The sequence below is a fragment of the Hemibagrus wyckioides genome, linkage group LG03 (genome assembly GCF_019097595.1).
Source record: "Hemibagrus wyckioides isolate EC202008001 linkage group LG03, SWU_Hwy_1.0, whole genome shotgun sequence".
Classification (NCBI taxonomy): Eukaryota; Metazoa; Chordata; class Actinopteri; order Siluriformes; family Bagridae; genus Hemibagrus; species Hemibagrus wyckioides.
Window position 1 is genome coordinate 1,181,746 of NC_080712.1, and position 72,089 is coordinate 1,253,834.

The 72,089-nt window shown below is 41.6% G+C and overlaps 1 protein-coding gene and 5 long non-coding RNA genes across 6 annotated transcripts; all 6 read right to left on the bottom strand.

Annotated features, from left to right (window-relative positions):
* Window positions 1-21,324: 21,324 nt before the first annotated feature.
* Window positions 21,325-21,913, bottom strand: LOC131351161 (uncharacterized). Its single transcript, XR_009204343.1, has 3 exons — window positions 21,890-21,913; window positions 21,551-21,705; window positions 21,325-21,446 (listed from the first exon to the last, which is right to left on the bottom strand). It is a non-coding gene; the product is annotated as an uncharacterized LOC131351161 (long non-coding RNA).
* A 2,110-nt stretch (window positions 21,914-24,023) lies between these two features.
* LOC131351162 (uncharacterized) lies at window positions 24,024-24,612 on the bottom strand. Its single transcript, XR_009204344.1, has 3 exons — window positions 24,589-24,612; window positions 24,250-24,404; window positions 24,024-24,145 (listed from the first exon to the last, which is right to left on the bottom strand). It is a non-coding gene; the product is annotated as an uncharacterized LOC131351162 (long non-coding RNA).
* A 2,111-nt stretch (window positions 24,613-26,723) lies between these two features.
* Window positions 26,724-27,312, bottom strand: LOC131351163 (uncharacterized). Its single transcript, XR_009204345.1, has 3 exons — window positions 27,289-27,312; window positions 26,950-27,104; window positions 26,724-26,845 (listed from the first exon to the last, which is right to left on the bottom strand). It is a non-coding gene; the product is annotated as an uncharacterized LOC131351163 (long non-coding RNA).
* Window positions 27,313-29,422: 2,110 nt separating this feature from the next.
* Window positions 29,423-30,011, bottom strand: LOC131351164 (uncharacterized). Its single transcript, XR_009204346.1, has 3 exons — window positions 29,988-30,011; window positions 29,649-29,803; window positions 29,423-29,544 (listed from the first exon to the last, which is right to left on the bottom strand). It is a non-coding gene; the product is annotated as an uncharacterized LOC131351164 (long non-coding RNA).
* A 435-nt stretch (window positions 30,012-30,446) lies between these two features.
* LOC131351160 (uncharacterized) lies at window positions 30,447-32,709 on the bottom strand. Its single transcript, XR_009204342.1, has 3 exons — window positions 32,686-32,709; window positions 32,347-32,501; window positions 30,447-32,242 (listed from the first exon to the last, which is right to left on the bottom strand). It is a non-coding gene; the product is annotated as an uncharacterized LOC131351160 (long non-coding RNA).
* Window positions 32,710-37,389: 4,680 nt separating this feature from the next.
* On the bottom strand, window positions 37,390-46,911 carry LOC131346833 (mucin-2-like). Its single transcript, XM_058380535.1, has 5 exons — window positions 46,777-46,911; window positions 46,467-46,519; window positions 38,142-46,056; window positions 37,721-37,875; window positions 37,390-37,616 (listed from the first exon to the last, which is right to left on the bottom strand). The coding sequence occupies exons 1-5, from the start codon at window positions 46,797-46,799 to the stop codon at window positions 37,390-37,392; spliced, it is 8,373 nt and encodes a 2,790-aa protein (XP_058236518.1). The 5' UTR covers window positions 46,800-46,911.
* Window positions 46,912-72,089: the final 25,178 nt, after the last annotated feature.

The window sequence follows — 72,089 nt, forward strand, 5'->3', positions numbered from 1 at the left end:
TGACTTAGAAAGGCTGATAAAGAAGTCACAGCTCTGAGGCAATAATTCGTGTAGCATGTAACCGTGTAATTGGTAAAACAAACGTACTCTCATAGGTGAAGTTCAGCTCTTTTACAGAGTCAGTGAGGTTTGGGAGTCGAGCACTCAGAAGAGTCTGGGTTACACTGAGAACCAAACTCTCACTGGGAACAGGGGAGGAGGAATTGAAGACCATCCTGGTCTGAACCACCACTGAACTAGTTCTGATGAAATAAAGCATATAGTTATTATTCTTCACATTCTAATTAAAAATGTAACTCTCCACTAAACACAAATGTTTAAAACGATTTGTTATTAAGTAGACATAAACGGGCAGAGATTAAATACAGAGTGTGAGAAAGCACTGATTAAAAGCAAGCTTTGTAAAATTAATGCCAGGACACCTACACAGGCGTGCTTTGTGCTTTAAGCTCATTCAGGAAAGCTGCTGGTGTTTTGGTGTCTCCATCTTGGAAGTGGTACGTCATGTTACCATTAACCTGGTTTCCTGAACTCCTGTTACCGGTAGAAGAGAAAAGTCACGATACACTTCGCTTTACAGTAAGAATCATCACACTACACTTTGAGAGCGGAAAGAACACTGCTGTTATCTTACGTGAAGAAAGAGCTCTGGGGTTTGAATGGTTCTGCACCAGCTTCATTTAGAAGTGTGTTTAACTGCAGGAGGAAAGATAATTCATCAGGTTTGATGTTTGATAAAAAAATATTGCATTCTACTGTTTCTGCAACTATTTATTGTTTTAGATAAACATTGTTAGGTTGAAATTGAATATACAGACATATTACATTTCTAATTAGACCTTTATAAATGATATTAGTTAAAAATGTTGTTTTTATTATGGACTTTCAATATACAACATACTTTTTTAGATAGCTGATGCTACAATACATTTGAACACAGAAAGGTAACTTCTCCCAATGACCACGTGAGACACTCACCTGGGTTCTGGACTGCTTTGCACACCTGAGGGAATTTGCATCATTTATCTTCCTACTTAAGGAGCATGGTTGTGTGCCATTGCAAAGTCTTCCTACTGTTTCTGTTAGACCTACACCGTTCAGCCATAACATCATGAGCAGAGCCAGGTGACGTGAATAACGCTGATTATCTTCTCATCATGGCACCTGTTAGTGGGTGGGATATATTAGGCAGCAAGTGAACTTTTTGTCCTCGAAGTTGATGTGTTAGAAGAAGGAAGAATGGACAAGCGTAAGGATATGAGCGAGTTAGAAAAGGGCTTAATTGTGATGGCTAGACGACTGGATCAGTGCATCTCCAAAACTGCAGCTCTTGTGGGGTGTTCCCGGTCTGCAGTGGTCAGTATCTATCAAAAGTGGTCCAAGGAAGGAACAGTGGGGAACCGGCAACAGGGTCATGGGCGGCCAAGCCTCATTGATGCACGTGGGAAGTGAAGGATGGCCCGTGTGGTCCGATGCAACAGACGAGCTACTGTTGCTCAAATTGCTGGAGAAGTTAATGCTGGTTCTGATAGAAAGGGGTCAGAATACACAGTGCATGGCAGTTTGTTGCGTATCGGGGGTGCATAGCTGCAGACCGGTCAGGGCGGACACGCTGACCTCTGTGCACCGCCGAAAGCACCAACAATGGGCACGTGAGCATCAGGACTGGACGCTGGACCAATGGAAACGGTGGCCTGGTCTGATGAAACACGTTTTCTTTTACCTCACGTGGATGGCCGAGTGCGTGTGCGTCTCTTACCTGGGAAACACCTGGCGCCAGGATGCACTATGGGAAGGACGCAAGTCGACGGATGTAGTTTCATGCTTTGGGCATTGTTCTGCTGGGAAAGCTCGGGTCCTGCCATCCATGTGGATGTTACTTTGACACGTACCACCTACCTAAGCATTGTTGCAGACCATGTACACCGTTTCACAAAATGGTATTCCTTGATAGCTGTGGCCTCTTTCAGCAGGATAATGCATCGTGCCACAGAGCAAAAATGCTTTAAGAAAGGTTTGATTTGGCCTCCAAATTCCCCAGATCTCCATCCAATCCAGCATCTGTGGGATGTGCTGGACAAACATGCCCGATCCGTGGAGGTCCCACCTCGCAACTTGCAGGACATAAAGGATATGCTGCTAACATCTTGGTGCCAGTTATCACAGCACACCTTCAGGGATCTAGTGGAGGCCTTGCCTCGATGGGTCAGGGCTGTTTTGGCAGCAAAAGGGGGACCAACACAATGTTAGGCAGGTGGTCATAATGTTATGGCTGATCAGTGTCTCTTACCCTTTACAGTTCCCCCATTGCAGGCCTCTATTCGATTACAGTGTATGATCCTGTTGCACATTTCTGCGCTGTTTTTTTTTCTTCTTTATCTACTTTCTTGTATTTCAACCTTTGCCTGATTACCCTACTGTGAGTCTGAACTTTTCGACTATTTGATTTTTGAAATAGTTTTTGTTAAACTCTGCAGTGGGATACAACGCCATCTCTGGACATTTGTCAGAATGTCTTTAAGCACATGGCGATGCACACTCACAGCATTGTTGGTGATGTTCTCCACTTGCTTGTAGGTATCATTCCTTTGGTCAGGGTTCTGTGCCATGCTGACGTTACTGATGTTGAATTGAAAATTTACCGCATAGGAGGTGTCTGAAATTTCTGTGGAACAAATCACATGACTTAGAAAGGCTGATAAAGAAGTCACAGCTCTGAGGCAATAATTCGTGTAGCATGTAATCGTGTAATTGGTAAAACAAACGTACTCTCATAGGTGAAGTTCAGCTCTTTTACAGAATCAGTGAGGTTTGGGAGTCGAGCACTCAGAAGAGTCTGGGTTACACTGAGAACCAAACTCTCACTGGGAACAGGGGAGGAGGAATTGAAGACCATCCTGGTCTGAACCACCACTGAACTAGTTCTGATGAAATAAAGCATATAGTTATTATTCTTCACATTCTAATTAAAAATGTAACTCTCCACTAAACACAAATGTTTAAAACGATTTGTTATTAAGTAGACATAAACGGGCAGAGATTAAATACAGAGTGTGAGAAAGCACTGATTAAAAGCAAGCTTTGTAAAATTAATGCCAGGACACCTACACAGGCGTGCTTTGTGCTTTAAGCTCATTCAGGAAAGCTGCTGGTGTTTTGGTGTCTCCATCTTGGAAGTGGTACGTCATGTTACCATTAACCTGGTTTCCTGAACTCCTGTTACCGGTAGAAGAGAAAAGTCACGATACACTTCGCTTTACAGTAAGAATCATCACACTACACTTTGAGAGCGGAAAGAACACTGCTGTTATCTTACGTGAAGAAAGAGCTCTGGGGTTTGAATGGTTCTGCACCAGCTTCATTTAGAAGTGTGTTTAACTGCAGGAGGAAAGATAATTCATCAGGTTTGATGTTTGATAAAAAAATATTGCATTCTACTGTTTCTGCAACTATTTATTGTTTTAGATAAACATTGTTAGGTTGAAATTGAATATACAGACATATTACATTTCTAATTAGACCTTTATAAATGATATTAGTTAAAAATGTTGTTTTTATTATGGACTTTCAATATACAACATACTTTTTTAGATAGCTGATGCTACAATACATTTGAACACAGAAAGGTAACTTCTCCCAATGACCACGTGAGACACTCACCTGGGTTCTGGACTGCTTTGCACACCTGAGGGAATTTGCATCATTTATCTTCCTACTTAAGGAGCATGGTTGTGTGCCATTGCAAAGTCTTCCTACTGTTTCTGTTAGACCTACACCGTTCAGCCATAACATCATGAGCAGAGCCAGGTGACGTGAATAACGCTGATTATCTTCTCATCATGGCACCTGTTAGTGGGTGGGATATATTAGGCAGCAAGTGAACTTTTTGTCCTCGAAGTTGATGTGTTAGAAGAAGGAAGAATGGACAAGCGTAAGGATATGAGCGAGTTAGAAAAGGGCTTAATTGTGATGGCTAGACGACTGGATCAGTGCATCTCCAAAACTGCAGCTCTTGTGGGGTGTTCCCGGTCTGCAGTGGTCAGTATCTATCAAAAGTGGTCCAAGGAAGGAACAGTGGGGAACCGGCAACAGGGTCATGGGCGGCCAAGCCTCATTGATGCACGTGGGAAGTGAAGGATGGCCCGTGTGGTCCGATGCAACAGACGAGCTACTGTTGCTCAAATTGCTGGAGAAGTTAATGCTGGTTCTGATAGAAAGGGGTCAGAATACACAGTGCATGGCAGTTTGTTGCGTATCGGGGGTGCATAGCTGCAGACCGGTCAGGGCGGACACGCTGACCTCTGTGCACCGCCGAAAGCACCAACAATGGGCACGTGAGCATCAGGACTGGACGCTGGACCAATGGAAACGGTGGCCTGGTCTGATGAAACACGTTTTCTTTTACCTCACGTGGATGGCCGAGTGCGTCTCTTACCTGGGAAACACCTGGCGCCAGGATGCACTATGGGAAGGACGCAAGTCGACGGATGTAGTTTCATGCTTTGGGCATTGTTCTGCTGGGAAAGCTCGGGTCCTGCCATCCATGTGGATGTTACTTTGACACGTACCACCTACCTAAGCATTGTTGCAGACCATGTACACCGTTTCACAAAATGGTATTCCTTGATAGCTGTGGCCTCTTTCAGCAGGATAATGCATCGTGCCACAGAGCAAAAATGCTTTAAGAAAGGTTTGATTTGGCCTCCAAATTCCCCAGATCTCCATCCAATCCAGCATCTGTGGGATGTGCTGGACAAACATGCCCGATCCGTGGAGGTCCCACCTCGCAACTTGCAGGACATAAAGGATATGCTGCTAACATCTTGGTGCCAGTTATCACAGCACACCTTCAGGGATCTAGTGGAGGCCTTGCCTCGATGGGTCAGGGCTGTTTTGGCAGCAAAAGGGGGACCAACACAATGTTAGGCAGGTGGTCATAATGTTATGGCTGATCAGTGTCTCTTACCCTTTACAGTTCCCCCATTGCAGGCCTCTATTCGATTACAGTGTATGATCCTGTTGCACATTTCTGCGCTGTTTTTTTTTCTTCTTTATCTACTTTCTTGTATTTCAACCTTTGCCTGATTACCCTACTGTGAGTCTGAACTTTTCGACTATTTGATTTTTGAAATAGTTTTTGTTAAACTCTGCAGTGGGATACAACGCCATCTCTGGACATTTGTCAGAATGTCTTTAAGCACATGGCGATGCACACTCACAGCATTGTTGGTGATGTTCTCCACTTGCTTGTAGGTATCATTCCTTTGGTCAGGGTTCTGTGCCATGCTGACGTTACTGATGTTGAATTGAAAATTTACCGCATAGGAGGTGTCTGAAATTTCTGTGGAACAAATCACATGACTTAGAAAGGCTGATAAAGAAGTCACAGCTCTGAGGCAATAATTCGTGTAGCATGTAATCGTGTAATTGGTAAAACAAACGTACTCTCATAGGTGAAGTTCAGCACTTTTACAGAGTCAGTGAGGTTTGGGAGTCGAGCACTCAGAAGAGTCTGGGTTACACTGAGAACCAAACTCTCACTGGGAACAGGGGAGGAGGAATTGAAGACCATCCTGGTCTGAACCACCACTGAACTAGTTCTGATGAAATAAAGCATATAGTTATTATTCTTCACATTCTAATTAAAAATGTAACTCTCCACTAAACACAAATGTTTAAAACGATTTGTTATTAAGTAGACATAAACGGGCAGAGATTAAATACAGAGTGTGAGAAAGCACTGATTAAAAGCAAGCTTTGTAAAATTAATGCCAGGACACCTACACAGGCGTGCTTTGTGCTTTAAGCTCATTCAGGAAAGCTGCTGGTGTTTTGGTGTCTCCATCTTGGAAGTGGTACGTCATGTTACCATTAACCTGGTTTCCTGAACTCCTGTTACCGGTAGAAGAGAAAAGTCACGATACACTTCGCTTTACAGTAAGAATCATCACACTACACTTTGAGAGCGGAAAGAACACTGCTGTTATCTTACGTGAAGAAAGAGCTCTGGGGTTTGAATGGTTCTGCACCAGCTTCATTTAGAAGTGTGTTTAACTGCAGGAGGAAAGATAATTCATCAGGTTTGATGTTTGATAAAAAAATATTGCATTCTACTGTTTCTGCAACTATTTATTGTTTTAGATAAACATTGTTAGGTTGAAATTGAATATACAGACATATTACATTTCTAATTAGACCTTTATAAATGATATTAGTTAAAAATGTTGTTTTTATTATGGACTTTCAATATACAACATACTTTTTTAGATAGCTGATGCTACAATACATTTGAACACAGAAAGGTAACTTCTCCCAATGACCACGTGAGACACTCACCTGGGTTCTGGACTGCTTTGCACACCTGAGGGAATTTGCATCATTTATCTTCCTACTTAAGGAGCATGGTTGTGTGCCATTGCAAAGTCTTCCTACTGTTTCTGTTAGACCTACACCGTTCAGCCATAACATCATGAGCAGAGCCAGGTGACGTGAATAACGCTGATTATCTTCTCATCATGGCACCTGTTAGTGGGTGGGATATATTAGGCAGCAAGTGAACTTTTTGTCCTCGAAGTTGATGTGTTAGAAGAAGGAAGAATGGACAAGCGTAAGGATATGAGCGAGTTAGAAAAGGGCTTAATTGTGATGGCTAGACGACTGGATCAGTGCATCTCCAAAACTGCAGCTCTTGTGGGGTGTTCCCGGTCTGCAGTGGTCAGTATCTATCAAAAGTGGTCCAAGGAAGGAACAGTGGGGAACCGGCAACAGGGTCATGGGCGGCCAAGCCCCATTGATGCACGTGGGAAGTGAAGGATGGCCCGTGTGGTCCGATGCAACAGACGAGCTACTGTTGCTCAAATTGCTGGAGAAGTTAATGCTGGTTCTGATAGAAAGGGGTCAGAATACACAGTGCATGGCAGTTTGTTGCGTATCGGGGGTGCATAGCTGCAGACCGGTCAGGGCGGACACGCTGACCTCTGTGCACCGCCGAAAGCACCAACAATGGGCACGTGAGCATCAGGACTGGACGCTGGACCAATGGAAACGGTGGCCTGGTCTGATGAAACACGTTTTCTTTTACCTCACGTGGATGGCCGAGTGCGTCTCTTACCTGGGAAACACCTGGCGCCAGGATGCACTATGGGAAGGACGCAAGTCGACGGATGTAGTTTCATGCTTTGGGCATTGTTCTGCTGGGAAAGCTCGGGTCCTGCCATCCATGTGGATGTTACTTTGACACGTACCACCTACCTAAGCATTGTTGCAGACCATGTACACCGTTTCACAAAATGGTATTCCTTGATAGCTGTGGCCTCTTTCAGCAGGATAATGCATCGTGCCACAGAGCAAAAATGCTTTAAGAAAGGTTTGATTTGGCCTCCAAATTCCCCAGATCTCCATCCAATCCAGCATCTGTGGGATGTGCTGGACAAACATGCCCGATCCGTGGAGGTCCCACCTCGCAACTTGCAGGACATAAAGGATATGCTGCTAACATCTTGGTGCCAGTTATCACAGCACACCTTCAGGGATCTAGTGGAGGCCTTGCCTCGATGGGTCAGGGCTGTTTTGGCAGCAAAAGGGGGACCAACACAATGTTAGGCAGGTGGTCATAATGTTATGGCTGATCAGTGTCTCTTACCCTTTACAGTTCCCCCATTGCAGGCCTCTATTCGATTACAGTGTATGATCCTGTTGCACATTTCTGCGCTGTTTTTTTTTCTTCTTTATCTACTTTCTTGTATTTCAACCTTTGCCTGATTACCCTACTGTGAGTCTGAACTTTTCGACTATTTGATTTTTGAAATAGTTTTTGTTAAACTCTGCAGTGGGATACAACGCCATCTCTGGACATTTGTCAGAATGTCTTTAAGCACATGGCGATGCACACTCACAGCATTGTTGGTGATGTTCTCCACTTGCTTGTAGGTATCATTCCTTTGGTCAGGGTTCTGTGCCATGCTGACGTTACTGATGTTGAATTGAAAATTTACCGCATAGGAGGTGTCTGAAATTTCTGTGGAACAAATCACATGACTTAGAAAGGCTGATAAAGAAGTCACAGCTCTGAGGCAATAATTCGTGTAGCATGTAATCGTGTAATTGGTAAAACAAACGTACTCTCATAGGTGAAGTTCAGCACTTTTACAGAGTCAGTGAGGTTTGGGAGTCGAGCACTCAGAAGAGTCTGGGTTACACTGAGAACCAAACTCTCACTGGGAACAGGGGAGGAGGAATTGAAGACCATCCTGGTCTGAACCACCACTGAACTAGTTCTGATGAAATAAAGCATATAGTTATTATTCTTCACATTCTAATTAAAAATGTAACTCTCCACTAAACACAAATGTTTAAAACGATTTGTTATTAAGTAGACATAAACGGGCAGAGATTAAATACAGAGTGTGAGAAAGCACTGATTAAAAGCAAGCTTTGTAAAATTAATGCCAGGACACCTACACAGGCGTGCTTTGTGCTTTAAGCTCATTCAGGAAAGCTGCTGGTGTTTTGGTGTCTCCATCTTGGAAGTGGTACGTCATGTCACCATTAACCTGGTTTCCTGAACTCCTGTTACCGGTAGAAGAGAAAAGTCACGATACACTTCGCTTTACAGTAAGAATCATCACACTACACTTTGAGAGCGGAAAGAACACTGCTGTTATCTTACGTGAAGAAAGAGCTCTGGGGTTTGAATGGTTCTGCACCAGCTTCATTTAGAAGTGTGTTTAACTGCAGGAGGAAAGATAATTCATCAGGTTTGATGTTTGATAAAAAAATATTGCATTCTACTGTTTCTGCAACTATTTATTGTTTTAGATAAACATTGTTAGGTTGAAATTGAATATACAGACATATTACATTTCTAATTAGACCTTTATAAATGATATTAGTTAAAAATGTTGTTTTTATTATGGACTTTCAATATACAACATACTTTTTTAGATAGCTGATGCTACAATACATTTGAACACAGAAAGGTAACTTCTCCCAATGACCACGTGAGACACTCACCTGGGTTCTGGACTGCTTTGCACACCTGAGGGAATTTGCATCATTTATCTTCCTACTTAAGGAGCATGGTTGTGTGCCATTGCAAAGTCTTCCTACTGTTTCTGTTAGACCTACACCGTTCAGCCATAACATCATGAGCAGAGCCAGGTGACGTGAATAACGCTGATTATCTTCTCATCATGGCACCTGTTAGTGGGTGGGATATATTAGGCAGCAAGTGAACTTTTTGTCCTCGAAGTTGATGTGTTAGAAGAAGGAAGAATGGACAAGCGTAAGGATATGAGCGAGTTAGAAAAGGGCTTAATTGTGATGGCTAGACGACTGGATCAGTGCATCTCCAAAACTGCAGCTCTTGTGGGGTGTTCCCGGTCTGCAGTGGTCAGTATCTATCAAAAGTGGTCCAAGGAAGGAACAGTGGGGAACCGGCAACAGGGTCATGGGCGGCCAAGCCCCATTGATGCACGTGGGAAGTGAAGGATGGCCCGTGTGGTCCGATGCAACAGACGAGCTACTGTTGCTCAAATTGCTGGAGAAGTTAATGCTGGTTCTGATAGAAAGGGGTCAGAATACACAGTGCATGGCAGTTTGTTGCGTATCGGGGGTGCATAGCTGCAGACCGGTCAGGGCGGACACGCTGACCTCTGTGCACCGCCGAAAGCACCAACAATGGGCACGTGAGCATCAGGACTGGACGCTGGACCAATGGAAACGGTGGCCTGGTCTGATGAAACACGTTTTCTTTTACCTCACGTGGATGGCCGAGTGCGTCTCTTACCTGGGAAACACCTGGCGCCAGGATGCACTATGGGAAGGACGCAAGTCGACGGATGTAGTTTCATGCTTTGGGCATTGTTCTGCTGGGAAAGCTCGGGTCCTGCCATCCATGTGGATGTTACTTTGACACGTACCACCTACCTAAGCATTGTTGCAGACCATGTACACCGTTTCACAAAATGGTATTCCTTGATAGCTGTGGCCTCTTTCAGCAGGATAATGCATCGTGCCACAGAGCAAAAATGCTTTAAGAAAGGTTTGATTTGGCCTCCAAATTCCCCAGATCTCCATCCAATCCAGCATCTGTGGGATGTGCTGGACAAACATGCCCGATCCGTGGAGGTCCCACCTCGCAACTTGCAGGACATAAAGGATATGCTGCTAACATCTTGGTGCCAGTTATCACAGCACACCTTCAGGGATCTAGTGGAGGCCTTGCCTCGATGGGTCAGGGCTGTTTTGGCAGCAAAAGGGGGACCAACACAATGTTAGGCAGGTGGTCATAATGTTATGGCTGATCAGTGTCTCTTACCCTTTACAGTTCCCCCATTGCAGGCCTCTATTCGATTACAGTGTATGATCCTGTTGCACATTTCTGCGCTGTTTTTTTTTCTTCTTTATCTACTTTCTTGTATTTCAACCTTTGCCTGATTACCCTACTGTGAGTCTGAACTTTTCGACTATTTGATTTTTGAAATAGTTTTTGTTAAACTCTGCAGTGGGATACAACGCCATCTCTGGACATTTGTCAGAATGTCTTTAAGCACATGGCGATGCACACTCACAGCATTGTTGGTGATGTTCTCCACTTGCTTGTAGGTATCATTCCTTTGGTCAGGGTTCTGTGCCATGCTGACGTTACTGATGTTGAATTGAAAATTTACCGCATAGGAGGTGTCTGAAATTTCTGTGGAACAAATCACATGACTTAGAAAGGCTGATAAAGAAGTCACAGCTCTGAGGCAATAATTCGTGTAGCATGTAATCGTGTAATTGGTAAAACAAACGTACTCTCATAGGTGAAGTTCAGCACTTTTACAGAGTCAGTGAGGTTTGGGAGTCGAGCACTCAGAAGAGTCTGGGTTACACTGAGAACCAAACTCTCACTGGGAACAGGGGAGGAGGAATTGAAGACCATCCTGGTCTGAACCACCACTGAACTAGTTCTGATGAAATAAAGCATATAGTTATTATTCTTCACATTCTAATTAAAAATGTAACTCTCCACTAAACACAAATGTTTAAAACGATTTGTTATTAAGTAGACATAAACGGGCAGAGATTAAATACAGAGTGTGAGAAAGCACTGATTAAAAGCAAGCTTTGTAAAATTAATGCCAGGACACCTACACAGGCGTGCTTTGTGCTTTAAGCTCATTCAGGAAAGCTGCTGGTGTTTTGGTGTCTCCATCTTGGAAGTGGTACGTCATGTCACCATTAACCTGGTTTCCTGAACTCCTGTTACCGGTAGAAGAGAAAAGTCACGATACACTTCGCTTTACAGTAAGAATCATCACACTACACTTTGAGAGCGGAAAGAACACTGCTGTTATCTTACGTGAAGAAAGAGCTCTGGGGTTTGAATGGTTCTGCACCAGCTTCATTTAGAAGTGTGTTTAACTGCAGGAGGAAAGATAATTCATCAGGTTTGATGTTTGATAAAAAAATATTGCATTCTACTGTTTCTGCAACTATTTATTGTTTTAGATAAACATTGTTAGGTTGAAATTGAATATACAGACATATTACATTTCTAATTAGACCTTTATAAATGATATTAGTTAAAAATGTTGTTTTTATTATGGACTTTCAATATACAACATACTTTTTTAGATAGCTGATGCTACAATACATTTGAACACAGAAAGGTAACTTCTCCCAATGACCACGTGAGACACTCACCTGGGTTCTGGACTGCTTTGCACACCTGAGGGAATTTGCATCATTTATCTTCCTACTTAAGGAGCATGGTTGTGTGCCATTGCAAAGTCTTCCTACTGTTTCTGTTAGACCTACACCGTTCAGCCATAACATCATGAGCAGAGCCAGGTGACGTGAATAACGCTGATTATCTTCTCATCATGGCACCTGTTAGTGGGTGGGATATATTAGGCAGCAAGTGAACTTTTTGTCCTCGAAGTTGATGTGTTAGAAGAAGGAAGAATGGACAAGCGTAAGGATATGAGCGAGTTAGAAAAGGGCTTAATTGTGATGGCTAGACGACTGGATCAGTGCATCTCCAAAACTGCAGCTCTTGTGGGGTGTTCCCGGTCTGCAGTGGTCAGTATCTATCAAAAGTGGTCCAAGGAAGGAACAGTGGGGAACCGGCAACAGGGTCATGGGCGGCCAAGCTTCATTGATGCACGTGGGAAGTGAAGGATGGCCCGTGTGGTCCGATGCAACAGACGAGCTACTGTTGCTCAAATTGCTGGAGAAGTTAATGCTGGTTCTGATAGAAAGGGGTCAGAATACACAGTGCATGGCAGTTTGTTGCGTATCGGGGGTGCATAGCTGCAGACCGGTCAGGGCGGACACGCTGACCTCTGTGCACCGCCGAAAGCACCAACAATGGGCACGTGAGCATCAGGACTGGACGCTGGACCAATGGAAACGGTGGCCTGGTCTGATGAAACACGTTTTCTTTTACCTCACGTGGATGGCCGAGTGCGTCTCTTACCTGGGAAACACCTGGCGCCAGGATGCACTATGGGAAGGACGCAAGTCGACGGATGTAGTTTCATGCTTTGGGCATTGTTCTGCTGGGAAAGCTCGGGTCCTGCCATCCATGTGGATGTTACTTTGACACGTACCACCTACCTAAGCATTGTTGCAGACCATGTACACCGTTTCACAAAATGGTATTCCTTGATAGCTGTGGCCTCTTTCAGCAGGATAATGCATCGTGCCACAGAGCAAAAATGCTTTAAGAAAGGTTTGATTTGGCCTCCAAATTCCCCAGATCTCCATCCAATCCAGCATCTGTGGGATGTGCTGGACAAACATGCCCGATCCGTGGAGGTCCCACCTCGCAACTTGCAGGACATAAAGGATATGCTGCTAACATCTTGGTGCCAGTTATCACAGCACACCTTCAGGGATCTAGTGGAGGCCTTGCCTCGATGGGTCAGGGCTGTTTTGGCAGCAAAAGGGGGACCAACACAATGTTAGGCAGGTGGTCATAATGTTATGGCTGATCAGTGTCTCTTACCCTTTACAGTTCCCCCATTGCAGGCCTCTATTCGATTACAGTGTATGATCCTGTTGCACATTTCTGCGCTGTTTTTTTTTCTTCTTTATCTACTTTCTTGTATTTCAACCTTTGCCTGATTACCCTACTGTGAGTCTGAACTTTTCGACTATTTGATTTTTGAAATAGTTTTTGTTAAACTCTGCAGTGGGATACAACGCCATCTCTGGACATTTGTCAGAATGTCTTTAAGCCCATGGCGATGCACACTCACAGCATTGTTGGTGATGTTCTCCACTTGCTTGTAGGTATCATTCCTTTGGTCAGGGTTCTGTGCCATGCTGACGTTACTGATGTTGAATTGAAAATTTACCGCATAGGAGGTGTCTGAAATTTCTGTGGAACAAATCACATGACTTAGAAAGGCTGATAAAGAAGTCACAGCTCTGAGGCAATAATTCGTGTAGCATGTAATCGTGTAATTGGTAAAACAAACGTACTCTCATAGGTGAAGTTCAGCACTTTTACAGAGTCAGTGAGGTTTGGGAGTCGAGCACTCAGAAGAGTCTGGGTTACACTGAGAACCAAACTCTCACTGGGAACAGGGGAGGAGGAATTGAAGACCATCCTGGTCTGAACCACCACTGAACTAGTTCTGATGAAATAAAGCATATAGTTATTATTCTTCACATTCTAATTAAAAATGTAACTCTCCACTAAACACAAATGTTTAAAACGATTTGTTATTAAGTAGACATAAACGGGCAGAGATTAAATACAGAGTGTGAGAAAGCACTGATTAAAAGCAAGCTTTGTAAAATTAATGCCAGGACACCTACACAGGCGTGCTTTGTGCTTTAAGCTCATTCAGGAAAGCTGCTGGTGTTTTGGTGTCTCCATCTTGGAAGTGGTACGTCATGTCACCATTAACCTGGTTTCCTGAACTCCTGTTACCGGTAGAAGAGAAAAGTCACGATACACTTCGCTTTACAGTAAGAATCATCACACTACACTTTGAGAGCGGAAAGAACACTGCTGTTATCTTACGTGAAGAAAGAGCTCTGGGGTTTGAATGGTTCTGCACCAGCTTCATTTAGAAGTGTGTTTAACTGCAGGAGGAAAGATAATTCATCAGGTTTGATGTTTGATAAAAAAATATTGCATTCTACTGTTTCTGCAACTATTTATTGTTTTAGATAAACATTGTTAGGTTGAAATTGAATATACAGACATATTACATTTCTAATTAGACCTTTATAAATGATATTAGTTAAAAATGTTGTTTTTATTATGGACTTTCAATATACAACATACTTTTTTAGATAGCTGATGCTACAATACATTTGAACACAGAAAGGTAACTTCTCCCAATGACCACGTGAGACACTCACCTGGGTTCTGGACTGCTTTGCACACCTGAGGGAATTTGCATCATTTATCTTCCTACTTAAGGAGCATGGTTGTGTGCCATTGCAAAGTCTTCCTACTGTTTCTGTTAGACCTACACCGTTCAGCCATAACATCATGAGCAGAGCCAGGTGACGTGAATAACGCTGATTATCTTCTCATCATGGCACCTGTTAGTGGGTGGGATATATTAGGCAGCAAGTGAACTTTTTGTCCTCGAAGTTGATGTGTTAGAAGAAGGAAGAATGGACAAGCGTAAGGATATGAGCGAGTTAGAAAAGGGCTTAATTGTGATGGCTAGACGACTGGATCAGTGCATCTCCAAAACTGCAGCTCTTGTGGGGTGTTCCCGGTCTGCAGTGGTCAGTATCTATCAAAAGTGGTCCAAGGAAGGAACAGTGGGGAACCGGCAACAGGGTCATGGGCGGCCAAGCTTCATTGATGCACGTGGGAAGTGAAGGATGGCCCGTGTGGTCCGATGCAACAGACGAGCTACTGTTGCTCAAATTGCTGGAGAAGTTAATGCTGGTTCTGATAGAAAGGGGTCAGAATACACAGTGCATGGCAGTTTGTTGCGTATCGGGGGTGCATAGCTGCAGACCGGTCAGGGCGGACACGCTGACCTCTGTGCACCGCCGAAAGCACCAACAATGGGCACGTGAGCATCAGGACTGGACGCTGGACCAATGGAAACGGTGGCCTGGTCTGATGAAACACGTTTTCTTTTACCTCACGTGGATGGCCGAGTGCGTCTCTTACCTGGGAAACACCTGGCGCCAGGATGCACTATGGGAAGGACGCAAGTCGACGGATGTAGTTTCATGCTTTGGGCATTGTTCTGCTGGGAAAGCTCGGGTCCTGCCATCCATGTGGATGTTACTTTGACACGTACCACCTACCTAAGCATTGTTGCAGACCATGTACACCGTTTCACAAAATGGTATTCCTTGATAGCTGTGGCCTCTTTCAGCAGGATAATGCATCGTGCCACAGAGCAAAAATGCTTTAAGAAAGGTTTGATTTGGCCTCCAAATTCCCCAGATCTCCATCCAATCCAGCATCTGTGGGATGTGCTGGACAAACATGCCCGATCCGTGGAGGTCCCACCTCGCAACTTGCAGGACATAAAGGATATGCTGCTAACATCTTGGTGCCAGTTATCACAGCACACCTTCAGGGATCTAGTGGAGGCCTTGCCTCGATGGGTCAGGGCTGTTTTGGCAGCAAAAGGGGGACCAACACAATGTTAGGCAGGTGGTCATAATGTTATGGCTGATCAGTGTCTCTTACCCTTTACAGTTCCCCCATTGCAGGCCTCTATTCGATTACAGTGTATGATCCTGTTGCACATTTCTGCGCTGTTTTTTTTTTTCTTCTTTATCTACTTTCTTGTATTTCAACCTTTGCCTGATTACCCTACTGTGAGTCTGAACTTTTCGACTATTTGATTTTTGAAATAGTTTTTGTTAAACTCTGCAGTGGGATACAACGCCATCTCTGGACATTTGTCAGAATGTCTTTAAGCCCATGGCGATGCACACTCACAGCATTGTTGGTGATGTTCTCCACTTGCTTGTAGGTATCATTCCTTTGGTCAGGGTTCTGTGCCATGCTGACGTTACTGATGTTGAATTGAAAATTTACCGCATAGGAGGTGTCTGAAATTTCTGTGGAACAAATCACATGACTTAGAAAGGCTGATAAAGAAGTCACAGCTCTGAGGCAATAATTCGTGTAGCATGTAATCGTGTAATTGGTAAAACAAACGTACTCTCATAGGTGAAGTTCAGCACTTTTACAGAGTCAGTGAGGTTTGGGAGTCGAGCACTCAGAAGAGTCTGGGTTACACTGAGAACCAAACTCTCACTGGGAACAGGGGAGGAGGAATTGAAGACCATCCTGGTCTGAACCACCACTGAACTAGTTCTGATGAAATAAAGCATATAGTTATTATTCTTCACATTCTAATTAAAAATGTAACTCTCCACTAAACACAAATGTTTAAAACGATTTGTTATTAAGTAGACATAAACGGGCAGAGATTAAATACAGAGTGTGAGAAAGCACTGATTAAAAGCAAGCTTTGTAAAATTAATGCCAGGACACCTACACAGGCGTGCTTTGTGCTTTAAGCTCATTCAGGAAAGCTGCTGGTGTTTTGGTGTCTCCATCTTGGAAGTGGTACGTCATGTCACCATTAACCTGGTTTCCTGAACTCCTGTTACCGGTAGAAGAGAAAAGTCACGATACACTTCGCTTTACAGTAAGAATCATCACACTACACTTTGAGAGCGGAAAGAACACTGCTGTTATCTTACGTGAAGAAAGAGCTCTGGGGTTTGAATGGTTCTGCACCAGCTTCATTTAGAAGTGTGTTTAACTGCAGGAGGAAAGATAATTCATCAGGTTTGATGTTTGATAAAAAAATATTGCATTCTACTGTTTCTGCAACTATTTATTGTTTTAGATAAACATTGTTATGTTGAAATTGAATATACAGACATATTACATTTCTAATTAGACCTTTATAAATGATATTAGTTAAAAATGTTGTTTTTATTATGGACTTTCAATATACAACATACTTTTTTAGATAGCTGATGCTACAATACATTTGAACACAGAAAGGTAAGTGCCACTGCCTGTACTTCTCCCAATGACCACGTGAGACACTCACCTGGGTTCTGGACTGCTTTGCACACCTGAGGGAATTTGCATCATTTATCTTCCTACTTAAGGAGCATGGTTGTGTGCCATTGCAAAGTCTTCCTACTGTTTCTGTTAGACCTACACCGTTCAGCCATAACATCATGAGCAGAGCCAGGTGACGTGAATAACGCTGATTATCTTCTCATCATGGCACCTGTTAGTGGGTGGGATATATTAGGCAGCAAGTGAACTTTTTGTCCTCGAAGTTGATGTGTTAGAAGAAGGAAGAATGGACAAGCGTAAGGATATGAGCGAGTTAGAAAAGGGCTTAATTGTGATGGCTAGACGACTGGATCAGTGCATCTCCAAAACTGCAGCTCTTGTGGGGTGTTCCCGGTCTGCAGTGGTCAGTATCTATCAAAAGTGGTCCAAGGAAGGAACAGTGGGGAACCGGCAACAGGGTCATGGGCGGCCAAGCCTCACTGATGCACGTGGGAAGTGAAGGATGGCCCGTGTGGTCCGATGCAACAGACGAGCTACTGTTGCTCAAATTGCTGGAGAAGTTAATGCTGGTTCTGATAGAAAGGGGTCAGAATACACAGTGCATGGCAGTTTGTTGCGTATCGGGGGTGCATAGCTGCAGACCGGTCAGGGCGGACACGCTGACCTCTGTGCACCGCCGAAAGCACCAACAATGGGCACGTGAGCATCAGGACTGGACGCTGGACCAATGGAAACGGTGGCCTGCTCTGATGAAACACGTTTTCTTTTACCTCACGTGGATGGCCGAGTGCGTGTGCGTCTCTTACCTGGGAAACACCTGGCACCAGGATGCACTATGGGAAGGACGCAAGTCGACGGATGTAGTTTCATGCTTTGGGCATTGTTCTGCTGGGAAAGCTCGGGTCCTGCCATCCATGTGGATGTTACTTTGACACGTACCACCTACCTAAGCATTGTTGCAGACCATGTACACCGTTTCACAAAATGGTATTCCTTGATAGCTGTGGCCTCTTTCAGCAGGATAATGCATCGTGCCACAGAGCAAAAATGCTTTAAGAAAGGTTGGATTTGGCCTCCAAATTCCCCAGATCTCCATCCAATCCAGCATCTGTGGGATGTGCTGGACAAACATGCCCGATCCGTGGAGGTCCCACCTCGCAACTTGCAGGACATAAAGGATATGCTGCTAACATCTTGGTGCCAGTTATCACAGCACACCTTCAGGGATCTAGTGGAGGCCTTGCCTCGATGGGTCAGGGCTGTTTTGGCAGCAAAAGGGGGACCAACACAATGTTAGGCAGGTGGTCATAATGTTATGGCTGATCAGTGTCTCTTACCCTTTACAGTTCCCCCATTGCAGGCCTCTATTCGATTACAGTGTATGATCCTGTTGCACATTTCTGTGCTGTTTTTTTTCTTCTTCTTTATCTACTTTCTTGTATTTCAACCTTTGCCTGATTACCCTACTGTGAGTCTGAACTTTTCGACTATTTGATTTTTGAAATAGTTTTTGTTAAACTCTGCAGTGGGATACAACGCCATCTCTGGACATTTGTCAGAATGTCTTTAAGCCCATGGCGATGCACACTCACAGCATTGTTGGTGATGTTCTCCACTTGCTTGTAGGTATCATTCCTTTGGTCAGGGTTCTGTGCCATGCTGACGTTACTGATGTTGAATTGAAAATTTACCGCATAGGAGGTGTCTGAAATTTCTGTGGAACAAATCACATGACTTAGAAAGGCTGATAAAGAAGTCACAGCTCTGAGGCAATAATTCGTGTAGCATGTAACCGTGTAATTGGTAAAACAAACGTACTCTCATAGGTGAAGTTCAGCTCTTTTACAGAGTCAGTGAGGTTTGGGAGTCGAGCACTCAGAAGAGTCTGGGTTACACTGAGAACCAAACTCTCACTGGGAACAGGGGAGGAGGAATTGAAGACCATCCTGGTCTGAACCACCACTGAACTAGTTCTGATGAAATAAAGCATATAGTTATTATTCTTCACATTCTAATTAAAAATGTAACTCTCCACTAAACACAAATGTTTAAAACGATTTGTTATTAAGTAGACATAAACGGGCAGAGATTAAATACAGAGTGTGAGAAAGCACTGATTAAAAGCAAGCTTTGTAAAATTAATGCCAGGACACCTACACAGGCGTGCTTTGTGCTTTAAGCTCATTCAGGAAAGCTGCTGGTGTTTTGGTGTCTCCATCTTGGAAGTGGTACGTCATGTTACCATTAACCTGGTTTCCTGAACTCCTGTTACCGGTAGAAGAGAAAAGTCACGATACAGTTCGCTTTACAGTAAGAATCATCACACTACACTTTGAGAGCGGAAAGAACACTGCTGTTATCTTACGTGAAGAAAGAGCTCTGGGGTTTGAATGGTTCTGCACCAGCTTCATTTAGAAGTGTGTTTAACTGCAGGAGGAAAGATAATTCATCAGGTTTGATGTTTGATAAAAAAATATTGCATTCTACTGTTTCTGCAACTATTTATTGTTTTAGATAAACATTGTTATGTTGAAATTGAATATACAGACATATTACATTTCTAATTAGACCTTTATAAATGATATTAGTTAAAAATGTTGTTTTTATTATGGACTTTCAATATACAACATACTTTTTTAGATAGCTGATGCTACAATACATTTGAACACAGAAAGGTAAGTGCCACTGCCTGTACTTCTCCCAATGACCACGTGAGACACTCACCTGGGTTCTGGACTGCTTTGCACACCTGAGGGAATTTGCATCATTTATCTTCCTACTTAAGGAGCATGGTTGTGTGCCATTGCAAAGTCTTCCTACTGTTTCTGTTAGACCTACACCGTTCAGCCATAACATCATGAGCAGAGCCAGGTGACGTGAATAACGCTGATTATCTTCTCATCATGGCACCTGTTAGTGGGTGGGATATATTAGGCAGCAAGTGAACTTTTTGTCCTCGAAGTTGATGTGTTAGAAGAAGGAAGAATGGACAAGCGTAAGGATATGAGCGAGTTAGAAAAGGGCTTAATTGTGATGGCTAGACGACTGGATCAGTGCATCTCCAAAACTGCAGCTCTTGTGGGGTGTTCCCGGTCTGCAGTGGTCAGTATCTATCAAAAGTGGTCCAAGGAAGGAACAGTGGGGAACCGGCAACAGGGTCATGGGCGGCCAAGCCTCACTGATGCACGTGGGAAGTGAAGGATGGCCCGTGTGGTCCGATGCAACAGACGAGCTACTGTTGCTCAAATTGCTGGAGAAGTTAATGCTGGTTCTGATAGAAAGGGGTCAGAATGCACAGTGCATGGCAGTTTGTTGCGTATCGGGGGTGCATAGCTGCAGACCGGTCAGGGCGGACACGCTGACCTCTGTGCACCGCCGAAAGCACCAACAATGGGCACGTGAGCATCAGGACTGGACGCTGGACCAATGGAAACGGTGGCCTGCTCTGATGAAACACGTTTTCTTTTACCTCACGTGGATGGCCGAGTGCGTGTGCGTCTCTTACCTGGGAAACACCTGGCACCAGGATGCACTATGGGAAGGACGCAAGTCGACGGATGTAGTTTCATGCTTTGGGCATTGTTCTGCTGGGAAAGCTCGGGTCCTGCCATCCATGTGGATGTTACTTTGACACGTACCACCTACCTAAGCATTGTTGCAGACCATGTACACCGTTTCACAAAATGGTATTCCTTGATAGCTGTGGCCTCTTTCAGCAGGATAATGCATCGTGCCACAGAGCAAAAATGCTTTAAGAAAGGTTGGATTTGGCCTCCAAATTCCCCAGATCTCCATCCAATCCAGCATCTGTGGGATGTGCTGGACAAACATGCCCGATCCGTGGAGGTCCCACCTCGCAACTTGCAGGACATAAAGGATATGCTGCTAACATCTTGGTGCCAGTTATCACAGCACACCTTCAGGGATCTAGTGGAGGCCTTGCCTCGATGGGTCAGGGCTGTTTTGGCAGCAAAAGGGGGACCAACACAATGTTAGGCAGGTGGTCATAATGTTATGGCTGATCAGTGTCTCTTACCCTTTACAGTTCCCCCATTGCAGGCCTCTATTCGATTACAGTGTATGATCCTGTTGCACATTTCTGTGCTGTTTTTTTTCTTCTTCTTTATCTACTTTCTTGTATTTCAACCTTTGCCTGATTACCCTACTGTGAGTCTGAACTTTTTCGACTATTTGATTTTTGAAATAGTTTTTGTTAAACTCTGCAGTGGGATACAACGCCATCTCTGGACATTTGTCAGAATGACTTTAAGCCCATGGCGATGCACACTCACAGCATTGTTGGTGATGTTCTCCACTTGCTTGTAGGTATCATTCCTTTGGTCAGGGTTCTGTGCCATGCTGACGTTACTGATGTTGAATTGAAAATTTACCGCATAGGAGGTGTCTGAAATTTCTGTGGAACAAATCACATGACTTAGAAAGGCTGATAAAGAAGTCACAGCTCTGAGGCAATAATTCGTGTAGCATGTAACCGTGTAATTGGTAAAACAAACGTACTCTCATAGGTGAAGTTCAGCTCTTTTACAGAGTCAGTGAGGTTTGGGAGTCGAGCACTCAGAAGAGTCTGGGTTACACTGAGAACCAAACTCTCACTGGGAACAGGGGAGGAGGAATTGAAGACCATCCTGGTCTGAACCACCACTGAACTAGTTCTGATGAAATAAAGCATATAGTTATTATTCTTCACATTCTAATTAAAAATGTAACTCTCCACTAAACACAAATGTTTAAAACGATTTGTTATTAAGTAGACATAAACGGGCAGAGATTAAATACAGAGTGTGAGAAAGCACTGATTAAAAGCAAGCTTTGTAAAATTAATGCCAGGACACCTACACAGGCGTGCTTTGTGCTTTAAGCTGATTCAGGAAAGCTGCTGGTGTTTTGGTGTCTCCATCTTGGAAGTGGTACGTCATGTTACCATTAACCTGGTTTCCTGAACTCCTGTTACCGGTAGAAGAGAAAAGTCACGATACAGTTCGCTTTACAGTAAGAATCATCACACTACACTTTGAGAGCGGAAAGAACACTGCTGTTATCTTACGTGAAGAAAGAGCTCTGGGGTTTGAATGGTTCTGCACCAGCTTCATTTAGAAGTGTGTTTAACTGCAGGAGGAAAGATAATTCATCAGGTTTGATGTTTGATAAAAAAATATTGCATTCTACTGTTTCTGCAACTATTTATTGTTTTAGATAAACATTGTTATGTTGAAATTGAATATACAGACATATTACATTTCTAATTAGACCTTTATAAATGATATTAGTTAAAAATGTTGTTTTTATTATGGACTTTCAATATACAACATACTTTTTTAGATAGCTGATGCTACAATACATTTGAACACAGAAAGGTAAGTGCCACTGCCTGTACTTCTCCCAATGACCACGTGAGACACTCACCTGGGTTCTGGACTGCTTTGCACACCTGAGGGAATTTGCATCATTTATCTTCCTACTTAAGGAGCATGGTTGTGTGCCATTGCAAAGTCTTCCTACTGTTTCTGTTAGACCTACACCGTTCAGCCATAACATCATGAGCAGAGCCAGGTGACGTGAATAACGCTGATTATCTTCTCATCATGGCACCTGTTAGTGGGTGGGATATATTAGGCAGCAAGTGAACTTTTTGTCCTCGAAGTTGATGTGTTAGAAGAAGGAAGAATGGACAAGCGTAAGGATATGAGCGAGTTAGAAAAGGGCTTAATTGTGATGGCTAGACGACTGGATCAGTGCATCTCCAAAACTGCAGCTCTTGTGGGGTGTTCCCGGTCTGCAGTGGTCAGTATCTATCAAAAGTGGTCCAAGGAAGGAACAGTGGGGAACCGGCAACAGGGTCATGGGCGGCCAAGCCTCACTGATGCACGTGGGAAGTGAAGGATGGCCCGTGTGGTCCGATGCAACAGACGAGCTACTGTTGCTCAAATTGCTGGAGAAGTTAATGCTGGTTCTGATAGAAAGGGGTCAGAATACACAGTGCATGGCAGTTTGTTGCGTATCGGGGGTGCATAGCTGCAGACCGGTCAGGGCGGACACGCTGACCTCTGTGCACCGCCGAAAGCACCAACAATGGGCACGTGAGCATCAGGACTGGACGCTGGACCAATGGAAACGGTGGCCTGCTCTGATGAAACACGTTTTCTTTTACCTCACGTGGATGGCCGAGTGCGTGTGCGTCTCTTACCTGGGAAACACCTGGCACCAGGATGCACTATGGGAAGGACGCAAGTCGACGGATGTAGTTTCATGCTTTGGGCATTGTTCTGCTGGGAAAGCTCGGGTCCTGCCATCCATGTGGATGTTACTTTGACACGTACCACCTACCTAAGCATTGTTGCAGACCATGTACACCGTTTCACAAAATGGTATTCCTTGATAGCTGTGGCCTCTTTCAGCAGGATAATGCATCGTGCCACAGAGCAAAAATGCTTTAAGAAAGGTTGGATTTGGCCTCCAAATTCCCCAGATCTCCATCCAATCCAGCATCTGTGGGATGTGCTGGACAAACATGCCCGATCCGTGGAGGTCCCACCTCGCAACTTGCAGGACATAAAGGATATGCTGCTAACATCTTGGTGCCAGTTATCACAGCACACCTTCAGGGATCTAGTGGAGGCCTTGCCTCGATGGGTCAGGGCTGTTTTGGCAGCAAAAGGGGGACCAACACAATGTTAGGCAGGTGGTCATAATGTTATGGCTGATCAGTGTCTCTTACCCTTTACAGTTCCCCCATTGCAGGCCTCTATTCGATTACAGTGTATGATCCTGTTGCACATTTCTGTGCTGTTTTTTTTCTTCTTCTTTATCTACTTTCTTGTATTTCAACCTTTGCCTGATTACCCTACTGTGAGTCTGAACTTTTCGACTATTTGATTTTTGAAATAGTTTTTGTTAAACTCTGCAGTGGGATACAACGCCATCTCTGGACATTTGTCAGAATGACTTTAAGCCCATGGCGATGCACACTCACAGCATTGTTGGTGATGTTCTCCACTTGCTTGTAGGTATCATTCCTTTGGTCAGGGTTCTGTGCCATGCTGACGTTACTGATGTTGAATTGAAAATTTACCGCATAGGAGGTGTCTGAAATTTCTGTGGAACAAATCACATGACTTAGAAAGGCTGATAAAGAAGTCACAGCTCTGAGGCAATAATTCGTGTAGCATGTAACCGTGTAATTGGTAAAACAAACGTACTCTCATAGGTGAAGTTCAGCTCTTTTACAGAGTCAGTGAGGTTTGGGAGTCGAGCACTCAGAAGAGTCTGGGTTACACTGAGAACCAAACTCTCACTGGGAACAGGGGAGGAGGAATTGAAGACCATCCTGGTCTGAACCACCACTGAACTAGTTCTGATGAAATAAAGCATATAGTTATTATTCTTCACATTCTAATTAAAAATGTAACTCTCCACTAAACACAAATGTTTAAAACGATTTGTTATTAAGTAGACATAAACGGGCAGAGATTAAATACAGAGTGTGAGAAAGCACTGATTAAAAGCAAGCTTTGTAAAATTAATGCCAGGACACCTACACAGGCGTGCTTTGTGCTTTAAGCTGATTCAGGAAAGCTGCTGGTGTTTTGGTGTCTCCATCTTGGAAGTGGTACGTCATGTTACCATTAACCTGGTTTCCTGAACTCCTGTTACCGGTAGAAGAGAAAAGTCACGATACAGTTCGCTTTACAGTAAGAATCATCACACTACACTTTGAGAGCGGAAAGAACACTGCTGTTATCTTACGTGAAGAAAGAGCTCTGGGGTTTGAATGGTTCTGCACCAGCTTCATTTAGAAGTGTGTTTAACTGCAGGAGGAAAGATAATTCATCAGGTTTGATGTTTGATAAAAAAATATTGCATTCTACTGTTTCTGCAACTATTTATTGTTTTAGATAAACATTGTTATGTTGAAATTGAATATACAGACATATTACATTTCTAATTAGACCTTTATAAATGATATTAGTTAAAAATGTTGTTTTTATTATGGACTTTCAATATACAACATACTTTTTTAGATAGCTGATGCTACAATACATTTGAACACAGAAAGGTAAGTGCCACTGCCTGTACTTCTCCCAATGACCACGTGAGACACTCACCTGGGTTCTGGACTGCTTTGCACACCTGAGGGAATTTGCATCATTTATCTTCCTACTTAAGGAGCATGGTTGTGTGCCATTGCAAAGTCTTCCTACTGTTTCTGTTAGACCTACACCGTTCAGCCATAACATCATGAGCAGAGCCAGGTGACGTGAATAACGCTGATTATCTTCTCATCATGGCACCTGTTAGTGGGTGGGATATATTAGGCAGCAAGTGAACTTTTTGTCCTCGAAGTTGATGTGTTAGAAGAAGGAAGAATGGACAAGCGTAAGGATATGAGCGAGTTAGAAAAGGGCTTAATTGTGATGGCTAGACGACTGGATCAGTGCATCTCCAAAACTGCAGCTCTTGTGGGGTGTTCCCGGTCTGCAGTGGTCAGTATCTATCAAAAGTGGTCCAAGGAAGGAACAGTGGGGAACCGGCAACAGGGTCATGGGCGGCCAAGCCTCACTGATGCACGTGGGAAGTGAAGGATGGCCCGTGTGGTCCGATGCAACAGACGAGCTACTGTTGCTCAAATTGCTGGAGAAGTTAATGCTGGTTCTGATAGAAAGGGGTCAGAATACACAGTGCATGGCAGTTTGTTGCGTATCGGGGGTGCATAGCTGCAGACCGGTCAGGGCGGACACGCTGACCTCTGTGCACCGCCGAAAGCACCAACAATGGGCACGTGAGCATCAGGACTGGACGCTGGACCAATGGAAACGGTGGCCTGCTCTGATGAAACACGTTTTCTTTTACCTCACGTGGATGGCCGAGTGCGTGTGCGTCTCTTACCTGGGAAACACCTGGCACCAGGATGCACTATGGGAAGGACGCAAGTCGACGGATGTAGTTTCATGCTTTGGGCATTGTTCTGCTGGGAAAGCTCGGGTCCTGCCATCCATGTGGATGTTACTTTGACACGTACCACCTACCTAAGCATTGTTGCAGACCATGTACACCGTTTCACAAAATGGTATTCCTTGATAGCTGTGGCCTCTTTCAGCAGGATAATGCATCGTGCCACAGAGCAAAAATGCTTTAAGAAAGGTTGGATTTGGCCTCCAAATTCCCCAGATCTCCATCCAATCCAGCATCTGTGGGATGTGCTGGACAAACATGCCCGATCCGTGGAGGTCCCACCTCGCAACTTGCAGGACATAAAGGATATGCTGCTAACATCTTGGTGCCAGTTATCACAGCACACCTTCAGGGATCTAGTGGAGGCCTTGCCTCGATGGGTCAGGGCTGTTTTGGCAGCAAAAGGGGGACCAACACAATGTTAGGCAGGTGGTCATAATGTTATGGCTGATCAGTGTCTCTTACCCTTTACAGTTCCCCCATTGCAGGCCTCTATTCGATTACAGTGTATGATCCTGTTGCACATTTCTGTGCTGTTTTTTTTCTTCTTCTTTATCTACTTTCTTGTATTTCAACCTTTGCCTGATTACCCTACTGTGAGTCTGAACTTTTTCGACTATTTGATTTTTGAAATAGTTTTTGTTAAACTCTGCAGTGGGATACAACGCCATCTCTGGACATTTGTCAGAATGACTTTAAGCCCATGGCGATGCACACTCACAGCATTGTTGGTGATGTTCTCCACTTGCTTGTAGGTATCATTCCTTTGGTCAGGGTTCTGTGCCATGCTGACGTTACTGATGTTGAATTGAAAATTTACCGCATAGGAGGTGTCTGAAATTTCTGTGGAACAAATCACATGACTTAGAAAGGCTGATAAAGAAGTCACAGCTCTGAGGCAATAATTCGTGTAGCATGTAACCGTGTAATTGGTAAAACAAACGTACTCTCATAGGTGAAGTTCAGCTCTTTTACAGAGTCAGTGAGGTTTGGGAGTCGAGCACTCAGAAGAGTCTGGGTTACACTGAGAACCAAACTCTCACTGGGAACAGGGGAGGAGGAATTGAAGACCATCCTGGTCTGAACCACCACTGAACTAGTTCTGATGAAATAAAGCATATAGTTATTATTCTTCACATTCTAATTAAAAATGTAACTCTCCACTAAACACAAATGTTTAAAACGATTTGTTATTAAGTAGACATAAACGGGCAGAGATTAAATACAGAGTGTGAGAAAGCACTGATTAAAAGCAAGCTTTGTAAAATTAATGCCAGGACACCTACACAGGCGTGCTTTGTGCTTTAAGCTGATTCAGGAAAGCTGCTGGTGTTTTGGTGTCTCCATCTTGGAAGTGGTACGTCATGTTACCATTAACCTGGTTTCCTGAACTCCTGTTACCGGTAGAAGAGAAAAGTCACGATACAGTTCGCTTTACAGTAAGAATCATCACACTACACTTTGAGAGCGGAAAGAACACTGCTGTTATCTTACGTGAAGAAAGAGCTCTGGGGTTTGAATGGTTCTGCACCAGCTTCATTTAGAAGTGTGTTTAACTGCAGGAGGAAAGATAATTCATCAGGTTTGATGTTTGATAAAAAAATATTGCATTCTACTGTTTCTGCAACTATTTATTGTTTTAGATAAACATTGTTATGTTGAAATTGAATATACAGACATATTACATTTCTAATTAGACCTTTATAAATGATATTAGTTAAAAATGTTGTTTTTATTATGGACTTTCAATATACAACATACTTTTTTAGATAGCTGATGCTACAATACATTTGAACACAGAAAGGTAAGTGCCACTGCCTGTACTTCTCCCAATGACCACGTGAGACACTCACCTGGGTTCTGGACTGCTTTGCACACCTGAGGGAATTTGCATCATTTATCTTCCTACTTAAGGAGCATGGTTGTGTGCCATTGCAAAGTCTTCCTACTGTTTCTGTTAGACCTACACCGTTCAGCCATAACATCATGAGCAGAGCCAGGTGACGTGAATAACGCTGATTATCTTCTCATCATGGCACCTGTTAGTGGGTGGGATATATTAGGCAGCAAGTGAACTTTTTGTCCTCGAAGTTGATGTGTTAGAAGAAGGAAGAATGGACAAGCGTAAGGATATGAGCGAGTTAGAAAAGGGCTTAATTGTGATGGCTAGACGACTGGATCAGTGCATCTCCAAAACTGCAGCTCTTGTGGGGTGTTCCCGGTCTGCAGTGGTCAGTATCTATCAAAAGTGGTCCAAGGAAGGAACAGTGGGGAACCGGCAACAGGGTCATGGGCGGCCAAGCCTCACTGATGCACGTGGGAAGTGAAGGATGGCCCGTGTGGTCCGATGCAACAGACGAGCTACTGTTGCTCAAATTGCTGGAGAAGTTAATGCTGGTTCTGATAGAAAGGGGTCAGAATGCACAGTGCATGGCAGTTTGTTGCGTATCGGGGGTGCATAGCTGCAGACCGGTCAGGGCGGACACGCTGACCTCTGTGCACCGCCGAAAGCACCAACAATGGGCACGTGAGCATCAGGACTGGACGCTGGACCAATGGAAACGGTGGCCTGCTCTGATGAAACACGTTTTCTTTTACCTCACGTGGATGGCCGAGTGCGTGTGCGTCTCTTACCTGGGAAACACCTGGCACCAGGATGCACTATGGGAAGGACGCAAGTCGACGGATGTAGTTTCATGCTTTGGGCATTGTTCTGCTGGGAAAGCTCGGGTCCTGCCATCCATGTGGATGTTACTTTGACACGTACCACCTACCTAAGCATTGTTGCAGACCATGTACACCGTTTCACAAAATGGTATTCCTTGATAGCTGTGGCCTCTTTCAGCAGGATAATGCATCGTGCCACAGAGCAAAAATGCTTTAAGAAAGGTTGGATTTGGCCTCCAAATTCCCCAGATCTCCATCCAATCCAGCATCTGTGGGATGTGCTGGACAAACATGCCCGATCCGTGGAGGTCCCACCTCGCAACTTGCAGGACATAAAGGATATGCTGCTAACATCTTGGTGCCAGTTATCACAGCACACCTTCAGGGATCTAGTGGAGGCCTTGCCTCGATGGGTCAGGGCTGTTTTGGCAGCAAAAGGGGGACCAACACAATGTTAGGCAGGTGGTCATAATGTTATGGCTGATCAGTGTCTCTTACCCTTTACAGTTCCCCCATTGCAGGCCTCTATTCGATTACAGTGTATGATCCTGTTGCACATTTCTGTGCTGTTTTTTTTCTTCTTCTTTATCTACTTTCTTGTATTTCAACCTTTGCCTGATTACCCTACTGTGAGTCTGAACTTTTCGACTATTTGATTTTTGAAATAGTTTTTGTTAAACTCTGCAGTGGGATACAACGCCATCTCTGGACATTTGTCAGAATGACTTTAAGCCCATGGCGATGCACACTCACAGCATTGTTGGTGATGTTCTCCACTTGCTTGTAGGTATCATTCCTTTGGTCAGGGTTCTGTGCCATGCTGACGTTACTGATGTTGAATTGAAAATTTACCGCATAGGAGGTGTCTGAAATTTCTGTGGAACAAATCACATGACTTAGAAAGGCTGATAAAGAAGTCACAGCTCTGAGGCAATAATTCGTGTAGCATGTAACCGTGTAATTGGTAAAACAAACGTACTCTCATAGGTGAAGTTCAGCTCTTTTACAGAGTCAGTGAGGTTTGGGAGTCGAGCACTCAGAAGAGTCTGGGTTACACTGAGAACCAAACTCTCACTGGGAACAGGGGAGGAGGAATTGAAGACCATCCTGGTCTGAACCACCACTGAACTAGTTCTGATGAAATAAAGCATATAGTTATTATTCTTCACATTCTAATTAAAAATGTAACTCTCCACTAAACACAAATGTTTAAAACGATTTGTTATTAAGTAGACATAAACGGGCAGAGATTAAATACAGAGTGTGAGAAAGCACTGATTAAAAGCAAGCTTTGTAAAATTAATGCCAGGACACCTACACAGGCGTGCTTTGTGCTTTAAGCTGATTCAGGAAAGCTGCTGGTGTTTTGGTGTCTCCATCTTGGAAGTGGTACGTCATGTTACCATTAACCTGGTTTCCTGAACTCCTGTTACCGGTAGAAGAGAAAAGTCACGATACAGTTCGCTTTACAGTAAGAATCATCACACTACACTTTGAGAGCGGAAAGAACACTGCTGTTATCTTACGTGAAGAAAGAGCTCTGGGGTTTGAATGGTTCTGCACCAGCTTCATTTAGAAGTGTGTTTAACTGCAGGAGGAAAGATAATTCATCAGGTTTGATGTTTGATAAAAAAATATTGCATTCTACTGTTTCTGCAACTATTTATTGTTTTAGATAAACATTGTTATGTTGAAATTGAATATACAGACATATTACATTTCTAATTAGACCTTTATAAATGATATTAGTTAAAAATGTTGTTTTTATTATGGACTTTCAATATACAACATACTTTTTTAGATAGCTGATGCTACAATACATTTGAACACAGAAAGGTAAGTGCCACTGCCTGTACTTCTCCCAATGACCACGTGAGACACTCACCTGGGTTCTGGACTGCTTTGCACACCTGAGGGAATTTGCATCATTTATCTTCCTACTTAAGGAGCATGGTTGTGTGCCATTGCAAAGTCTTCCTACTGTTTCTGTTAGACCTACACCGTTCAGCCATAACATCATGAGCAGAGCCAGGTGACGTGAATAACGCTGATTATCTTCTCATCATGGCACCTGTTAGTGGGTGGGATATATTAGGCAGCAAGTGAACTTTTTGTCCTCGAAGTTGATGTGTTAGAAGAAGGAAGAATGGACAAGCGTAAGGATATGAGCGAGTTAGAAAAGGGCTTAATTGTGATGGCTAGACGACTGGATCAGTGCATCTCCAAAACTGCAGCTCTTGTGGGGTGTTCCCGGTCTGCAGTGGTCAGTATCTATCAAAAGTGGTCCAAGGAAGGAACAGTGGGGAACCGGCAACAGGGTCATGGGCGGCCAAGCCTCACTGATGCACGTGGGAAGTGAAGGATGGCCCGTGTGGTCCGATGCAACAGACGAGCTACTGTTGCTCAAATTGCTGGAGAAGTTAATGCTGGTTCTGATAGAAAGGGGTCAGAATACACAGTGCATGGCAGTTTGTTGCGTATCGGGGGTGCATAGCTGCAGACCGGTCAGGGCGGACACGCTGACCTCTGTGCACCGCCGAAAGCACCAACAATGGGCACGTGAGCATCAGGACTGGACGCTGGACCAATGGAAACGGTGGCCTGCTCTGATGAAACACGTTTTCTTTTACCTCACGTGGATGGCCGAGTGCGTGTGCGTCTCTTACCTGGGAAACACCTGGCACCAGGATGCACTATGGGAAGGACGCAAGTCGACGGATGTAGTTTCATGCTTTGGGCATTGTTCTGCTGGGAAAGCTCGGGTCCTGCCATCCATGTGGATGTTACTTTGACACGTACCACCTACCTAAGCATTGTTGCAGACCATGTACACCGTTTCACAAAATGGTATTCCTTGATAGCTGTGGCCTCTTTCAGCAGGATAATGCATCGTGCCACAGAGCAAAAATGCTTTAAGAAAGGTTGGATTTGGCCTCCAAATTCCCCAGATCTCCATCCAATCCAGCATCTGTGGGATGTGCTGGACAAACATGCCCGATCCGTGGAGGTCCCACCTCGCAACTTGCAGGACATAAAGGATATGCTGCTAACATCTTGGTGCCAGTTATCACAGCACACCTTCAGGGATCTAGTGGAGGCCTTGCCTCGATGGGTCAGGGCTGTTTTGGCAGCAAAAGGGGGACCAACACAATGTTAGGCAGGTGGTCATAATGTTATGGCTGATCAGTGTCTCTTACCCTTTACAGTTCCCCCATTGCAGGCCTCTATTCGATTACAGTGTATGATCCTGTTGCACATTTCTGTGCTGTTTTTTTCTTCTTCTTTATCTACTTTCTTGTATTTCAACCTTTGCCTGATTACCCTACTGTGAGTCTGAACTTTTCGACTATTTGATTTTTGAAATAGTTTTTGTTAAACTCTGCAGTGGGATACAACGCCATCTCTGGACATTTGTCAGAATGTCTTTAAGCCCATGGCGATGCACACTCACAGCATTGTTGGTGATGTTCTCCACTTGCTTGTAGGTATCATTCCTTTGGTCAGGGTTCTGTGCCATGCTGACGTTACTGATGTTGAATTGAAAATTTACCGCATAGGAGGTGTCTGAAATTTCTGTGGAACAAATCACATGACTTAGAAAGGCTGATAAAGAAGTCACAGCTCTGAGGCAATAATTCGTGTAGCATGTAACCGTGTAATTGGTAAAACAAACGTACTCTCATAGGTGAAGTTCAGCTCTTTTACAGAGTCAGTGAGGTTTGGGAGTCGAGCACTCAGAAGAGTCTGGGTTACACTGAGAACCAAACTCTCACTGGGAACAGGGGAGGAGGAATTGAAGACCATCCTGGTCTGAACCACCACTGAACTAGTTCTGATGAAATAAAGCATATAGTTATTATTCTTCACATTCTAATTAAAAATGTAACTCTCCACTAAACACAAATGTTTAAAACGATTTGTTATTAAGTAGACATAAACGGGCAGAGATTAAATACAGAGTGTGAGAAAGCACTGATTAAAAGCAAGCTTTGTAAAATTAATGCCAGGACACCTACACAGGCGTGCTTTGTGCTTTAAGCTGATTCAGGAAAGCTGCTGGTGTTTTGGTGTCTCCATCTTGGAAGTGGTACGTCATGTTACCATTAACCTGGTTTCCTGAACTCCTGTTACCGGTAGAAGAGAAAAGTCACGATACAGTTCGCTTTACAGTAAGAATCATCACACTACACTTTGAGAGCGGAAAGAACACTGCTGTTATCTTACGTGAAGAAAGAGCTCTGGGGTTTGAATGGTTCTGCACCAGCTTCATTTAGAAGTGTGTTTAACTGCAGGAGGAAAGATAATTCATCAGGTTTGATGTTTGATAAAAAAATATTGCATTCTACTGTTTCTGCAACTATTTATTGTTTTAGATAAACATTGTTATGTTGAAATTGAATATACAGACATATTACATTTCTAATTAGACCTTTATAAATGATATTAGTTAAAAATGTTGTTTTTATTATGGACTTTCAATATACAACATACTTTTTTAGATAGCTGATGCTACAATACATTTGAACACAGAAAGGTAAGTGCCACTGCCTGTACTTCTCCCAATGACCACGTGAGACACTCACCTGGGTTCTGGACTGCTTTGCACACCTGAGGGAATTTGCATCATTTATCTTCCTACTTAAGGAGCATGGTTGTGTGCCATTGCAAAGTCTTCCTACTGTTTCTGTTAGACCTACACCGTTCAGCCATAACATCATGAGCAGAGCCAGGTGACGTGAATAACGCTGATTATCTTCTCATCATGGCACCTGTTAGTGGGTGGGATATATTAGGCAGCAAGTGAACTTTTTGTCCTCGAAGTTGATGTGTTAGAAGAAGGAAGAATGGACAAGCGTAAGGATATGAGCGAGTTAGAAAAGGGCTTAATTGTGATGGCTAGACGACTGGATCAGTGCATCTCCAAAACTGCAGCTCTTGTGGGGTGTTCCCGGTCTGCAGTGGTCAGTATCTATCAAAAGTGGTCCAAGGAAGGAACAGTGGGGAACCGGCAACAGGGTCATGGGCGGCCAAGCCTCACTGATGCACGTGGGAAGTGAAGGATGGCCCGTGTGGTCCGATGCAACAGACGAGCTACTGTTGCTCAAATTGCTGGAGAAGTTAATGCTGGTTCTGATAGAAAGGGGTCAGAATACACAGTGCATGGCAGTTTGTTGCGTATCGGGGGTGCATAGCTGCAGACCGGTCAGGGCGGACACGCTGACCTCTGTGCACCGCCGAAAGCACCAACAATGGGCACGTGAGCATCAGGACTGGACGCTGGACCAATGGAAACGGTGGCCTGCTCTGATGAAACACGTTTTCTTTTACCTCACGTGGATGGCCGAGTGCGTGTGCGTCTCTTACCTGGGAAACACCTGGCACCAGGATGCACTATGGGAAGGACGCAAGTCGACGGATGTAGTTTCATGCTTTGGGCATTGTTCTGCTGGGAAAGCTCGGGTCCTGCCATCCATGTGGATGTTACTTTGACACGTACCACCTACCTAAGCATTGTTGCAGACCATGTACACCGTTTCACAAAATGGTATTCCTTGATAGCTGTGGCCTCTTTCAGCAGGATAATGCATCGTGCCACAGAGCAAAAATGCTTTAAGAAAGGTTGGATTTGGCCTCCAAATTCCCCAGATCTCCATCCAATCCAGCATCTGTGGGATGTGCTGGACAAACATGCCCGATCCGTGGAGGTCCCACCTCGCAACTTGCAGGACATAAAGGATATGCTGCTAACATCTTGGTGCCAGTTATCACAGCACACCTTCAGGGATCTAGTGGAGGCCTTGCCTCGATGGGTCAGGGCTGTTTTGGCAGCAAAAGGGGGACCAACACAATGTTAGGCAGGTGGTCATAATGTTATGGCTGATCAGTGTCTCTTACCCTTTACAGTTCCCCCATTGCAGGCCTCTATTCGATTACAGTGTATGATCCTGTTGCACATTTCTGTGCTGTTTTTTTCTTCTTCTTTATCTACTTTCTTGTATTTCAACCTTTGCCTGATTACCCTACTGTGAGTCTGAACTTTTCGACTATTTGATTTTTGAAATAGTTTTTGTTAAACTCTGCAGTGGGATACAACGCCATCTCTGGACATTTGTCAGAATGTCTTTAAGCCCATGGCGATGCACACTCACAGCATTGTTGGTGATGTTCTCCACTTGCTTGTAGGTATCATTCCTTTGGTCAGGGTTCTGTGCCATGCTGACGTTACTGATGTTGAATTGAAAATTTACCGCATAGGAGGTGTCTGAAATTTCTGTGGAACAAATCACATGACTTAGAAAGGCTGATAAAGAAGTCACAGCTCTGAGGCAATAATTCGTGTAGCATGTAACCGTGTAATTGGTAAAACAAACGTACTCTCATAGGTGAAGTTCAGCTCTTTTACAGAGTCAGTGAGGTTTGGGAGTCGAGCACTCAGAAGAGTCTGGGTTACACTGAGAACCAAACTCTCACTGGGAACAGGGGAGGAGGAATTGAAGACCATCCTGGTCTGAACCACCACTGAACTAGTTCTGATGAAATAAAGCATATAGTTATTATTCTTCACATTCTAATTAAAAATGTAACTCTCCACTAAACACAAATGTTTAAAACGATTTGTTATTAAGTAGACATAAACGGGCAGAGATTAAATACAGAGTGTGAGAAAGCACTGATTAAAAGCAAGCTTTGTAAAATTAATGCCAGGACACCTACACAGGCGTGCTTTGTGCTTTAAGCTCATTCAGGAAAGCTGCTGGTGTTTTGGTGTCTCCATCTTGGAAGTGGTACGTCATGTCACCATTAACCTGGTTTCCTGAACTCCTGTTACCGGTAGAAGAGAAAAGTCACGATACACTTCGCTTTACAGTAAGAATCATCACACTACACTTTGAGAGCGGAAAGAACACTGCTGTTATCTTACGTGAAGAAAGAGCTCTGGGGTTTGAATGGTTCTGCACCAGCTTCATTTAGAAGTGTGTTTAACTGCAGGAGGAAAGATAATTCATCAGGTTTGATGTTTGATAAAAAAATATTGCATTCTACTGTTTCTGCAACTATTTATTGTTTTAGATAAACATTGTTATGTTGAAATTGAATATACAGACATATTACATTTCTAATTAGACCTTTATAAATGATATTAGTTAAAAATGTTGTTTTTATTATGGACTTTCAATATACAACATACTTTTTTAGATAGCTGATGCTACAATACATTTGAACACAGAAAGGTAACTTCTCCCAATGACCACGTGAGACACTCACCTGGGTTCTGGACTGCTTTGCACACCTGAGGGAATTTGCATCATTTATCTTCCTACTTAAGGAGCATGGTTGTGTGCCATTGCAAAGTCTTCCTACTGTTTCTGTTAGACCTACACCGTTCAGCCATAACATCATGAGCAGAGCCAGGTGACGTGAATAACGCTGATTATCTTCTCATCATGGCACCTGTTAGTGGGTGGGATATATTAGGCAGCAAGTGAACTTTTTGTCCTCGAAGTTGATGTGTTAGAAGAAGGAAGAATGGACAAGCGTAAGGATATGAGCGAGTTAGAAAAGGGCTTAATTGTGATGGCTAGACGACTGGATCAGTGCATCTCCAAAACTGCAGCTCTTGTGGGGTGTTCCCGGTCTGCAGTGGTCAGTATCTATCAAAAGTGGTCCAAGGAAGGAACAGTGGGGAACCGGCAACAGGGTCATGGGCGGCCAAGCTTCATTGATGCACGTGGGAAGTGAAGGATGGCCCGTGTGGTCCGATGCAACAGACGAGCTACTGTTGCTCAAATTGCTGGAGAAGTTAATGCTGGTTCTGATAGAAAGGGGTCAGAATACACAGTGCATGGCAGTTTGTTGCGTATCGGGGGTGCATAGCTGCAGACCGGTCAGGGCGGACACGCTGACCTCTGTGCACCGCCGAAAGCACCAACAATGGGCACGTGAGCATCAGGACTGGACGCTGGACCAATGGAAACGGTGGCCTGGTCTGATGAAACACGTTTTCTTTTACCTCACGTGGATGGCCGAGTGCGTCTCTTACCTGGGAAACACCTGGCGCCAGGATGCACTATGGGAAGGACGCAAGTCGACGGATGTAGTTTCATGCTTTGGGCATTGTTCTGCTGGGAAAGCTCGGGTCCTGCCATCCATGTGGATGTTACTTTGACACGTACCACCTACCTAAGCATTGTTGCAGACCATGTACACCGTTTCACAAAATGGTATTCCTTGATAGCTGTGGCCTCTTTCAGCAGGATAATGCATCGTGCCACAGAGCAAAAATGCTTTAAGAAAGGTTTGATTTGGCCTCCAAATTCCCCAGATCTCCATCCAATCCAGCATCTGTGGGATGTGCTGGACAAACATGCCCGATCCGTGGAGGTCCCACCTCGCAACTTGCAGGACATAAAGGATATGCTGCTAACATCTTGGTGCCAGTTATCACAGCACACCTTCAGGGATCTAGTGGAGGCCTTGCCTCGATGGGTCAGGGCTGTTTTGGCAGCAAAAGGGGGACCAACACAATGTTAGGCAGGTGGTCATAATGTTATGGCTGATCAGTGTCTCTTACCCTTTACAGTTCCCCCATTGCAGGCCTCTATTCGATTACAGTGTATGATCCTGTTGCACATTTCTGCGCTGTTTTTTTTTCTTCTTTATCTACTTTCTTGTATTTCAACCTTTGCCTGATTACCCTACTGTGAGTCTGAACTTTTCGACTATTTGATTTTTGAAATAGTTTTTGTTAAACTCTGCAGTGGGATACAACGCCATCTCTGGACATTTGTCAGAATGTCTTTAAGCACATGGCGATGCACACTCACAGCATTGTTGGTGATGTTCTCCACTTGCTTGTAGGTATCATTCCTTTGGTCAGGGTTCTGTGCCATGCTGATGTTACTGATGTTGAATTGAAAATTTACCGCATAGGAGGTGTCTGAAATTTCTGTGGAACAAATCACATGACTTAGAAAGGCTGATAAAGAAGTCACAGCTCTGAGGCAATAATTCGTGTAGCATGTAATCGTGTAATTGGTAAAACAAACGTACTCTCATAGGTGAAGTTCAGCACTTTTACAGAGTCAGTGAGGTTTGGGAGTCGAGCACTCAGAAGAGTCTGGGTTACACTGAGAACCAAACTCTCACTGGGAACAGGGGAGGAGGAATTGAAGACCATCCTGGTCTGAACCACCACTGAACTAGTTCTGATGAAATAAAGCATATAGTTATTATTATTTTTGTGATCATTTTTACAGTTCAATTTAAAGTTTTTTTTCTACATTAAATACAAACCTTTTAAACTATATCATTAATTTAACATAAATGTTTAGACTTTAAAGACATAGTGTGAGTACCCACTGATTAAATGCAAAACCATCCCGACCAGATCAAGTGAAAAAAATCATTATACATTTATCTCATATTAGAATTAATTAATAGTTTTTATTCTTATATATTTCAGATAACATACATTATTAAAGGTAGTGGAGCCATAGTCACAGTAGATGTTTCTGGGTTTGTAGCTCTTGACTCTGTGGTTGATAGATTTGCAGTTGGGTTAACAGTAGTGTAATCTGTTGCTGTAGTTGATGGTACAGTTGTATCTGTGGTTGTTGTAGCATGTGTTGTGTATATAGTGGTACTGGTTGTTTCTGTTGTTGGTATTGTAGTTGATGGTACAGTTGAAGGTTTGGTTGTTTGCTCTGTAGTTGCTGACAGTGCACTCATAGTGACTGGAGCTGTAGTGGTTGTAAGCACAGTTGTCCATGCTGTTGCTGGGGGCTGTGTTGTGGATTCACTGGGACTGATTGATTCTGTTGTTAGTTTTGTAGTTGTTAATAAAGTTGTAGCTGTTTTTATTTCAGTTGCAGCTGTTGTTTGATCAAATATAGTGGTTGGAGCTAGAGTACTTGCAGAAGCACTTAGCTTTTCTGTGTTTGCTTCTGTTGTTGTTGAAGCTTGTTGTGTTGATACACTGTTAACGCTCACTTTTGTTGCTGTAGTTAGTGGTACTGTTGTACCTTTCGTTGCTTCCTCTGTAGATGTTGGAGTGTCACTAGCTGAACTAGATGTAAATGCAGTCATTTTTACTGTTGTTGGTGCTGTAGTTGTATCCTGTGTTGAGGAGCCAGTGTAATTCATTGGTTCTGTTTTTGTCGATGTAGTTGATAGTAAAGTTGTAGTTCTGGTTGTTTCCTTTATAGTTATTTCCTCATTTGTATTGTTTGGAGCTATAGTAATTGTGGAAGCAGTTGTTTCTGCTGTTGGTAATGCTGTGTTTTTTGAAGCTTGTGGTGTTGATACACTGTTAATAGTAACAGTAGCTTGATCTGTTCCTGTAGTTGATTGTACATTCATATCTGTTGTTGTTGGTTCCTCAGATGTAATGGTTGAAGCTGAAATAGAAGTGGATGTGGATGATTCTGCTGTTATTGTCATTGTGGTTGTTTCAGCCTGTGTTGTGGATACATTGTTGGTGGTGAGTTCTGTTGCAGTTGTAGGTGATGCTACAATTGTTGATGTGGCTAATGTTTTGTCTGTAATTGCTGTTTCATTAGTTGTAGTACTTGGTACAGGAGTAGATTTAGCTGCAGTTGTTCCTCCTGTTGTTGATTCTGTGGTTGTTGTAGCATGAGTTGTGTATATAGTGGTACTGGTTGGTTCTGTTGTTGGTATTGTAGTTGATGGTACAGTTGAAGGTTTGGTTGTTTGCTCTGTAGTTGCTGATGGTGCACTTATAGTGATTGGAACTGTAGTTATTGTAAGTACAGTTGTCCATGCTGTTTCTGGTGCTGTGGTTGTTGGAGGCTGTGTTGTGGATTCACTGGTACTGATTGATTCTGTTGTTAGTTTTGTAGTTGGAAATAAAAATGTAGGTGTTTTTATTTCAGTTGTAGTTGTTGTTTGCTCAAATGTAGTGGTTGGAGCTAGAGTAGTTGCAGAAGCACTTAGCTTTTCTGTGTTTGCTTCTGTTGTTGAAGCTTGTGTTGATACACTGTTAATGCTCACTTTTGTTGCTGTAGTTAGTGGTATTGTTGTACCTTTCATTGCTTCTTCTGTAGTTGTAGTTGTTTCTGCTGTTGGTGATGCTGTGGTTGTTAAAGGCAGTGATGTTGATACACTATTAATAGTAACCTCTGTTGCTGTAGTTGATGGTACAGTTGTATCTGTGGTTGTTGAAGATTGTGATGTTGATACACTGTTAATAATAACAGTAGTGTAATCTGTTGCTGTAGTTGATGGTACAGTTGTATCTGTGGTTGTTGTAGCATGTGTTGTGTATACAGTGGTACTGGTTGTTTCTGTTGTTGGTATTGTAGTTGATGGTACAGTTGAAGGTTTGGTTGTTTGCTCTGTAGTTGCTGACAGTGCACTCATAGTGACTGGAGCTGTAGTGGTTGTAAGCACAGTTGTCCATGCTGTTGCTGGGGGCTGTGTTGTGGATTCACTGGGACTGATTGATTCTGTTGTTAGTTTTGTAGTTGGTAATAAAGTTGTAGCTGTTTTTATTTCAGTTGTAGCTGTTGTTTGATCAAATATAGTGGTTGGAGCTAGAGTAGTTGCAGAAGCACTTAGCTTTTCTGTGTTTGCTTCTGTTGTTGAAGCTTGTGTTGATACACTGTTAATGCTCACTTTTGTTGCTGTAGTTAGTGGTATTGTTGTACCTTTCATTGCTTCTTCTGTAGTTGTAGTTGTTTCTGCTGTTGGTGATGCTGTGGTTGTTGAAGGCAGTGATGTTGATACACTATTAATAGTAACCTCTGTTGCTGTAGTTGATGGTACAGTTGTATCTGTGGTTGTTGTAGCATGTGTTGTGTATATAGTGGTACTGGTTGTTTCTGTTGTTGGTATTGTAGTTGATGGTACAGTTGAAGGTTTGGTTGTTTGCTCTGTAGTTGCTGACAGTGCACTCATAGTGACTGGAGCTGTAGTGGTTGTAAGCACAGTTGTCCATGCTGTTGCTGGGGGCTGTGTTGTAGATTCACTGGGACTGATTGATTCTGTTGTTAGTTTTGTAGTTGGTAATAAAGTTGTAGCTGTTTTTATTTCAGTTGTATCTGTTGTTTGATCAAATATAGTGGTTGGAGCTAGAGTAGTTGCAGAAGCACTTAGTTTTTCTGTGTTTGCTTCTGTTGTTGAAGCTTGTTGTGTCGATACACTGTTAATGCTCACTTTTGTTGCTGTAGTTAGTGGTATTGTTGTACCTTTCATTGCTTCTTCTGTAGTTGTAGTTGTTTCTGCTGTTGATGCTGTGGTTGTTGAAGGCAGTGATGTTGATACACTATTAATAGTAACCTCTGTTGCTGTAGTTGATGGTACAGTTGTATCTGTGGTTGTTGTAGCATGTGTTGTGTATATAGTGGTACTGGTTGTTTCTGTTGTTGGTATTGTAGTTGATGGTACAGTTGAAGGTTTGGTTGTTTGCTCTGTAGTTGCTGACAGTGCACTCATAGTGACTGGAGCTGTAGTGGTTGTAAGTACAGTTGTCCATGCTGTTGCTGGGGGCTGTGTTGTGGATTCACTGGGACTGATTGATTCTGTTGTTAGTTTTGTAGTTGGTAATAAAGTTGTAGCTGTTTTTATTTCAGTTGTATCTGTTGTTTGATCAAATATAGTGGTTGGAGCTAGAGTAGTTGCAGAAGCACGTAGTTTTTCTGTGTTTGCTTCTGTTGTTGAAGCTTGTTGGGTCGATACACTGTTAATGCTCACTTTTGTTGCTGTAGTTAGTGGTATTGTTGTACCTTTCATTGCTTCTTCTGTAGTTGTAGTTGTTTCTGCTGTTGATGCTGTGGTTGTTGAAGGCAGTGATGTTGATACACTATTAATAGTAACCTCTGTTGCTGTAGTTGATGGTACAGTTGTATCTGTGGTTGTTGTAGCATGTGTTGTGTATATAGTGGTACTGGTTGTTTCTGTTGTTGGTATTGTAGTTGATGGTACAGTTGAAGGTTTGGTTGTTTGCTCTGTAGTTGCTGACAGTGCACTCATAGTGACTGGAGCTGTAGTGGTTGTAAGTACAGTTGTCCATGCTGTTGCTGGGGGCTGTGTTGTGGATTCACTGGGACTGATTGATTCTGTTGTTAGTTTTGTAGTTGGTAATAAAGTTGTAGCTGTTTTTATTTCAGTTGTATCTGTTGTTTGATCAAATATAGTGGTTGGAGCTAGAGTAGTTGCAGAAGCACGTAGTTTTTCTGTGTTTGCTTCTGTTGTTGAAGCTTGTTGGGTCGATACACTGTTAATGCTCACTTTTGTTGCTGTAGTTAGTGGTATTGTTGTACCTTTCATTGCTTCTTCTGTAGTTGTAGTTGTTTCTGCTGTTGATGCTGTGGTTGTTGAAGGCAGTGATGTTGATACACTATTAATAGTAACCTCTGTTGCTGTAGTTGATGGTACAGTTGTATCTGTGGTTGTTGTAGCATGTGTTGTGTATATAGTGGTACTGGTTGTTTCTGTTGTTGGTATTGTAGTTGATGGTACAGTTGAAGGTTTGGTTGTTTGCTCTGTAGTTGCTGACAGTGCACTCACAGTGACTGGAGCTGTAGTGGTTGTAAGCACAGTTGTCCATGCTGTTGCTGGGGGCTGTGTTGTGAATTCACTGGGACTGATTGATTCTGTTGTTAGTTTTGTAGTTGGTAATAAAGTTGTAGCTGTTTTTATTTCAGTTGTATCTGTTGTTTGATCAAATATAGTGGTTGGAGCTAGAGTAGTTGCAGAAGCACTTAGCTTTTCTGTGTTTGCTTCTGTTGTTGAAGCTTGTTGTGTCGATACACTGTTAATGCTCACTTTTGTTGCTGTAGTTAGTGGTATTCTTGTACCTGTGTCTGTAGTTTTAGATGTTTTTGCTGTTGCTGATGCTGTGTTTGTTGAAGGTTGTGATGTTGATACACTGTTAATAGTAACAGTAGTGTAATCTGTTGCTGTAGTTGATGGTACAGTTGTATCTGTGGTTGTTGTAGCATGTGTTGTGTATACAGTGGTACTGGTTGTTTCTGTTGTTGGTATTGTAGTTGATGGTACAGTTGAAGGTTTGGTTGTTTGCTCTGTAGTTGCTGATGGTGCACTTATAGTGATTGGAACTGTAGTTATTGTAAGTACAGTTGTCCATGCTGTTTCTGGTGCTGTGGTTGTTGGAGGCTGTGTTGTGGATTCACTGGTACTGATTGATTCTGTTGTTAGTTTTGTAGTTGGAAATAAAAATGTAGGTGTTTTTATTTCAGTTGTAGTTGTTGTTTGCTCAAATGTAGTGGTTGGAGCTAGAGTAGTTGCAGAAGCACTTAGCTTTTCTGTGTTTGCTTCTGTTGTTGAAGCTTGTGTTGATACACTGTTAATGCTCACTTTTGTTGCTGTAGTTAGTGGTATTGTTGTACCTTTCATTGCTTCTTCTGTAGTTGTAGTTGTTTCTGCTGTTGGTGATGCTGTGGTTGTTGAAGGCAGTGATGTTGATACACTATTAATAGTAACCTCTGTTGCTGTAGTTGATGGTACAGTTGTATCTGTGGTTGTTTTAGCATGTGTTGTGTATATAGTGGTACTGGTTGTTTCTGTTGTTGGTATTGTAGTTGATGGTACAGTTGAAGGTTTGGTTGTTTGCTCTGTAGTTGCTGACAGTGCACTCATAGTGACTGGAGCTGTAGTGGTTGTAAGCACAGTTGTCCATGCTGTTGCTGGGGGCTGTGTTGTGGATTCACTGGGACTGATTGATTCTGTTGTTAGTTTTGTAGTTGGTAATAACGTTGTAGCTGTTTTTATTTCAGTTGTATCTGTTGTTTGATCAAATATAGTGGTTGGAGCTAGAGTAGTTGCAGAAGCACTTAGCTTTTCTGTGTTTGCTTCTGTTGTTGAAGCTTGTTGTGTTGATAAACTGTTAATGCTCACTTTTGTTGCTGTAGTTAGTGGTATTGTTGTACCTGTGTCTATAGTTTTAGATGTTTCTGCTATTGGTGATGCTGTGGTTGTTGAAGATTGTGATGTTGATACACTGTTAATAGTAACAGTAGTGTAATCTGTTGCTGTAGTTGATGGTACAGTTGTATCTGTGGTTGTTGTAGCATGTGTTGTGTATACAGTGGTACTGGTTGGTTCTGTTGTTGGTATTGTAGTTGATGGTACAGTTGAAGGTTTGGTTGTTTGCTCTGTAGTTGCTGATGGTGCACTTATAGTGATTGGAACTGTAGTTATTGTAAGTACAGTTGTCCATGCTGTTTCTGGTGCTGTGGTTGTTGGAGGCTGTGTTGTGGATTCACTGGTACTGATTGATTCTGTTGTTAGTTTTGTAGTTGGAAATAAAAATGTAGGTGTTTTTATTTCAGTTGTAGTTGTTGTTTGCTCAAATGTAGTGGTTGGAGCTAGAGTAGTTGCAGAAGCACTTAGCTTTTCTGTGTTTGCTTCTGTTGTTGAAGCTTGTGTTGATACACTGTTAATGCTCACTTTTGTTGCTGTAGTTAGTGGTATTGTTGTACCTTTCATTGCTTCTTCTGTAGTTGTAGTTGTTTCTGCTGTTGGTGATGCTGTGGTTGTTGAAGGCAGTGATGTTGATACACTATTAATAGTAACCTCTGTTGCTGTAGTTGATGGTACAGTTGTATCTGTGGTTGTTGTAGCATGTGTTGTGTATATAGTGGTACTGGTTGTTTCTGTTGTTGGTATTGTAGTTGATGGTACAGTTGAAGGTTTGGTTGTTTGCTCTGTAGTTGCTGACAGTGCACTCATAGTGACTGGAGCTGTAGTGGTTGTAAGCACAGTTGTCCATGCTGTTGCTGGGGGCTGTGTTGTGGATTCACTGGGACTGATTGATTCTGTTGTTAGTTTTGTAGTTGGTAATAAAGTTGTAGCTGTTTTTATTTCAGTTGTAGCTGTTGTTTGATCAAATATAGTGGTTGGAGCTAGAGTAGTTGCAGAAGCACTTAGCTTTTCTGTGTTTGCTTCTGTTGTTGAAGCTTGTGTTGATACACTGTTAATGCTCACTTTTGTTGCTGTAGTTAGTGGTATTGTTGTACCTTTCATTGCTTCTTCTGTAGTTGTAGTTGTTTCTGCTGTTGGTGATGCTGTGGTTGTTGAAGGCAGTGATGTTGATACACTATTAATAGTAACCTCTGTTGCTGTAGTTGATGGTACAGTTGTATCTGTGGTTGTTGTAGCATGTGTTGTGTATACAGTGGTACTGGTTGTTTCTGTTGTTGGTATTGTAGTTGATGGTACAGTTGAAGGTTTGGTTGTTTGCTCTGTAGTTGCTGATGGTGCACTTATAGTGATTGGAACTGTAGTTATTGTAAGTACAGTTGTCCATGCTGTTTCTGGTGCTGTGGTTGTTGGAGGCTGTGTTGTGGATTCACTGGTACTGATTGATTCTGTTGTTAGTTTTGTAGTTGGTAATAACGTTGTAGCTGTTTTTATTTCAGTTGTATCTGTTGTTTGATCAAATGTAGTGGTTGGAGCTAGAGTAGTTGCAGAAGCACTTAGCTTTTCTGTGTTTGCTTCTGTTGTTGAAGCTTGTGTTGATACACTGTTAATGCTCACTTTTGCTGCTGTAGTTAGTGGTATTGTTGTACCTTTCATTGCTTCTTCTGTAGTTGTAGTTGTTTCTGCTGTTGGTGATGCTGTGGTTGTTGAAGGCAGTGATGTTGATACACTATTAATAGTAATCTCTGTTGCTGTAGTTGATGGTACAGTTGTATCTGTGGTTGTTGTAGCATGTGTTGTGTATATAGTGGTACTGGTTGTTTCTGTTGTTGGTATTGTAGTTGATGGTACAGTTGAAGGTTTGGTTGTTTGCTCTGTAGTTGCTGACAGTGCACTCATAGTGACTGGAGCTGTAGTGGTTGTAAGCACAGTTGTCCATGCTGTTGCTGGGGGCTGTGTTGTGGATTCACTGGGACTGATTGATTCTGTTGTTAGTTTTGTAGTTGGTAATAAAGTTGTAGCTGTTTTTATTTCAGTTGTAGCTGTTGTTTGATCAAATATAGTGGTTGGAGCTAGAGTAGTTGCAGAAGCACTTAGCTTTTCTGTGTTTGCTTCTGTTGTTGTTGAAGCTTGTTGTGTTGATAAACTGTTAATGCTCACTTTTGTTGCTGTAGTTAGTGGTATTGTTGTACCTGTGTCTGTAGTTTTAGATGTTTCTGCTGTTGGTGATGCTGTGGTTGTTGAAGGTTGTGATGTTGATACACTGTTAATAGTAACAGTAGTGTAATCTGTTGCTGTAGTTGATGGTACAGTTGTATCTGTGGTTGTTGGTTCATCAGATGTAATGGTTGAGTCTGAAGTAGAAGTAGATGTGGTTGATTCTGCCATTATTGTGGTTGTTGTAGCCTGTATTGTGTTCGGTCCTGTTGTTGGTGTTGCAGTTGATGGGTCTATGGCTGCCATTGTATGCACCAGGAACAGACACACTGTAAGAAATATAGAATATTATTTACATACAAACATTAGAAACATTTTTGTTGATTAATTTTAAAAAATCATTATCTTTGGTCTTTCTAGCAGTCATTAAATCATATGTCAAATGTTGAAAGAAAAAGGTCTTCTGTTACATTCAAGCAAATAAAAACTGTTTACTTTAAAACTCAATAAGGATGCCATTTATTTATTGGCATGAAGCAATAACTTAATTTATATATATATATATATATATATATATACACACATTTATGTATCTTTACAACAAAGCCTAGAAAGACATTTTCTTACAGACATAAAACATATAATATATATAACATATATATACATACAGTATATGTTATATAACAATATACAATTATAACAATTATATAACAGAGTACAACAATGTAATTTTACTTACACATTGTGAGGTGAGTAGTGTTCCTGGTGCCTTTAGTTTCAGAAAAAGCAAACCTGTAGATATTCAGTGATATGAAATCTTTAGTTTAGTTTATTAAGTGGGCTAAATCTTTTTAAAGAAGAACAACAGCAACAAAAACACATGTTGTTGCATTGATATACTGTATTTGATTATTTCAATGTACATACTTAAAATGGTCTTTTTTTATGTAACTATTGTATTAATGCACTAAATGTCATCAAATGACCAAATTAACAAAGATGATCTAAAGCTAAACTCTAAACCAAGAATAATAAAGAGAAGTTATTACCTTATTTTATTTGTCAAAGTCATAACTGTATGATCTCAAATTCTGAACTCTTCCCTGTAACTCTCTTAACAATTTGTTGTCTAAATGACATTGAGGTCCGTCCTGGAAGATTTTTTACTTAAAGGTAAGTTGGCCTTATGAGTGCTTTTATAAGAAGGTGTAACACAGGAGGCATCTTCACATTTTGAATGACACGTCTATTTTTACACACCTCAACAATAATGGGTGTTTCTTCAAGCAGAGGTGATTATCAGAAATAAAGTTACGTAAAAGAGTGTCATCAGTTTACCGGAAACCTTAAGAGAACAAATTTGATGTTGTATTATTCTGTGAAATAATATGTAGTCTAGTCTATTATGCACTACTTGTGCTTACTTTACATATACACTATATTGCCAAAAGTATTCGCTCACCTGCCTTGACTCACATATGAACTTAAGTGACATCCCATTCCTAATCCATAGGGTTCAATATGATGTTGGTCCACCCTTTGCAGCTATAACAGCTTCAACTCTTCTGGGAAGGCTGTCCACAAGGTTTAGGAGTGTGTTTATGGGAATTTTTGACCATTCTTCCAGAAGCGCATTTGTGAGGTCACACACTGATGTTGGACGAGAAGGCCTGGCTCTCAGTCTCCGCTCTATTTCATCCCAAAGGTGTTCTATCGGGTTGAGGTCAGGACTCTGTGCAGGCCAGTCAAGTTCATCCACACCAGACTCTGTCATCCATGTCTTTATGGACCTTGCTTTGGTCACTGGTGCACAGTCATGTTGGAAGAGGAAGGGGCCAGCTCCAAATTGTTCCCACAAAGTTGGGAGCATGGAATTGTCCAAAATGTCTTGGTATGCTGAAGCATTCAGAGTTCCTTTCACTGGAACTAAGGGGTCAAGCCCAGCTCCTGAAAAACAACCCCACACCATAATCCTCCCTCCACCAAACTTTACACTTGGCACAATGCAGTCAGACAAGTACCGTTCTCCTGGCAACCACCAAACCCAGACTCGTCCATCAGATTGCCAGATGGAGAAGCGTGATTCGTCACTCCAGAGAACGCATCTCCACTGCTCTAGAGTCCAGTGGCGGCGTGCTTTACACCACTGCATCCGACGCTTTGCATTGCACTTGGTGATGTATGGCTTGGATGCAGCTGCTCGGCCATGGAAACCCATTCCATGAAGCTCTCTGCGCACTGTTCTGGATCTAATCTGAAGGCCACATGAAGTTTGGAGGTCTGTAGCGATTGACTCTGCAGAAAGTTGGCGACCTCTTCGCACTATGCGCCTCAGCATCCGCTGACCCCGCTCCGTCAGTTTACGTGGCCTACCACTTCGTGGCTGAGTTGCTGTCGTTCCCAAACACTTCCACGTTCTTATAATACAGCTGACAGTTGACTGTGGAATATTTAGGAGCGAGGAAATTTCACGACTGGATTTGTTGCACAGGTGGCATCCTATCACAGTTCCACGCTGGAATTCACTGAGCTCCTGAGAGCGACCCATTCTTTCACAAATGTTTGTAAAAACAGTCTGCATGCCTAGGTGCTTGATTTTATACACCTGTGGCCATGGAAGTGATTGGAACACCTGATTCTGATTATTTGGATGGGTGAGCGAATACTTTTGGCAATATAGTGTATAATAAACCAATATAGTGTATTTTAGTCTCTCTTTAGTCAAGTTTTATATACAATATGTACAACTTTTACAAATGTTCATAGATTATATTAATTTTATTTCAATTCAGTGTATTTGTATAGCACTATTAACAATGAACATTGTCTCGATGCAGCTTTACAGAAGTATAGAAACATAGAAAAAATGTAAAGTTACTTTTTATCCCTAACATTTTTCCCTAATGAGCAAGCCAGAGGTGACAGTGGCAAGAAAAACTTCCTAAGATTAAATTAGGAAGAAAAACAACTTGATCATATTACAATTAAAATTGATATGAAACTACTTTGTGACACTGTTTATATTTAAAAGTTCAGTACAAATAAAAATTAATTTACTGTTGAAATTTAAATTCAGTAAAAGGTTTATAATGTAAAATATATTCACAAACAATTCAATTCAGTAAAAATTTTATTTGTATGACACTTTTAACAATGGACACGAAGCATCTTAACAGAATTATATACGCAGATTATAGATATGTCATATCTATATCCCTAATGAAGCCTACCAAGCCCACCTGAGATGGTATGAGGAAGAAACCTTGAGAGGATCTAGACTCAGAAGGGAAACCATCCTCATATGGGTGAATCCAGATAATACAATTGCAAATAGTTTCTATTTTATAACTACATATAGTCAAGTGTACTGTAGTGAAATACAGTTGTGTAAACAGGAGCTTTTGAGCAACTTGTATATATGAGAATATCCTTTGGGATCAATAAAGTATATATTTCTATCTATCTATCTATCTATCTATCTATCTATCTATCTATCTATCTATCTATCATTTCTGAATTCATTATAGCTTTAACTTGGTCTTTTCTGTTGAAGTAATGATAATCAAATGTTCATTAAGGAAGTTAGGATAGCAACTGCAATCCTACGCAATCATAGCAAAACTGTATGTAGCAATTGCCTGAGCGAATGCATGAGAGTTCAGGGGTTGGGGCAACAACAACCACTCCTCTAAAGAAAAACTATTATCACAAGGCTTGATTAAACAAACATGTTTTTAGCCTAGACTTAAATACTGATACTGTGTCTGAGTCCTGAAACACATTTTGGATGGCTGTTCTATAACTGCATGGTTCTGTAGGCAGCACTATTTGAGGTTCCAGCAAATAACCTGCACCTTTTGATCAAAAAAGACAATGGAAATAATTGCCTTGAGTTTATTTTACATATTTTATTTTGCACCCCATGTGGAGTTGGATTTGTTCAAGAGTTTAAACTGAAAGTTTAATCTGTAATATATCTTCTGCTTTGCTTATGTGTGGTTGCTTTTGATGTGCCTCATTCAGCCAATTCATGTTACATCAGTAAAACATGTTATTTAGCAAAGGGAGTGTATCTTTGAGATGACAAACAGTACTGTGCTTGTTATGCCTTTTATTTAACAAAAGCTAAAGCTTGTATCTTTTATGCCCTAAAAAGTCTACTGTGGAAACAATTACAGCACATAGCATAGGTGTTTGTGGGTCAAAAGGCAGAATGTTTTGGACTCATATACATTATATTCACATTCTAGGCTACTTCTCAGCATCAGTAATATGCCCTACATTGTTCCACAGTGAATTATTACATGTCCCACGTTTGGTCAGTTTGCATCTGGCCACTAAAATATAAAATTCCTAGTATCAAAAATGGTAGCTGTAATTCTAATGCTAATCATTTTTAATAAAAAATAAAAATATTTGTTGATAATTAATTATAATTAATTGTTTTAAAAAATATCCTGTACAAACACTGTCGAACGTGATGACAATTAGGAACAAGAGAGGAAAAAAGAAAAATCAAGAGAATAAGTTTAAAATAAATCAAATTATTAAAACCTTTGTTATTTCCAAAAATGTCCCTCTTATCCTACTGCGTCACTATTTTATGCAATGTGTTTGTTACCATGGTCAAAAAATTACAACGTAGCTGAGCATGAGTCATCTATTACTGTTTGTTAATTAAAATTTGAAGGCGTGTCTGAGAATTGCTCTGCATATTACATACACACATATTTACAAGAAGACTAATATCTTCTATGTGAAGTAACAGCTACAGAACTGAAAATGCATTACACACCCTTTCAATTTTTTCAGATTTAGTTGGCCAATAAGGTAGCATAGTATATGCCCCTTTACTATAACATCCCTTAACCCTCCTGTTATCTTCGGGTCAGTGTAAACCATTTTTATCGTATTACAACCCAGTGTAAAAAGTACTCAAAAATGAGGTATAATTTTATATAAATGAGATTTATAATATAATATATATATATATATATATATATATATATATATATATATATATATATATATATATATATATATATATATATATATATATGTTGCAAAATATATGTTAATGTGTTGGAAACAAGCTGACTAAAAAGGTGAAACAAAAAAAATGGTGATCATACATACCTCATTTTTTTTAATAGTGGTCAAAACAGACCGGGTCAATTTGGCACTTTGCAATTTGGCAATTTGGGAGGTAAATACAAGGGTTAAACACTTTTACGAATAGCCAGCTGGTGTCAAGGGCAACTAGTCATTTTTTGACATCTTAGTGGAATCATAACAATTGACTTTATAGATTAATAAAAACACTAATTTGAAAGTACAGATCCACACAAAACAACCCTTCTTTCTTTCTTTCTTTCTTTCTTTCTTTCTTTCTTTCTTTCTTTCTTTCTCTCTCTCTCTCTCTCTCTCTCTCTCTCTATCTCTCTCTCTCTCACATACTACTTTAGAGCTACTAGTGATTGTATAGGTATTCTGGCCAGTGGTAGCTCAAGTGGTTAAGGCTCAGGGTTGTTGATCAGGGTATTGGGGTGCCAATGCAGCTGCCACTGTTGGGCCCTTGAGCAAGGCCCTAAAGACCCTGTATCATGGCTGACCGTGTGCTCTGACCCCAACTTCCAAAGTTGTGATATGTGATGTATGTGACAATGCTAAAAATGGGATGGCTGAGGATAGATTTCATGAAGAGGGCTTTGGACTACAATTGTCTTGAACAATTGTACTTTTCTCACTTGTTTTGATCATCACTGAACAGTAAACAACTTCAACAAGAGACAATTCATGTTCTAACTAGAATATATTTCCTGGATAAAAAAATTGCACTTTATAGTACACCATCTCCCAGGGCAAGAGGTAGGTATATATCAAGATTCTTTTATGTTCTGTCACCGAGGTGGTGGAAATTCCCCTAAATGTCTAAACAGCTGAGTCACTGGCTGTATTTAAATGACGGTTGAAGACCTACTTCTTCCTGAAACACTTAAACTAGTGCTTATTTTTTTCTCATTAGGGAAATATTTATACAAAAAATGGCTTAACAGAAATACATACATTTAGGATGTCAATTTGAAATGTAATAATGTCCATTGTTAAAAGTGTTATGCAAATTAAATTTAATTGGTATTAATTTAATAATTTTCATGGCACCACCCACAGTCTGCAGTTATTTGGGCTTCTAAACTAGATCAGCATAAAAGGTGACACTTGGTCAGAGATGCCATTAAGTTTTAAATGACTTTAAATGATCTGCAGGATTTTATGGCCAACAGAGGAAAAGAGTGCATCACATAACAGTATCAATGATATTGTACTCCATTCACAAACCTGCTCTCTGCCACACCCCCGCTGCCTCACACCTGCAAAAGATAAATGGTAAAAGCTAAAGGCACGTCCTTCACAGAATTTGAGAAACAAATCACAGCTGCATAATAAGATAAACTAAGCTAGAGTAAATCCTAAAGATTAGCATACTCCACGTAATCTCATCAGAGACAGAGTAATCAGGATTTATAATGCTATACTTGAGAGTAAAGTTATTATGAAGGAGGATGACACATTAAACAGAATGCAACATGGGTGTGTCAGCCAAAGTTCTAAAGCAGGCAAAACAACTTTAATATTAAAGGCTTGTTATAAAACAGTTGCATAGAAGGGAGATGATGCACCACCACTCCCAGAGACAAACTGCTGCATTGTATTAACTACAGGTGACAATCTCCACACCCTGACAGCTTACTCATCTCTGGGGATTTGAATTATGCAGGTTGAACAGGGCAATTAACATCACAATAATAGTAATGTATTCTAGAAACAAAGCAGCATTTATATTTTCACATACATTACAGCAAAGTGAAATTCTATTCTTCACATATCCCAGCTTGTAAGGAAGCTGGGGTAAGAGATGATTCAACACGCCTAGAGCATAGAGGGTTAACAACCTTCTGCTCAGTATACTAGGCCCTTGACTGTAGTCCCACTGCCCTCAAGTTGAATCGAGCTGCCCTCGAAATGTCATGTCATGATAAAATCTTTTTTTTTTTCAATGCAGATAGTTGTATTTCACAATACAATTAAGCAATAAAAATCCCTACTGTGGTCTTTGGTGTGCATAAAATTTCTGAAACTCAGTAAGTTTCAATTACAGATCAAGTTAGAAAAAGGGGATTAGTCTTTCAGCAAGAACAGTAGCCCACAACTGCAAAGGGAAGGACACAGGACTACATGACCTGTATAAGCTCAGCCACCCCAAAATGTAAATTTTTTAAATAGAAAAGAATAACTCAATGTTTGTTGCACAGTCCATCTGTGCCTAACACACAACATGCTAATGATCATCAGTTTCATATGTAGATTGAAACAGTCATTGAATGAAATAGAAACAGCTGTGTAGGAGGCTTAAAACTGTTTCATGTCAGAGGTCATACACCTTGGCCAGACTGAGCACAGCAACAAGACAGAAGGTAGTTATAATACATCAGTAAGGTTGGCCAAGGAAAACGTAATGCAGCAGATGAAAGACAATCATGCTTATTTCCCTATGACACCAGAAGATGTCCAGCAGTGCCATCAGCAAAGAACTGGCAGAAACCAGTGGGACTCAGGTGCACCCATCTACTGTGAAGCATGTGAAGCATGGTGGAGGTTCCTTGCAGGTTTGGGACTGCATTTCTGCAAATGGAGTTGGAGATCTGGACAGGGTTAATGGTGTCCTCAATGCTGATGTCCTCAATACAGGCAGATACCTATCCATCATGCAATACCACCAGGGTCTGATTTGCCCCAAATTTATTCTCCAGCAGGATAATGACAGGGCAATGTCAATAAGAACTATCTTCCTCAAAGAGAAGAACAAGAAGTCCTGGAAGTGATGGTTTGGCCCCCACCAAGCCCTGATCACACCATCAAATCTGTCTGGGATTACATGAAGAGACAGAAGGATTTCTGTCAAGATGTGTGGAACAACCTACCTGCCAGTTTCCTTCAAAAACTGTATGCAATTGTACCTGTAATTGGAGGTAGTGTTCAGGAGATCAGCTGGAGGAAGGTCAGGAGTTCCGGCAGGTGGCCTGAGCACATGAGGCAGGCATATATATATATATATATATATATATATATATATATATATATATATATATATGCTTAACAGCAAAATTCTGGTGTTTGATCCATGAATCGACCAATACATTTTTCACTTCAGTTAGAATTGGTATTTAAACAGTCCTCTTCATCATGCTGTTCACATTTTGACATCATGAGACCAAGACGAGACCTAACAATTGATCAACAGAACCTTGCCATTGCGGCATTGAGGCTTCAAACAGGATGTTCTCAGAGGGAAGTGACCACTGAGATTAGAGTGTTACAGAGTGTCATCAGCAGGTTATGACAGAGATACAGAGAGACTGGAAGAGTCACAGAAAGGCAAAGAAGTGGACGTCCTTTGGCCACATCCCACGTTGATGACCGCTTCATTGTGAACTGTGCCCAGCGGAACCGATGATGAATGCCACTCAACTCGAGGCACATTTAAGGGAGGTGAGAGGAACCCAAGTGTCACGTCAGACCATTCGAAACCGTTTACATCAGCGTGGTCTGCGTGCTAGACGACCTGCCAGGGTACCTGAGCACACCACCAGGCACAGGCGTCAGGCCAGGGAGCATTTACGCTGGACGAGGGACCGGTGGGCCTCAGGGCTGTTCTCTGATGAAAGTCGATTCACGTTGAGCAGAAATGATGGCCGCCAACGATGTTGGAGACGTCAAGGAGAGCACTATGCATCAGCCACTGGTGGTGGTGGTAGTGTTACAGTCTGGGCAGGTGTGTCCACTCAATACAGAACTGCCCTACATCTTGTGAATGGTACAGTGACAAGCCAATACTACCTGAATAACATCATTAATCCAGTCATTGTGCCCCTGCATGAACAACACATGAACAACAATTTCATCTTCATGGACGACAATGCTCCAGCTCATCGAGGTCGCATCATTAGGGAACGGCTGCTGGAGGCTGGGGTACCTCAAATGGAGTGGCCTGCACTTTCTCCAGACCCGAATCCCATAGAAAACCTCTGGGATCAGCCGAGTCGCTGTGTAGAGGCTCGTAACCCTGCACCCCAGAACCTCAATGACCTGAGGGCCGCTCTTCAAGAAGAGTGGAATGCCATGCCTCAGCAGACAATAAGTCGACTCGTGAACAGCATGAGACGTCGTTGTCAAGCTGTAATTGATGGTCAAGGGCACATGACAGATTATTGAGATATTGACATTTTTTGTTGTGGTATACCCACCACTGTTGTTGGCTTTTGTTTCAATAAATTGTTTGAGATGAGGAAATCACCATTGTATGCTTCTACTTAAATGCCCTACTTTCATGATATAATATCACTGTAGTGTGAACCTTTTACATTTTCCATAAATTTCACCCAAAAGCCAAATATTTTTTGTGAGTAGTGTGCATATATATATATATATATATATATATATATATATATATATATATATATATATATATATATATATATGTATTATGTATATATATGTAGAGAGTGGAAAGCAAAGGTCACACACACACACACACATATATATATTCGCTCACCTGCCTTGACTTGCATATGAACTTAAGTGACATTCCATTCCTAATCCATAGAGTTCAATATGACGTCGGTCCACCCTTTACAGCTATAACAGCTTCAACTCTTCTGGGAAGGCTGTCCACAAGGTTTAGGAGTGTGTTTATGGGAATTTTTGACCATTCTTCCAGAAGCGCATTTGTGAGGTCACACACTGATGTTGGACGAGAAGGTCTGGCTCTCAGTCTCCGCTCTAATTCATCCCAAAGGTGTTCTATCGGGTTGAGGTCAGGATTCTGTGCAGGCCAGTCAAGTTCATCCACACCAGACTCTGTCATCCATGTCTTTATGGACCTTGCTTTGTGCACTGGTGCACAGTCATGTTGGAAGAGGAAGGGGCCAGCTCCAAACTGTTCCCACAAAGTTGGGAGCATGGAATTGTCCAAAATGTCTTGGTATGATGAAGCATTCAGAGTTCCTTTCACTGGAACTAAGGGGCCAAGCCCAGCTCCTGAAAAACAACCCCACACCATAATCCCCCCTCCACCAAACTTTACACTTGGCACAATGCAGTCAGACAAGTACCGTTCTCCTGGCAACCGCCAAACCCAGACTCGTCCATCAGATTGCCAGATGGAGAAGCGTGATTCGTCACTCCAGAGAACGCGTCTCCACTGCTCTAGAGTCCAGTGGCAGCGTGCTTTACACCACTGCATCCGACGCTTTGCATTGCACTTGCTGATGTATGGCTTGGATGCAGCTGCTCGGCCATGGAAACCCATTCCATGAAGCTCTCTGCGCACTGTTCTTGAGCTAATCTGAAGGCCACATGAAGTTTGGAGGTCTGTAGCGATTGACTCTGCAGAAAGTTGGCGACCTCTTCGCACTATGCGCCTCAGCATCCGCTGACCCCGCTCCGTCAGTTTACGTGGCCTACCACTTCATGGCTGAGTTGCTGTCGTTCCCAAACACTTCCACGTTCTTATAATACAGCTGACAGTTGACTGTGGAATATTTAGGAGCGAGGAAATTTCACGACTGGATTTGTTGCACAGGTGGCATCCTATCACAGTTCCACGCTGGAATTCACTGAGCTCCTGAGAGCGACCCATTCTTTCACAAATGTTTGTAAAAACAGTCTGCATGCCTAGGTGCTTGATTTTATACACCTGTGGCCATGGAAGTGATCCGTTTCAGCCCCCCAAAAACCACACCAATTTTTTGTTACATGGTTTTAAATAAGAAAAATGTACTTTATAAATAACAAATAATGTATAAAAAAAATAACAATAATACACAATAAAAGAGAATTTAAAGAAATAAACTGGTTTTATTAAGTCTATTTACGTTGAAGATCAGACAAAGATGCTGGCAGAGGTGGAGGAAATTGGCAGAGTTTTTAATTTCGTGCTCTATTGCTTAACTTAACTTACTCGCTATACACTTAATGCTACAATTAATTGCTAAATTTAACTTACACACTATGCTACACTTTATTGCTAAACTTAATTGCTACTTTTTAATTTTTTTCTCACTTCACTTAATCATCTTCTTCACTGACTTTTGCCTTTTTCTCCACACTTTCCTTGCTTTCACTTGCAGGGCGTTTCAATAAAAACCTGTCCAAGGAGGTTTGTTTCTTCCTCCCTTTCAAAATGTTTGGAAAATGAGTGATGAAGTGTCGTTACACAGCGCCAACGCACGACCTGGAGAGATAACCACGTGAACTGACCGCTCGCTGGGCTACCTAGTGGCGGGTGGCGTAAGCTCGCTTGTAACTCGGCTCGGCTCGTATCTTAAAGCAAAAAATTGACCGAGCGACGGCTCATATCTCGGAAAACCCGTAAGTTGAGTCACTCATAAGTCCAGGTTTCACTGTATATATACTAATCAGACTGATCAGCCATATATTATGACCACCTACCTAATATTGTGTTGATCACCCATCAAGGCATCGACTAGATCCTTGAAGGTGTGCTGTGGTATCTGGCACCAAGATGTTAGCAGCAGATCCTCTAAGTCCTGTAAGTTGTGAGTTTGCAAGAGGCTTTAAATTTTGAACAAGAAGCTTTTTTTATGCCACCTATTTTACTAGCAACTTCCATTAAGTCATCTCATTACCAATAAGTTTGTTTTGTTGGGAGGAAGTAGTTCATCATCATACAAAGAATCAGGGATTCCTTAGAGAAATTTTGTATTTATTCTGGACAACAATTCATTGTACAGTTTGTCAGACAGTGCCAGACTTCAAACACTTAAAATGTTGTGAACTTTTTAAACAACTTTCCCTGTGAGAGCTCTGTCCTGAGCTGTGTTTTTGTTGCACTGTTTTTGTTGTTGCTCACAACATGTTCTACATAGAGGAAAAAGGAGTTTTTATGCAAAATCATTTAACCAAAGCCTTTAGCTTGTTGGAAACTTTTTCCTTGTCGAAGCAGAGACCAGGAGACGTTGGGATATCTTTCAAGCAGAAGTTACTCTTTATTGAGAACTCACTGCGTCACTGTAGTCATCCAAGTCTGACTATAGTTTCAGCACTATAGAATTTATACTTTTCCAGGGGGAGGGATACATAGAGTTGGAGACAATCTAAACAAAGCATGCAACTGCAGTACAGGAATCAGCCCGGTAACGGAATTTCCCCAGCCCTGATCTCATCAGCATAACAGTGTCATTCAAATGCATAGGTGATAATCCAATCAGCCTGACCGTATCACCCAGACTTTCACATTATCATAGAGACAAAGGCACAGCCTGGGCTTGAGATTAGCATTCACATTTAACCTGGGACCCTGCCCAGTGGTCAGGAAGTACATACAGACAAAAGGTTAATGTCTCAGACACCTGGGCTGCCAGACTTGATCTTCTTAGAATGTCATCAACTTTACCTCAAAATGTAAAATCCAATGCACATAACTTTTTCAGTTTATATACTATTACGTTGGAACCTAGATTTAACATTTTATAAATTTGTAATCCAACAAGCTATATCAACATCTTCCTTTCACAGCAATATTAAAACACAAATATCAGACACATAGGTTAAGATGCATAATACATGACTAATTTTACAATCGAAAGGTTCACTAAAAAAAAGCAAATGTGGAAAGGAAACCCGTTCTTCACATTTCACAAAGATTCCCAATTTGTAGTAAAATCTCACACTTTGCTCATGAACATTTCTAGTCGAAAAACAACTTCTTTATCTATAGAAAGGTGATTAGTAAAAAATTCTCGATTCATTGACTCAATGATTTGTTGGTGATCTCTGTCTTTAGATCTTTCTCTGAGTCATAATTGACGTGGCACACTTTATAGTTTCCCATGTATGCCAAATACTGTCTCTAAGCTCATTCCGCGTTTGCTTGCCTGTATTTCCAGCCAAGTGCTTGCATTGTGTGGCTTGCTTCCCGTGTCTGTCAAGGCAGTGTGCCAAGTTCGGTCATGGTTTCACACTGTGAACTAAAAATAAAAATTTACTAACGTCATCTTTGCATCAAATTCTAGCATCAAATTACGAATGTACTTACCACAGCATTGTTTTTCACCACAAAAGGCACTTTGAAATGTAAAGAAAACTAGTGTTTGTTTGTGACTTTGGCTTCAGTGATGCTGCATTACTGTGGTGCAGAAAAAGAGCTGCAGCCATGCCCGCTTTTGTTCCTCTTCAACAATACACATTTGCTTTCAGTTCCTAAAAACAAACTGCATGCCATGGTAAAAATTCCAGCTTTATTTATTTACCAATACTAATTTTATATACCCCTTCTATTGGCCTTAACTAGAGTTTAAGCAGTATCAGTGTAACGTCTGGGACCCCCGCCCTATGCGGGGCTCGACCCCAGACGCCCGTGGTGTGTGTGCACACACCAGCACACGGTGTAATGAGACCCATGCGTAGGATTCAGCGAAGCACTGCTTTTATTACATTTAAGACGCGACATAGGGAAACAAACGTAACACAAGACATGGCGTGGTTAACTAAACAAAACGAGAACAAAACCTAGATCTTAGCTTGGACATGGAACCTAGCAAACAAAACCCCAACAGAAACCACAGTACAGATAACAATCATGGGCAAGGACACAAAGGCAAGGATCCCTATTTATAGGGGTAGACATTAGGGCTAATGGGATACAGGTGACAATCAGGATAGGAACAATAGGAAGGGCGTAACAAAAGACACACAAAGAAGCAGGCTTCCAAGGTTCACCTGCCAGCGCCCTCTCTGGGCCTGGCAGGGAACTGTCCAGCTGTTCCTGACAATCAGTCCTGACTTTTTTTTTTTTTTTATAAATAATTTTTGTATGGAAGAACATTAAATTGTTACTACTATAACAGCACTGCAGCAACTGCACAGTGAATTTGTGAATTTATTTAATAGACTCATGTCAGTTCCAGGTGGGACACACGAATTTATTATCAGAAAGGATGTTGTCCACATGCCTGAATGATATGAATCTTTTGAGGTTATAATGTGAAAACACTAAAAATTCTTTTTAGTGGTTCTATCACAAAATCAAAAAGTAACTGCATGCAACACTATACATTTAATCTATAAACAGGTTTTGCTACAGGTTTATGACATCTAAATAGTAAGTGTACAGTTATACAAAATGCTAATTATGGATAGATAAAATAAATAGAAAATATGAGATGTCAAAATGTCTGATTGCTGCTGAAATAAATGCATTCAACATAACCTTTAATCTGTAACTAAAGATGTGAACTCTGGTTAATTTCAATAAATTCAGTTTCTCTGGTCCACATATGGAAAGAAACCTGAAGTTTTGTGTTTATCAAAAACAGTAAGATTGCCTTTTAGACTACACCCTTATATGATTTTTATTGGCAGCAAATAAATTTCTGACAGCCATTCATAACACTGAAAGATTCCACAGAGAAGTTTTTGTTAAGTCAGGTGAAATAGTAGAACCTGAAATCTGATGTCTAACGATGTTAGAAAAAGATGTGTAACTACAAAATCTCCACCCTTTCCTTACAGAAGAGCACTATTGTTTTCTGAAATGCCGTTTGTCAAGTCCTGCAGTTTGAATTTAATTACGTTCTTTAACTGCTTAAAACCTCAATTTAATGATAAGGAGGACATTCAGAGATATGATTGAGTGCATGATTTGAGTTACATACTGTATTTGTGAACAATTTAACTTGATGTTCGCTGAAACATTCATTTATCAGTGTGTGGTTTTAATCATTAACACAAGTACAGTCTTGTCTAATAAAATTATCTTGTATCTTTATAAAGAAATAAGATTATAATACTACAAGACTATAAGAAAATAAGGCACTAATAACTTCAGGCAAAGGGTAAAGTGATTTGTAGTTTCACTCATGATATGTAGGTTTTGACTTGAGACAGTGGTGAAATATTCTGACTATGGAAGGAAAGGTCAGGGTGTTGCTGCAACTGTCACTACTACTGTGACCTGTGGTGTTGTCAAGATGACGCAAGCAAAACCTTAACAGGAAGGATTTACACTGATGTTATACCCTGTTCTGGGAGATGTAGTGTTATGCAACATTGAGTTGAATAACTATACCAACTGATATTCAGCTATGATGAGGTATTGAGGTAGTTAGCATTAGTCTATACAAATTCCATGAAACGCTCCTTTGTTAAATTGCTCTTTAAAATATAACATATTTAAACACAGAGCCACACACTGGTTTAAATGTCACTGCATTTCTTTTGTGTTTTTTATAGTTTGTTTGACAAGTGAATGCTTGAATGTAGGGTGGAACCCTCTCCTATTTTCAGGCCATCACACCCACATACAAACACAGTCCTGTGGAATCCTGCCAACTTCTCTCAGACTGAAGAAGCTGCATGGATGAGTATTGAAACATTTCAATCTTACCAGAAGGAAGTCCAGTAGACATAACTCAACTTCCAAATAACCGCACCTGGATGACTGAGAATCTTCACACACACACATGCAGTTATTATTAGTGCTGTAATTTGACTTCATTAGAGAAGAATGTTTTTGTTAGCTGAACAATTGTGTGCTTTCTATTAAATATGTGTGCTTTAATAATTCTGTGTGGGTGTGGGTGTGTGGGTGTTTGCGTGTTGGAATCATGCACACACATCATTACAGACATTTTCTGACCTCAGTGTGTTTGTGAAGTGACATGACAGAGTGAGTTACCACACTGACACTACGTCATTCTGTGGTGTGATGATGTCAGACTCCAGAATGACACAGAAACACTGATTTTGTTTCCTTACTGTTGGATCTGTCAGATTACTGAAATAAACAGTTTGCTTTTATAAGACTTGTTTATTATTTGTGAGTGTTAGGGAATAAAATTGCAAATGATAACACATAATAGTAAATGATTAAAGATGATAATTTACACCCACACACACACAAACACACACACACACACAATAACAGACCAGTAAGTGTATAAGGAATCTTCATAAATTATGTGTATTTGCATTTCAATACCTTCTGTTAGGAAAGGAGAAACCTCTAGTCACAGTTATTCTATTATAGGCATCCCATACCATAGATTACAATTATAATAGCTACTGTTCAACTCACCAGATTGATACAAGTTCACACATAGCTCATCCTATAGAAACTGTGTCTGTTCCCCAATTAGTGAGATCAAAGGATAAATTCGTTAATAGCTCTCAAAATAATCTAATCACAATTAAACCTGACAAAGGCCAAATAAGTAAAGAAAAACAATTTCTAAAGTTTGGGCTTCCGAACATTAGATCCCTTGCACCGAAAGCACTTATTGTTAATGAAATGATCTGAGATTATAGTTTCCACGCGCTCTGTCTTACTGAAACCTGGCTTAGACCAAAGGACCACATTGGTCTGAATGAGTCTACTCCGTCAGGATATTCCTATAAGCATGAGCCCCATCAGACTGGTGGTGGAGGTGGTGTTGCAAACATCTATAACAATTTTCTTACCGTTACTCAGAAAACAGGACCCAGGTTTAACTCATTCAAAGTGCTTACCATTCAATTCAATTCAATTCAATTTATTTTGTATAGCGCCTTTTACAATGAACATTGTCTCAAAGCAGCTTTACAAAAGCAGAAAACAGAGAAAGGGGAGGGGAAAATGAAAAATAATAATAATAAATAAAAAATAACTAATTAACTAGAAATAAGAATAAATGATTAAATTCTATAATTAGACTATTTTATCCTATTTTATCCCTAATGAGAAGCCTGTGGCAACGGTGGCAAGGAAAAACTCCCTGGGATGGAATAAGGAAGAAACCTTGAGAGGAACCAGGCTCAGAAGGGAACCCATCCTCATTTGGGTGACACTAAAGAGTAAATAATGTAACTGTTAAATGTAAATCAATGACCCATGAGGAACTATTAGGTCAGTGTAGTTTCTAAGGTCATTATAAACACTAGTTCTTTGCTGTCAGAAGCTGACAGATGAAATGGCAGATCTGTGATGGTGTGAAAGTCCCCAAGTGGCTCTGTCCATGGCTGTCTCCTGGTCCACACAGATCCATCCACAGCATCAGTGGGCACCATCACGCGGCGAGACTCCGACCAGGGGTAGGGCAGTGGTCACACTGGAAACTGGCAAACACTGGGAGCTCAGGAGTGGGGTGTATAGCTCACAGAGAAGGTAGAGAGAGAAAGAGAAAGATATTAAGTTTCTGATCATGTGATGTTTAAAGACAATGTAGAATTATGTGTAAAGTGCAGGCAGGGACTCCGGCAAGACTAGTTATGACATCATAACTAAAAGGGAGAGCCAGAAGGTCACAGACATGAAGGCTTCCCGGGACATAAAGCATCCAACCACTTCACAGTCAGCAAACCTGAGTGACCATGTGAGGGTGGTAAGATGACAGCATCCAACACATCCCAGTCACCAAACACTCTATGACCATGAACCTTCCAGATCTGCTCCTTTATGTATAGTTTTATAGAAAACTATACATTAAAAGCTCGACTAAACAAATGTGTCTTCAGCCTAGACTTAAACATTGAGACTGTGTCTGAATCCCCAACACTAATTGGAAGGCTGTTCCATAACTTTGGGGCTTTGAAAGAAAAAGCTCCGCCCCCTGCTGTAGCCTTTGCTACTTGAGGTACTACCAAGTAACCAGCACCCTTTGATCGGAGTAGGCGTGGCGGATCATAAAAGACTAAAAGATCGCTCAGGTACTGCGGCGCGAGACCATTTAGTGTTTTATAGCTCAGTAACAGTATTTTATAATCAATGTGAAATTTGACTGGGAGCCAATGTAGTGTGGCTAAAATAGGAGTGATGTGTTCATATCTTCTGGTTCTAATTAGGACTCTAGCTGCTGCATTCTGGACTAACTGGAGCTTGTTCCTGCTCCTACTGGAACATCCAGACAGTAAGACATTACAATAATCCAACCTAGAGCTAACAAAAGCATGAACTAGTTTCTCTGCATCATGAAGCGACAACATATTTCTTATCTTAGCAATATTCCTAAGATGGAAGAAGGCTACCCGAGTGATATTATCTACATGAGCTTCGAATGAAAGACCAGAATCAATAATCACACCAAGATCTTTTACTGCTGGACAAGATGAAACCAAAAGACCATCCACCATTACTCTGTAATCAGAAAGCTCACTTCTAACTGCCTGTGGTCCTAGTACAAGCACCTCTGTCTTGTCCGAATTAAGCAGGAGGAAGTTAGTGGCCATCCAATGTCTAATGTCCTTTACACATTCTTCTATCTTAATAAGCTGGTGTCTCTCATCTGATTTAGCTGAAACATATAGCTGTCTGTCATCTGCATAACAGTGGAAGCTAATACCATGTTTACGAATTGCACCAAGGGGTAACATATATAGGGAGAAAAGCAGTGGGCCTAAGATAGAACCTTGTGGAACACCGAACATAACCTTGCTATGCATGAAGTCACCATCTAGATCTACAAACTGATAACGGTCAGTCAAATAAGACCTGAGCCAGGAGAGGGCTGTTCCTTTAACACCAACAACATGTTCTAGTCTATCAAGTAGAACAGTGTGGTCAATGGTGTCAAAAGCTGCTCTAAGATCCAGTAACACCAGTAAGGAGACACAACCCTGATCAGAAGCCAGTAACAGGTCATTGACCACTTTAACCAGTGCTGTCTCTGTGCTATGATGAGGCCTAAATCCTGACTGATACATTTCATAAATGTTATTTCTATGCAGGTCTGAACATAACTGCTGTGCTACAGCCTTTTCTAGGATCTTGGAGATAAAGGGCAGGTTTGATATCGGTCTATAGTTGGACAGCTGACAGGGGTCGAGATCCGTTTTTTTTAATCAAGGGTTTGATAACTGCTAGCTTAAAAGATTTAGGCACATAGCCAGTGCTTAGAGAAGAATTAATGATTTTTAGAAGGGGTTCAGTAGCTACTGGTAATATCTGTTTAAGGAAAGATGTGGGTAAAGGATCTAGGATGCAGGTAGAAGATTTTGAAGAAGAAATTAGTGAAATTAGATCAGGCTCTTGAAGTGGAGTGAAGCACTCTAAGCTCTGATCAGAAATAGTTATATTATCTAAAGAATTATCTATCAAATAATATGGTTTTAAATTAATAGTCTGAATTTTTTGCCTGATATTGTCAATTTTTTCATTGAAAAAATGCATGAAGTCATTGCTGCTAAATGTAGATGGTGTGCGCTTTTCTACAGTGGTTTTACTCCTAGTTAGTTTTGCTACAGTGCTAAATAAAAATTTTGGATTGTTTTTGTTATCTTCGATTAGGGCAGAGAGATACGCTGATCTAGCAGCACTAAGAGAATTTTTGTATCTCAGAAGGCTTTCCTTCCACGCAATCTGGAATACTGCTAATTTAGTTTGACGCCATTTACGCTCTAGTTTCCTAGCTGATTGTTTTAAAGCTCGTGTGTGGTCGTTGTACCAGGGTGCTAGTTTCTTGTCTTTAATTTTTTTCCTTTTAAGTGGAGCTACAGTGTCTAGGGTGTTCTGAAATAATGACTCCAAGTAATCAGTCGCCTGGTCAAGTTCTGTAGGGTCAGAAGATGAACCAATCATGTGTGATAATTTGGGAGACTATCGGGAAAACTCTCTGCAGTAGCAGACGTAAATATACGCTTCATACGGTAACGTGGCAAGTTGCGCATCTTGTGACTAAGACGCATTCTAAATACCATTAATGTTGCACTCACAGACATACATAATAAATCTCTGCTATCTTTTGCTCTGGCCACCGTCTATAGACCCCCGGGGCCCTACACTGATTTTCTTAAAGAGTTTGTACATTTACTCTCAGATCTTTTGATCAGTTTTGACAAAGTGTTAATTGTAGGAGACTTAAACATTCATGTAGACAATGCTAACGATGTGTTATGACTCGCATTTATAGATTTACTAAATTCCTTTGGTGTTAATGTTAAACAAAACATTAATAGACCAACTCATCGTTTAAATTAAACGCTAGATTTAGTTATATCACATGGGACCGATGTCACTGATTTAGCCGTTCTACCTCAAAACATCTTCCACCTCCCATCCTGACTGTGTTCTACAGAGGGACCATGGAGAGCGTCCTGAGCAGCTGCATCACTGCCTGGTTTGGGAACTGGACTGTCTCAGATCACAAGACCCTTCAGGGGATAGTGAGGACAGACACACACCCCTCACACACCCCACACACCCCACACACACACTCTTACACACCCCACACACCCCTCACACACCCCACACACCCCACACACCCCTCACACACACCCCACACACCCCACACACCCCTCACACACACTCTTACACACCCCACATATCCCTCACACACACTCTTACACACCCCACACACCCCTCACACACACTCTTACACACCCCACACACCCCTCACACATACTCTTACACACCCCACACACCCCTCACACACACTCTTACACACCCCACACACCCCTCACACATACTCTTACACACCCCACACACCCCTCACACACACTCTTACACACCCCACATACCCCTCACGCACACTCTTACACACCCCACACACCCCTCACACACACTCTTACACACCCCTCACACACACTCTTACACACCCCACATATCCCTCACACACACTCTTACACACCCCACACACCCCTCACACACACTCTTACACACCCCACACACCCCTCACACACACTCTTACACACCCCACACACCCCTCACACACACTCTTACACACCCCACACACCCCTCACACACACTCTTACACACCCCACACACCCCTCACACACACTCTTACACACCCCACATACCCCTCACACACACTCTTACACACCCCTCACACACACTCTTACACACCCCACATACCCCTCACACACACTCTTACACACCCCACACACCCCTCACACACACTCTTACACACCCCACACACCCCTCACACACACTCTTACACACCCCTCACACACACTCTTACACACCCCACATATCCCTCACACACACTCTTACACACCCCACACACCCCTCACACACACTCTTACACACCCCACACACCCCTCACACACACTCTTACACACCCCACACACCCCTCACACACACTCTTACACACCCCACACACCCCTCACACACACTCTTACACACCCCACACACCCCTCACACACACTCTTCACCCTTCTGCCATCCGGAAAGGGGTACCGAAGCATACGGACCCACACAACCAGACTGTTAAACAGTTTCTTCCCTCAGGCAATCAGGCACCTCAACAGAGAACTGAACTGTGCTGGACATGTACTCACACACACATACATAACACACATGCACAAAAGCTGAGAACTGTGTTCCAAGAGGAACTGAACTGTGCTGGACACACACACACACACACACACTAAATTGTCCTGTTTGCACGTCACTTTACATTTCACTTTTTCACTTTTTTATATTAATCCTGTTTACATGTGTCAATTTCATATTTGCATTCACTGTATACACTGTTATTTGCACAAAAGTCGGTCTATATGTTGTTTGTCTGTACTGTCTTGTTTTGTCGTCCTGTGCACTTCTGTTGTATGTCTATTTTATTTCTTGCACCTTAAGTATAGTTTAGTTTTTATTGCACCTTAAGTATAGTTTAGTTTTATCTCTATGTTATAGCTCTATGTTTGTCTGCGTCTCTGTACTTTGTCTGTGTTCTGTGTAGCACCTCTGGTCTAGGAGGAACGTTGTTTCACTTCACTGTGTACTGCATCAGCTATATATGGTTGAAGTGACAATAAAGCTTCTTTGACTTTGACTTTTGACTTTGTCCTATTAGTGTACACTCTACCTGTAGAACATATTAGACACGTCTCTCCACGTTATCAACTTGGTAGAACTATAATTCTGACCACTAAAGACAGATTTACAAGCAATCTGCCGGATCTGTCTCAACTTCTTACTAAACCCCTAAATGCAGATGATTTAGATGAAGTAACTAAGAGCATAAGCATTATTTTTACCAGTACACTAGACACTGTTGCCCCCATCTGACTAAAAAAGGTCAGAGATAAAACACCTGCACCATGGTACAAGTGTCATACTCACACCCTCAAGAGAGCAACCCGTAACCTCGAGCAAAAGGGGAAAAAATCCAAATTAGAAATATTTAGAATTGCGTATAAAGACAGTCTGTCCAACTATAGACAGGCTCTAAAAGCTGCTAGGGCTGAGCATCTGAGCAATCTGATAGAAATAAACCGAACAATCCCAGATTCTTATTTAGTACAGTGGCTAGACTAACAAAGCATCAGATTTCTGGAGAGAGTATTTCAGCACAGTTTAGTAGTGAGGACTTTAAGAATTTCTTCACTAAAAAAATGTATAGTATCAGGAATAAAATATTGGATGTTCAACCTCTGACAATATCCCGTGATCCAGACCAGCCTAAAGCTCCACATTTAAAGCTACAATGCTTTACAGGTATAGGGCAGGAAGATCTAGTTAAACTTATCACCACGGCTAAACCAACAACGTTTGTTGGATCCAATTCCAATTAGATTGCTGAAAGAAGTGATACATGCAGCTTATTATTAACTCCTCATTATATCTAGGTCCCTAAACCTCTCAAGATAGCAGTTATTAAGCCTCTCCTTAAGAAACCTAAACTAGACCCTAATGAAATATCAAATTACAGACCGGTTTCAAACCTTCTGTTTATATCAAAAATACTAGAAAAAGTGGTGTCAGCTCAATTATGCTCCTTCCTACAGGAAAACAATATCCTTGAGGAATTTCAGTCAGGTTTCAGGCCCCATCATAGAAACTGCACTAGTTAAAATCACAAATGATCTGCTTTTAGCTTCGGACCAAGGCTGCATCTCCATTTTAGTCCTGCTTGATCTTAGTGCTGCATTCCACACTATAGATCATAATATCCTCATAGATCACTTACAAAATCACACAGGTATGCAGGGACAGGCATTAAAATGGTTTAGATCCTACCTGTCTGATCCATACCACTTTGTAAATTTAAATGGAGAACTGTCCAGTGTAATGCCAGTGAAATACGGGGTCCCACAAGGGGCAGTTTTAGGACCTCTGCTTTTTCTCAGTATACATGCTTCCATTGGGTAACATCATTAGAAGGCATGGGATTAGTTTCCATCGTTATGCCGATGATACCCAGTTATATATTTCATCAAAACCAGTTGAAATATCTAATTTGTCTAGACTAACTGAGTGTGTTAAAGATATTAAAGATTGGATTGTTAAAGATTGTTAAAGATTTTAAAGATTGAAGTGATCCTGTGTTTGAACCATTTACCTGAGTTTCTTGCCTCTGTCTGCATTTTATACTGTCTAATTTTCTCTTTTGATATTGTCAATATTTTATGCTCTCACCTTTTGTTTGCAAATTATTTACTTGTCTATCGCAGTTAAATATTTTTTTTGGAAGGTTTTTCTGTTTTTAAACAGCAATCAGAAAACCCCCCACTTCAGATCTTTTCAATATCCAGCTTGTATTCACATAAAGGTTAGTATAAATGGGTCCATCCTCATTTTGGTGATACTGGAGAGTAAATAATGTAAATGTTGATAATGTCCTTTCTACAACAGCAACCAAGAGCTCTTAATGAACTAATAGGTGAGTGTGGTTTTGAGTTCATTATTGACTTAGCACTAATTCCTTCTTGCCAAAAGCTGACTGATGCAATAGCATTTAAAAGACAATGTGATATTCTCCAAGTGGCTCTATCACAGCATTCCCCTGGGTCACAGGCTGCCCACACAGATCTATCCACAACAGCAGTGAGCACCACCAAGCAATGAGACTCCAACCAGGGGTAGAGCATCTGTATGGATCAGGCAGATCTGGAAAGAAGAAGTGGTCACACTGGAAATTCAGAACACTGGGAGTTTGGGAGTGGGACATATAGCTTGACAGAGGAAGACAGAGAGAGAGAAAAGAGAGATAATTAGGTATGTTTGTGATCACGTGATGTTTAAAGACAATGTAGATTACTCCGGCAAGACTAGCTAGACATCATAACTAAAATGGAGAGCCAGAAGGTGACACACATGATGGCTTCCTGTGACATAAAGCATCCTACCACTTTACAGTCAGCAAACCTGAGCAACTTGCGAGGATGGTAAGGCGACAGCATCCAAACATCCCAGTACACCAAACACTCTATGCCCATGAAATTTCCAGATCTGCTCCTTGATCTAAGAAAAGCTATACAATGAAAGCATGACAAAACAAATGTGTTTTCAGCCTGGACTTAAACACTGAGACTGTGTTTGAATCCCCAACACTAATTGGAAGGCTGTTCCATAACTGTGGGGCTTTGTAAGAAAAAGCTCTGCCCGCTTTGCTACTTGTGGTACTAACAAATAGCCTGAACCTTTTGATTAAACTAGGCATAGTGGATCATAAAAAACCAAATGATCGTTCAGGTACTGTGGTGCGAGTCATTTATTGCTTTTAGGTCAGTAATAGTATTTCATAATCAACGCGAAATTTAACTTTAATACCTGAGCCAGGAGAGGGCTGTTCCTTTAACATCAGCAACATTTTCTAGTCTATCAAGTAGAATAGTGTGGTCAATGGTCAAGTAACACCAGCAAGGAGACATAACCCTAATCAGAGATCAGTAACAGGTCATTGACCACTTTAACCAGTGCTGTCTCTGTGCTATGATGAGGCCTAAATCCTGACTGATACATTTCATGAATGTTATTCCTATGTAGGTCTGAACATTGCTGCTGTGCTACACCCTTTTATAGGATCTTGAAGATAAAGGGAAGGTTTAATATTAGCCTATAGTTGGAGCACTGACAGGGGTCGAGGTTTTTTAATCAGGGGTTTGATAACCGCTAGTTTAAAAAATTTAGGCACATAGCCAGTGCTAAGGGAAGAATTAATGATTTTTAGAAGGGGTTCAGTAGCTACTGGTAATATCTGTTTAAGGAAAGATGTGGGTAAAGGATCCAGAATGCAGGTTGAAAGTTTTGAAGAGGAAATTAGTGAAATTAGATCAGGCTCTTGAAGTGGAGTGAAGCACTCTAAGCTCTGATCAGAAATAGTTATATTATCTAAAGGATTATCTATCAAAGAAATTTGGTTTTAAATTAATAGTCTGAATTTTCTGCATGATATTATCAATTTTTCCATTGAAATAATTAACTGCTGTATATAGATGGTGTGCACTTTTCTACAGTGGTTTTACTCCTAGTTAGTTTTGCTACAGTGCTAAATAAAAATGTAGGATTGTTAGGGTGGAGAAATACGCTGATCTAGCAGCACTAAGAGAATTTTAGTAACTCAGAATGCTTTCCTTACACACTAACTGAAATATTGATCATTTAGATTGACACCATTTACGTTCTAGTTTCCTAGCTGATTGTTTTAAGGTCCGTGTGTGGTCATTGTGCGAGGGTGTTTTTTGCAACTTTTTGCAAAGAGGGCCAGATTTGGTGAGGTGAAAATGTGTGGGGCCGACCATTCAGCCTGACATTCTTTGAACCATTAACATAAAATGCAAATGAACTATTTTATGAAATTTTTATTGCAAATGGCATACTTTTCATTTCTTCACACAGAACACAAATATATCTAAACAAGTTTTTTACCAAAATCACTCTGTCTTTCATATTTGAAGACCACATAAAATTAAGAAAAAGTCTGTCTAGAAAAAAAAACTTTCTGGAAGATTAAGCATATCTAGGTTAATTTGAAACATTACATATTATTCACTATTAAATGCTTACTGTAAACTTCTAAATTCAAATGTGTACAAGAAAACAGTTATCTTATTCTTATATCTTATAAGTACAAAAAACTTTCGTCTTTCAATTGACCATCAAAAATCAAAAAATGAAAATATATTTTATTTTGAATATCAAAAACGAAAAAGGCCGTGTTTTTCATTATTTCAATTTTAGACTCGGATCAAAAATACAAAATGGAAAAACAGGCTGCTGGACATGTACTTTTTGGTATGTGAAGTACCTTGTGGGGGTTTCCAAGTAGATTATTTTGGTACTAGTTTTGGGTCACAGGGTCACATGACCTAGAAGCTATTGAAGGAATACTGATTTTTTAAATTAAAAAATAATTAATTACAAATTAATTCACATGATGCACAATTCATACTATCTATTAATTAAATTATTATTAATAATTTAACAAAAGCAGCATGTAATGACACATGGCATATGTATATTTAAGAAGAAATTAGAATAACTGGGGCATGTTGCCAGGTAAGTAACAAGTACCACATTTCAGTTGTACAGAAATTTGTCGACGGTCCCTTAAATACCGATTCCGAGTGTCTGTATAACTAACTTCACCGT

Coding starts and splice junctions, on each gene's coding strand:
- LOC131346833 (XM_058380535.1), bottom strand. CDS start 46,799: ATGACTTTGACAAATAAAATAAG. Junction 46,057..46,466: donor CACTACTCACCTCACAATGT/GTAAGTAAAATT, acceptor TATTTCTTACAG/TGTGTCTGTTCCTGGTGCAT. Junction 37,876..38,141: donor GCTCCACTACCTTTAATAAT/GTATGTTATCTG, acceptor TTATTTCATCAG/AACTAGTTCAGTGGTGGTTC.